A 72,089-nucleotide genomic window follows, 5' to 3' on the forward strand; every position below is an offset into this window, starting at 1 on the left:
AGACGTTGATTTGGTTCATAAATGTCCTTCAGATCTGGTCATTGGCAGACACACTGAAGAACTAGGAGGTGCTTGAGGAGATTTTTCTTTATACTGTAGTTTTTAGATGCACATTAGTAATTATTTTCTGTGTATATAGTCTTTGTTTGTATTACTATTGTTGCTCAGCATTTTTGATGTTCCTGGGAATGAACTTTTCTGGACTGTCTGATCTTTCCAGAGATCTGCTGTGGCCACTCCTCTAATTTAGGGTTTAGGGGTTCTCCAGTTCTTCTTTGACCCTCAGGTATTTCTCCAGTTTCTTTTGATTTTCCTACTGCCGCATCCACCACAACGGCTTTCCTCTGTTCTTTATCCACCGCTACAATGTCTGGTTGGTTCGCTGTTACCATCCAGTCAGTCTGGATCTGGAAGTCCCACAGGATCTTTGCTCCCTTTCTCTATCACTTTCAGAGGCGTATCCCATTTTGACTGCATCCACATCTTTCTGTATCCTATTCCAGTCACTTGGTCTTGTTGTGTTATAGATGCACACACACAGGAACACTTCAAATATGGTTTGTTTCATTATCTATGAGCTCCATGTTCTATGTAGGCTGCATCTTCCTCAACTCCATGCCAAGTTGAAGCCCGGGACAGTCGCTGAACTGGAGAGAGGATGATTGGACAAAAGCAAAGCAGAGAAACTGTTTTGCCAGAGACATGGAAGTGGCTGACGTGACCTTTGTGTTTGTACTTGGGTTCATTTACAGTCAGGAATGCGTTGGCAAAGCGTCACATGGGACTCTCCGCCTGTCAGGAGACTCAGACACTACAAGCATTTAGAAAAGCATTCATGACAGAATAAACCTGTGAAATAATGACGTTTTTTTATGGCGGCAGGTAACCTTTGACCTGCAGAAACATCTTAAATATGTTATGTTTTATCCTTGTGTTTGTGTTCTCTCTACTAGCGCTCATTTCTTGGGTTTCATGGATCCGAGGGACTGAGCTTAATTTTGACTGCCACTGTATGACTGTAAGAGCAAAGATGGTTGCAGAAATACAATATCAGGAGTGACAGGGAGATTATTATTTTATCCGAAAAGTGCTGGAAATGAATCTGAGATGCCACATATTCAATAAAAGATTCTCCTCAAACATAAATTGGTAACGGAGTCTTTTCACTCGATAAACCCCTAACCCTCTGGGTTGTCTATCCCAGATGACATTGTGGTTCATAACTCCCTGCGGGAAAAGACGAAATGCTTTGTTATAGTCACAGATGTGGGCCAGAGCAGGAAAAAACCATTTAGCTGTGGCCAAGCCCCCAACACACACACACGAACAGACTCGCACACAGCCGTGGGGTGTCTGGTCCATTAGGGGGCTTCAGCCTCGTCTGCACACAGACATATTGTGCACCAACATGTGTGTTTGCACTCAATTTGACTTTAGGACCTCTGGAGTTGCTGGATTAGATCTCCAAATACCTCCAAGAATTTCTCTGTTTTACAGATAAAAACATGTTATGCCCTTCATCCGCTTGTGTTCAGATTCCAGAGCACGATTCACCAAGAAGAGAGAGAGAAAAAAAAAAGAGGTCGCTTACATTATTCAGCAGCAAGAAAGGGAGCGGTGAGAATTCACGAATACAACAATCCTTTAACTGTAAAAAACTGGCGCAGGTGGAAAAATAATAAAAAAAGGACAAGAAGTGTGAGGAAAAAAAGGCATTCTTTCAAAATAAATCCACCTTTAGAAAATTGGAAGCATCTTAATTCTACAGATGTGACCTTATGTTTTGATATTTTTTAATATCTTTACATTAACTTTTGATTTTTTCTGATAATATATCAATGTACCAAACAGAATGAATGTAAATTATTTCTTTAGGAATAATATCCTCAATCAGGATTTGTGTATTTTGCAATTTAGACCCAATCAAACTATTATCAGCTTTTTGAATGATTAGACATGCGTTCAGTTAAGGAATTATTTCAATGGAAAAGCCACTGAAATAACTATGTCATTTTTAAGTGCATAAAATTTTTTTATACCAAGTTGTTCCGGTGTAAAATCTGGTGTCAAAGGTCAACTGTTCACTTTGGTAACCTGCCTCATTTGAGGGACTGCAACCTTTGGCACTTCCTGGTCGGTTCTGAAACTGAGACGAGGCGGGTCACATCCTCACGGTCATGGTTCCTGTGAGTTCTGAAGGAATCAAGACAAGTTTTACACACATGTTCATTTTCCTTTTTTCTGCTATTCTTATCACTATTTTTTTTAATCACAAAAGAAAAGTCTGAGCCTTCAACCTTTCCACTTGACCAAATCCTGAAAGAATAATTTGTAATGAAGCTGGCATTTAATGACATACATTTATTTTTAATCGTTGTTCTGGTTTTTCTCTTTAGCTTCACTTTGTTGGACACTTCTGACTGAAAATTCAGAAAAAAAAGAGCTTTAGAACAGTGATTTAAAGTCTCCAATGGCTTGATCATTTTCTGAGAATGAGGGAATAATTACTGCAAAATAATTTCAGTACAAATACTTTTATTGTGTGACTATAATTCAGAGAATATAGACACCAATAATAGTGTTTGCCTAGTTATTATTTATACAGCAAAGCATAGTTCTAATGTATAGATGGGAATGTCTGACTTTTAGTTTTAATCACCGATGACTTTAAAGTAAAAAGGATTTTATTCCAATGTTTGGGTTCAGTGTTAAAAGGTTCTCTGATTATGTAAGTTTGATTAAAACCAGCAGGTCAGACGAGGTTAAACATATTCAAATGTCTGAGTGTCAGGAGGTGAGATAAATGAACATATGACGCCATGGATGCAGAGGCCAGCTCTTGTCTGACATTAAGCACTTTGTGTTATACTTTTATATGAAAAGTGCTTTATAAAGTTTGATTGATTAACAGATGTAAGAATGGCTAAATGCTTATTGTCTTGGATGCTTTTTAAGGTTCATTTGTGTAGCTACACATAAGAAGACGCAGCTTTATTCTGACTCTAGATTTAGAGGCAGATTTCCTTCAGCTGTCACAGGTTTCTTGGCTAAACACAAAACTGCATGAAAATATGATCCAGACACAAAGTTGTAAACTTGAACTGATTTTAGATATTTGTAAAAGTACAGATTGGTCAGCGATTCACCAACTCCTGCTCTTGCCAAATAAACCACCCTCAGCTGTCTAAGTGCGCGTTTCCGGCTTCCTTGTTTAAAATTCTCCCTTTCACTTCTCACTACGTACATTTGTAAGTCAGTTTTTGGGCTTTACGTACAGAAGCGCGTGTTGAAAATTAAACTACGGTAGTTGAACTTGAAATAATAAGGAAGTTGTATTTGGTAGTGACGTATGGAGGGCAGCCTTTCCAAAACACCGACCGGAATTCTGTGACACCAAGTCCATCAAATATCAGAACAGAGAAAGAAAAAGGCTGGAACAAGATTTGCACGGCTTGGATAATTTACACCATGCCTCTTCCAGCTGTGAGAACATGCACAAGTATCTGGTAGCAACAGTCCAGTTTGAACACCGTATGCTAAAAATGCGTACAAGAACCTGCATTCAGAGCGCCTTGAACACGTGTCACATTCCGAAAATATTTATAATATCGCTCCTCATTGAAACAACATTAAGTGATCTTTCTGCTGAGCCAACATTTGGTTCCATGTTAACATTTAAACATGGAGCTCATCATCAGGTTCTGCAGAAGTCTGACTGGAGACAGGTGCGTTTGAACAGGGTAGGCGTGAAAACCGGGTGGACGTCTGGCCATGAGGCCCAGGACCAGGAAACACCGTCTCACCACACAACCGTGATTCCAAGTATGCATCTGTGGACGCCAGTGGAAATGTGACAAAAACCATTTCACACTCCCACATGATTTATTGATGTACTCTAAAGTCTGACACTACCCCCCCCCCCCCCCCACCCACCCACACACACTGAAACACACAGAACGGTCATGTTAAGTGGATGAGCAGCTTCCCCCATGAGGATCCTTCAGAAGACATGGTCTCCCAAGCATTATGCAGGTGTTTATTGTAATGACTTCCCTTTGAAACAAACTGCCATGGCTGCGATAGCCTTTCATCGTCTGGTTAGCAAAAAATAAATAATACCATTTAAAAAAATGCGTCATTTTTTTTGTTCCTGCACTAAAGAAAAAGCTCCACCTTAGGTTTCAGTTTCTATCGTACCATTAGGATTCAAAACACAGGTTGTGGTTAGAGCAAAAATAATGTGTGAAAACAACAAGTTTAATGCTTGTCTACATCATTCTGATTGCCTCCGTGACTCAACAGGAAATTGGAACAATACTGGAGAAAACAAGCATTGATCATCCAATAAACATCAGCCTGAGTCATGCAGGAGAGCCCCAGTTATTAATTGCAGGCCTTCTAGTCATAAAAACAAGGCAGAAAGCAATTCAGAGAGCTGAGTTTGAATCCCAGAGTCTGAGAGCCAGCCATCAAAAATTGAAGAAGAGAAAAGGTTGGAGCAGATTTCTACAGCAGTCCAGGGAAAGTGTGGGTCAGAGACTGAAGCTGACCAGAGACTTGCTTTTGTCCCAGAGGGGGCGGAACGCTCCCAGTAACAGACCATCACACAGCTGCAGACGCCTGAGGCGAACCTTTGCTGCTCTCCCCAGGACATGATCGTTTCAAAACTGGGGCAAAACTTTCCTCACTGATCCATCACATATGACAGAGTGAGGACAGAAAGGCTGCTGCTGCTGCTTTGAAAAAAAGAAACAAAAAAACCCAAAAAGAACGGGGAATTTTACAATCAAGCTGCCCAACGGAAAAAAATACCCAGAAAGCAAAGCTGCCGCATGATTTTAAAGACACTATTCCCACAATAGAACTGGATTGTTCTGCTCCAAATGTTTTTATTTCAGGACAAAATTAGAAAAAGGAAAATAAGTTTTGGTCCGGTTTGGACAGATAACCCCTTTGGGTCACGAGAGCCGTTTGACCAAAACTCCCCATAAAACACATCAGTGAGCTGGAGCTTTGAACCAGCAGACGTGTCCTTCATACATCAGTTTACGTCCACCGATGGAGAGTTGCACAGATTCTGCATTAATCCCAGCAGAAAACTCTCTCCAACACGAGCTCCACTCATTCCTGCTTAGGCTGGCTAAAATCATCAGAGCTCAGCGCTTTTTGGAAACTCCTGAGGCCGTTCCTGAAAGCACAGAGACAACCTGAGCCAACAATGCCGTCTCCAATTTCTTTTGTTATTATTTAAGTCTGATTACTGAGTCTGCAGAAAACGGCTCCGACATTAGAACTTAACACGTCGGTCTAAAAATGGAAAGATTATTGACCTTTAATAGATCAGAATGTAATATGAATTTGTGCTGTTATTGTCTACAATCTGCATCACATTTAGTCTAAAAGTAGTTGGTAGGAATTGGTTAAAGTACCACTCCGGTTATCTTCTGATTGGTTTTCAAATCGTTCCCATTGGTCTTTTATTTATGATTATGCTGTTTATAGCCCATAATCTAAAGACCTGTATTGTTTTCTATGACATAGTTTCTGTAGAACGTTTGGAGTTCATCAGAAATTCACTTCTGATTTGTGGGTTGGACTGTTGGTGTGGAGCAACCCCGCCCCCTTTCCCCTCTTAATTGTTGAGAGCTCAGAGCAGGGATCTTGTGAGCTGTCAATTGTATTTTCTACGCCAATAATGTGAGCTTTTTGATCAATTTGACTAAAGAGTTACGCAGAAATTCAGCTTTGAACTTAATTTACTTGATCCATGTCCTCCATCATCAGAAAAATGCCACAATGACGTTAAAAACGACAAAAGCACCATTTTCAGAGCGGATCTTGAAAGCACCAGTGAGATCTGAAGCTGCTGCTGTTCTTCCGTTTTCCATGTAAGCCTCTCATTGCAGTCTTTTCTAAACAAAGTTGTCTTTTTTGTTTTTAACAGAAACTTCTCTGAGCATTGTTTTCATGCTTTCTCCTGCACTGTACTTGATATAAAAGTGAATGAGTGATTTGGCATTTCTGAGACGGCTCTGTTCTGCAGAATCAAAAGAGCAGAAATGTCAGGCGTTCGCGTCAGAACAGACTCGAAGCATCACAGGTCCTCCGACGCCCAGATAATCCGTCACAGTCGGCTCACGCAGGTCTGACTGTGTTTAAAGAATGTCACAGGGAGAAGAAACAAACAACTCTCACACAAACAGTTCAATCAAGTGTGGATCCCTGCAGCAGGATTTGAGTCTTTAGGTTCTGCTGACGGTGGGAGGTGTAGCATTGATGCAGAAGCACAGCCTCACAGCCACATGTGTTCAAAGACTGAGGGAGGGGGCAGAAAGAGGAGTGGGAGGGTTCAGGCGTTACGCTGCAGCGTGAAGACCTGCAGGTTGAATGCAACGAGTGGCATCACTGACACTAAGAAAGAAGGAGGAGCTCTGAAACTCAGGGAAATGATTTGATTTGTTGGAAGATGGGTTTAAAATGAAGAAAATGAACAGGCTGCTGATGCGAGTTCAGAAATAACTAACTCTCCGACTATTAAAACAAAATGAAAATCAGTACAATCTGTGATGAACCTATCGTAACACAAACTACAAAGGTGTAAAGCCATCCCTGAGGTTTGAACACAGACTGAAATAGGGTCCAATAGAAAGCTGAACTGAAGAACGCATGAGCTCGTTTAAATTTACATTTACTGTTTTAGACTGACGAAACAGGGAAAGGAAGCCACTTTAACAAAAGAGTGATCTTCAAGCAACTGCAGTGCTAGCAGCTCCAAGCAAACAACCCAAGTCATCAAACATTTCCTCCAAAATGATGCTCAGATCCACCCTGATGGGTAAAAGACTGATGCCTCCATCCTACATCCTGTTGTCCGATGCTCCGGAGTGAAAGCTGAAGGAGGAACTGTTCTGAGCGCCAAGACCCTGTTTTCACAAGGCTGCAGGCTCAGCTAAACTCCGATGGAGTGAAGCGCAGACGAATATGCTGAAAGCGGTCGGCATCCATGCCTGCAGCTTCTGAAGATCTCGTCAGTCGAAACTGCTGCTTCCACGCCGGAGCTACGATTGGCCTCCATTTTTTAATCAACGTTAGTGACAAAACTAAACTCCACATGGGCCCGACCACAGGAGCTTTGCTGTGCCACTTTATTTTTAAAACAAAGACCCAGGTGGACCAAAACCACAAGGGTGAACCCAGATGGGGTCCTGAAGCCAATCCTGGGAATTACAATTAAAAAAAACTTTCAGTTCAAAAACCAAAAGAAGACAACATCCAACCAAAGGTGACACTGCCCCAAATCCAAAAGGAGAGGAGCAAATGGAAAAATCAAATTCAGAGACGTTTTAGTTACATTTACAGTGAGTCGCCTATTCCACTTAAAAGTAATTCTTTGTAATTTAAGAAATTTTAAATTAAAAGTTTGCTTTTAAAAGTCAAAAAGAAGAAAAACAAGAGATAAAAAGACTTTTTGTTAAAACCTGGAATGTGAGAAAACTGGCATAAAAATGTGATAAGAGTCCCACTCCCAGATGATTTAGCATTATGAAAAACGACAGAACATCAGTGACTGCAGGAGCAGAAATGCTGAGGATGTAAACACGACCAAAATGAGTTTCCCTAAAAGCAAGAGCTGATGTGAATCACAGAAACCCCCCAAACTGAAAACATGCTCAGATTCCACTCTGAGACGGAACCACCGACCGAGTTCTGACTCAAGGTAAAGAGAACTGACCAAACATGAGAACTAAACATAGAAAACACCCCCACAGCATCACAGCTATAAATAAACAGGAAAGTCAGTCTGAGTTCAGATGATGGTTCATGAAATAAACATGTTAGCTGCTGCATGTTGGGGGATTTTATCTGGAAAACACGGGGCTCTGTGTTGTTTACTGGTGAGGCTGTAAACAAGAGTAGACTAAAGACTTATTTTGTGTTGGTAGTTTGGCAAAGGGCACCTGAACTCACCTGTGGGAGCGAGGTGCTGACCGTTTGCTCCTTCCAAAGAGAAATCCATCCACTGCTGGTTTCCTGAAGTCTCCCGTTCAAACTTTTAAAGGTGTACACTCAAATTAGAACCAACATCTTCTTGGAACTTGCCACCTGGTCCAAACATTCCTCTCTTATTTCCTTTGATTTCATGAGTAAAATCTCTTCCATTCTCCTTCAGAAGCGTTCCTCTGGAGCAGGAAGTGATCACATGAAGGACACGGGAAGGGGAAGCTCCGTCATTAGCTGCAGCTTCTCATCACAGCTGTTGATGTTTGACAATCAGCTCCAGTCAGGTCCTGCTGCACAGACGATCCTGCAGAAAGGTTTGGAACTTTGTGTTGGTTTACTGCCAGGCAGATCACAGAGCAGTTTGTCTTTAGTTGCTGCAGAATGAGGTGAGTTACTTTCTCTCTACACCAGGGGGGTATTCCAGAAAGCAGGTTATGTGAGTTTTAGGCTAAGGAAGCGGATAACCTCAGCTTTTGCTTCAATAATAATAATTAGTACTTTATTTATCCCACAATGGGGAATTCTTCTCCGCATTTCACCCATCTCCTGGGGGGGTGGTGAGCTGCAGCCTAACCGCGCTCGGGAGGCGATAGCGTTAAGGGTCTTGCCTAAGGACCTCACTGGGTGATGTTAATTGCTTGCCATAGATATGGTAATTGACCCAAGTGCCATTGTTTATCCCCCTCTGGGAATTGAACCCTTGATTTCTGCATGGTAGCCTCTCACCTTACCAACCAAGCTACCCAGCCACTATAAAAAACAGAAGTATGTTTCAAGGTATGTCAAGTTGCCATAGCAACTCATGCTCTGAACATAACCTGGTCTGGAGCAGGTTTAGTTCAATGTTAGTTTTCAGAGAGGTGAAGCAGCATGGCGTGTCCATTTGAAGATGATTTAGTGGATGAAGAAGCTCAGATAATACTTTTTCCACCATGAGAGGGTGATAAGACCACATATGGATGTTGGAAAGAGAAACTTTTTACTTTGATCTAACTTAATTATTTGCTTCAGTTAAGAAATCATTTTTCGGAATTCATTCAACTTAAAAATTACACGTAGTTATCAGATAGTTATTTTACTTTCATTCAAATTAAGTAGGTGTAACTTTGGTGCTGCTGTTAGAGCGGCACCGCAAGGAATTGTGGGATACCATTCCCTTTGCCTTTCTGGATGGATTTGGGTTTAAGTGTGGGTTTTTGACCAAATGTGTTTATTTGTTAGCTGTTTTAATGTTTTTTATCCTACTATGTTTAATTCTTTCTGCACCATGAGTGAGGGGGAGGAAGAGGAGGATGAGTTTATTTAGCACCACTACTTCTTTGACATATAAGTGCTAAAGTTAAAGTCTGAGTTATGAGAACTGTACAAGAGAACTGTATCATTAAGCTTTATATTGCAAATCCTCACTATATCATTCATTTTAATGTTATAAAACTGAGAATATCTGCGGCCTCAAATTTAGACATGAATTTGAATTGGAGTAATATGACATTTAGTTGGACAAATATGTAAATTTGAGTTGTATAAACAACTATTGAGTTGGATAGACGTAAGAAATTAGGTGGAATAAATTTAACCCAATTACTTGTTACCAATTGAAGTCATTCATTTAAGGTGGATAAATTATGTGTGTGTTATAATGTAATCTTTTGCTGATGATCCAGCCGTAATACTTTTTGATGGTCGTATAATCTTCACACACCGTCATTATAATGTCAGACTCCGTCTCACTGAAGTATAGCGCTCTCTTTTGTTCTCCACACGTTTCCATGGTGACTCAGGATATTGGTGATCCATTGAGAATGTCTTTATGTACTTGCTGTGCACGTGCATTAACCCAGGGTTACCAAGTGGAGAGTAATTACGCTAACTCATATCCGGTCTTTTGGAACCGACATACCCAAAGTAAGCAAGTTCAGGCGGACCTCAGCCAGAGTTCAGGGTTAAAGTCAGGGAAGCTTATATGTGCTTTCTGGAACAGTCCCCTGGGCAGCTGCTGTATTTTTCAGTGAGGGTGATGCGAGTGTTTTTGCAGGTTTGTATTTTTGATTCCCTGTCTTCTGATTGGAGGCATCAGCTGCTCTTCACCACTGAGAGGTAACACAACTCTTTCAGGTCTGTTGACCCTGACGACGCAGAAAATGATTCTGAACTTGTCCTGCAGCTCTTTCCTACAAAAAAAAGATTGTCCCCATCTTGATCGATTTAACCCCATATTACAAGAAGGATTTATCACCGATAAATTCAGCTGCATCTCCAAGACTTCTCAGGAGCGCAGAGGGTGAGGAGGCGGATCGCCGTGGTGCTCCCCATGGCCAATTGTCCGGTCTTCTCAGTTTTTTATCAGACTTTGGCAGTGACCAGCAGCCAGTTCTGACTAATGAAAACTCATGGAATCAAGACAGCGCTGCCAGGTCTCACTCTCGCTACAACCAGAGGAGAGTCCTGTTCAGTCGGTTCCACTACTCCCCAGCAGTGTCTTCATACGCTCCCAGAGCTCCGGTCCACAGCGGCTCCTGACCTGATGAGCCTCATCACTTACTGTGTGTCTGCCCTGCAGGTTTTCCATCCTGCAGGTCCCTCACTCTCCAAACAGGACTGCAAAGACATCACTGGTCCACAGAGGTTTCCAGGAAGCAGCCACGATTGGTCCCCACAGTGACCTGTAGCCCATCACAGGGTTGTGGCTGCTGGGGTTGGCTGCAGGAGTAACATGGACACAGTGACCACAGTGGAAATGTTTGCATTATTCTACAGCCTAAATCTGAAATAAAAGGAGGTGCAGCATGTTCCATCATGCTTCATTTTTCTGTCAATGCTCTTGAGGTCGAAAGAATGGTCATTCTGAGCTGTTTCTCTGTAGAAGTCACTTCCTGTTTGGAATGTCAGTTGGAAGGAGTCTTTCAATCCAGTTCTTATATAAATGCAATGGGTTTAACTAAATCCAAATGTCTACCGACTTGGTTATCAGTACATTTTCTGCAATCTTAACCATTTCTGGTATATTTTTAGTCAGAAGCTTAAATCCAAAGAGCCTTCCAACAAGCAGGTTGGGTTTGGTTGAGTCATAAATTCTCACACTTGACCCCCTTGAGGTGACCTCAGCATTCACAAGTTACAGGGAACCTATTGTATTTTAGCAGTATTTAGTTTGGTGCTTTTTATTAGTTTTTCCCTCTACGTGTAACAAATAAACCCTTAATGAGATTAAAGGGTGTCAAGACTGAGTTCTTTTCGGTTGAAATTCCCTAGAACTGTCTCGTATCCCAACACTGCACCACAACAGTAACTCTGTGCTCAGCTGTTAGCTGATTTTACCATGAAGCATAAAAGACTGAACATGTTTACGATCTTCTGAAGCTCATGTGTTCAGAAGAACATGCTGTTTCCATGCAAAGCACAAGTTTACCAACAAGCAGATGGTTTGTTCTCTGAAAAATGCAAATCTGTGGCAGCATGAACCGCTCCAATGTGAGTTTGAGAAAGTCTTTGGCTTCTTAGCCTGACAACCAAAGGGGACAGATGGTGAAGAGATCAGTCCTGCCTTTTGAGGGTAAACAAGCCTCACTGAGCCCAAGATGTACCCCTCATTCATGCCTTTAGACTGAAAGCTCCTCAGCTGCTGCCGAGAAATGTATTTCACTTTCACATCTTGTTTCTCACAGTTTGATGGTCTAAAAGTGAAATAAATGTAAAACAGAAGATTAAAATGAAGAAACTGCATTAATTTGTAAAATTATGGAATTGGAAAGTCTTTCCTACTTGGTCTGGTCTGCTAAAATGTAGAGCTTTCTAAGGAGTAAAAGAGATTATTTAGGTAGTAATGAATCCTTTTTGCTTTTAATTTCTTTCAATTACAGATACAAATAAGAGGTAGTTTGCCAGAGGGCAGGCCAGAGGAAAAACAAGCCAGAGAAGGGCGGCTGTGTTTGCAGCAGACTCCATTTCCTGTTCAGACTGAGATCTTTTTAAAGAATTACGTGACCAAAAAACCTGAGAAAAGCTTAAACGTAAAGTCCTAACCAGGAAGCTTTCACTGTGGTTGGGCTGGAAATGGTTAAAAACACTTTACAGTCCAAACCGGAGTTCCCCCCCTGAACTCGGGTCCTCTTGACCTTGGTTTGTAGGGTTGGGTGTCTTCTCATCTCATATGATTCAATACACATCTCTATACGTGCTCCACCAATCCACACATCAAAGATTCAACTGAGTTTTTGCCGTTGTGATACCGTCTGATTCTTTTACCCTACCAGGTACATTCTACTGTAGGTATGTATCATTCTTTTGGCATAAAAAAATGAAAATGCTTTTTAACATTTTTTTTCTTAGCTGCACTTTTTAACTTAATCAACAAGCAGAAACAAGCAGAGGAAATGAAATGTTGCTGTGAGGACATGCCACCAGTTCAAGAGGACCTGGCTGCAGACAACAACATGGCGCTGTAACATCATTGGCTGGAACCTGGAGTCCGGAACCGGAAATTCACTTTCCAACCCCAAAATACTCTTTATATTGCCCCAAAACACTAACTTAACCCTTGTGCTATCTTAGATGACCCCACCCTTCCATTGAGGTGTTCTCCCTACCATGACAAAGGTGGATAAAGGTGGAAAGATTTCATGTAATCCATGGACACCAGTGAAGATCACAAATCATTGAAGAAAAAAGGTTCAGAGCACTGTCCAGTGGGTCTGGTTAACTCCCAATGTTAAAGTGCCTAGGATAGCACAAGGGTTACAAGGCGAACTTAACATTTACATTTTTTTCTTCGTTTTAAGCTTTAAAACCTTTAACGGAGATGTCTCTGTTAAAACCTCTTATTCTGTTTGACAAACTTTTCATGCGATCAACGTTGATCAGCTGATTATCAGAGTAAAGTGGCTTACTGCCGTTAAGCAACACTTTAAAGTGGGTTTTTTTCCTAATATGCAACATTTTACTAATATAAGGTGCTGCACACCGGCACAAAGCTGCTTTACTCCGCGTCAGAATGAGCTGATCCACATTGATGGGGCTAGGGGTTGAAAAGTTACGGTTAACAGTTTTACAAATCTGAACACTTTTGTTAAAATGCTTTTTGAAAGGAATAAAATGATTTTGCATCGTCATAAACTCATCTTGCAACCTGTTTGCAAAACCGTTTATTCACATTAAAGGCCCGTACACACCGGGACGAATATTCGCCAGGCGTTATTCGCCAGGCGTTATTCGCCAGCGTTTTTCGCCACGTTTTTTGTGTTCACACCCAGGCGATTTTCGCTGACGATGAGCCGAGCGAACATGCAATTTCATTCCCTGACATTAGATGGCGCTTAATGTAAAACAGAAATACTCCTGTACACAAGGTGGCGCTGCGCAACTTTACGCTTCTTAAAGTCGCTTTTCACTCAGAAGAAGACAGCAAGTATTTACGCGCTTGTCAGAATCATACAAAGAAAACATGAATATTTCAAGCACCAGTTGCTCCAACTGGTGCTTGAAATGGTTGTTCGGGGATATTTTAGAATGTCCGTCATTATTTCTTCGCAGCAGTGTAGACGCTGCTTGGCGTCTATCTTCTTCGCTGGTATGTGTGCTCAGAAAGGCAGTTTTATGTTTGAGCGCCCCCAAGTTGTGTTTTACTGTAACTTCAGAAGCTCCAGACACGTGTGCAAAAGCGCCGTTCTCATTGGTCGAATAGATTTCAACGCGATGCGTCAAACCAAAAAAACGAACCCGAGGCGTTTTTTAAAAAGTGACGCTTTGACGCGTGGCTTTTTTTCGCGTCGGTGTGCACACTCAGATTGGTGCCCTTTGTTTAGTCACGAGGCGTTAAACGTCGGCGAATATCGCGGGCGAAATTCGTCCCGGTGTGTACGGGCCTTAAAAGTTTTAATAAAAGGTGTTACAGTTCAGAAATCTTGTAGAGTTTCTGCTTCTTTTAATGATGTCTGGGTGCCGTCTTGTCTGCAGCCAGGTCTCCCTCTACTAGATAGCTCTTGTGGGTCAAAGGCTGGTTAACTGGTTAAGCTTTTTTAACCCAAATCCAAAGCGACCTCATCTACAAATCTAGCTGATCCTCATCCAACCAACATGTTCCAACGGTTTGATTCCCGATTTCCCTTCTGCTGACTCGACATCTGTAAGCTGAACGCACTCGGCTCCCATCTGCATCTTTTTCTTCTTTTCATTTGGTTTTCTCCTTTGCTGCGTTTTCGTGGATGAGGTGATGATCTGTTTTCTAAAAACAGTTTTTAAACGTGTTTTCGGAACTCCGGCACTGAAACTCCTGTCAGTTTTTACTGAAGCACTGCCTGAGGGCTGAAGATCAGGGCCATATTGGTTTTTGGCCTCTTTCCGTGAGCACAGACGCTTCTCTCACTCTGAAATAATGGACCATAAATGATGAAATCCACAAATACTTTAGCATTTATGTCAAGCAATGCTCCTGAATAGCTGAAATGTTTTTGCACCCTTAGTAAGAGAGCGGAGGCTCTATTTCTAAATATAAAGCTGTGAGGCTCTGTTCATTTTAAATAGAACAGTTTTTCTAACTTTCTCTTATCGACCCAAAGAGCTGTATGGTTGCTTTTCTTAGATTGATGGAAAAACTGTTCATTCTTATGGCCCAACATTTAGAAAGTTTTACTGACTCTAAACATGGATATAAATTCACTGTGTGGCACGTGCTCTTTGATTTTTTCAACAGCATTGATCCCTCCTACACAGCTGAAGAAGAAGTTCATGAAGGCCGGCTGATGCTTCGATTATCGACCACTGGACCGTCAGACTGAAGGCTGAAGGAGGTCAGAGCACAGGAGCATCATCGCGTCTATTAAGCTTCCACAGCGCCGCCTTTCAGTCCAACTCAGAGAGCAGGTCGTCTTCCGACGAAGTCTGCAGCCGCCAAAGAAAAACGAAAAGGAAGACGAAAATAACTTTCTACCAGAGTTTCTGCACCTGCTCAAACAGGCAAATGGGGTCAAATCAGGATCACCTTAACCCTTGTTCTATCTTATATGACCCCCCCCCCCCTTCCACTGACGTGTTCCCCCTACCATGACAAAGGTGGATAAAGGTGTAAAGATTTCATGTAATCCATGGACACCAGTGAAGATCACAAATCATTGAAGAAAAAAGGTTCAGAGCACTGTCTAGTGGGTCTAGATGACCCAACTCCAAATGTTAAAGTGCCTAGGATAGAACAAGGGTTACAGTGAATGAAAATTACATTGTAAAAAATAAAAATAAAAAATAATGAAAGATTCAAGAGTTTTAAAGTCGAAAGTATATACTATAAACCTGAAAGAAATTTTCAAAATGTAAAACTTGAATTAATGTATAATGGTAAATTTTAAACTTGCTAAAAAATTAAAAACAATTCTTGACCTAAAACTGCAAAAATAAATCTGATTTGTAGTGTACAGTAGTGAGAATCAGAGGAGGCATTACAAAGGCGGCGACAGCAGATGCCGTTTTAGAGCAGAAATGACTTCACTATAAGCCTCAATCACGTGATGTCAATCACGCCCCCTTAGCCCCGCCCCCACGTGAAATTAGGCTAAACACCAATAAATCTGAATTGAAAAACCAAATTGAGACTGAAAGCCAAGAGAAATGAAAAAAAAGGTGAAAAAGTAAAACAGCAGATATTACAAATTAGCTTTTATTTTTCTATTCATATTTTAAATTTACTTACTTTTCTTATTTTAAATATTTATGTCAAATTATTATTATTTTTTAATTTTATTTTTCAAATGCTTCATAATTTTTTGTATTTAAAATATTTTGTTTTTAGTTTTCAAAATTCAAATTTAAATTCTTCTAAATCCTGATTTGACCCCAGACAGGACAACTTTATCAAGAGGCTGAAATGCATTTTACCAAATAAACAGACGATTCCTGATATGATTAACGTTTAATCTCAAACAGTGTTCAATGAGCCTGATTGGAGCCAATGACTGTTAGTAATATAAGATACAAATATGTTACAAAGTTCCTTTTGTTTTATACTTAAACATTAAATAAATTTTAAAAATGATTAATGCTCACCCCTCCTTTAGATGTCTTTCTAAATCTGAGGAGGAGAGTATTTCCTGAAACTTGCAGAACCAAAAGTCATCAATCTTTGGCTTAGAAAGGAAGCCGCATTTTGACAAACTGTTAAACCTTTAAACTTTCTATCCTGACATTTGACGTCTAACATTTTCCGGGATCCAGACGTCGGCGCCGGTTTGCGTTGGTGCAGCATCCTTTGTGAGGAGGCTGCAGACTCGGTGAAGGACAGCAGGGATGGCAGAGCGCGGCCTTCACAGACGGGCCTCAGAGCCGCTCTGATGCTGAGAGCTGCTTCCTCGTGAAACAGCGTTCAGCCCTGATTCCTGGGATGGAATCAGCCTCAAAGTGGGAATTCTTTTTCCTGCTGATGGATAATTGTGGCCGTTAAGAACACGTCTGTGCTTTGCCGTTTTGATCACATCTATCCTTACTTCATGTCATTATTGAACCTCCTGTCCTAAACCAGTGTATGCGCAGACGCAGCTGCAGCCTATTATTCACAAGAAAGAATGATGGTTGTCTGGAATGTGAAGTCTTTAGTTTTTGACTATTTTTATCTTTGATGGGGGGTCGGGAGGCTGAACTTTTAAATGGAAATGAAGTCAGGAACGCAAATGAAAGCATACGATGCTGGGATTCTCGTCCCTGCAGGCAGCTGTAGGAAATCATACAAAACTCGCTTTTGTGCTTTGGAGCTCATGCTATATATTGCCCCCCCCATCCATCTACCTCCCACAGGACCAGCGGGCTCGTAAAGCTCACCTACTCACACACATTACATAATGAGTATTCCACCATTCCTGTTTGGGTTTTCTATTCAACGGGGGGTCAGTGTTATCTGTTTTTCAAAGACCAGAAATGTAGCTAATTAGCAGAGGCCCTTTTGTTAGGAACTCATTAAAATTAATTCAAACTTTATTTTTATTTGCATAACTTGTTTGGATGAAGAAAAAGCACACAAAGACTGAAAGTCATTGCGTTTGATTAACGAGCGTCTCTGGACAGAAAACACAACAAAGACTTTTGTTTCATTTGAAGACGGCGCAGAGGAAAAAAGCTTCTCTTTTCTGTGAAGTCCTGCTCACAAAGATGTCGCAGACTCTTTTCTTTGCTTATTGACAGCAGTTTTGTCAGATTCTGTCTGATGTCTGAAAGGAGCCTGAAGTTAATTTGGATCATCGTGAATAATTGGCCTTTTCTGAATCTGCTGCTCTCAACTATTAATGAAAAAGAGGAAAATCTTTTGGGGGCGATTTGATGAACCCGCACAAAGAGCCCCCGGGCTACCGCACACCTCAAAGAACATCCTGATAAGGTTGCTCTAGAAGCCATTATGGCTTCTGTAAACTGTCAATGTCCATAATTTATTGACAAATGGACACTTCTGCAGTGGATTTTTCTGTCTGGCTTCAAAATAGCTTCTGACCTCGCCGTGACTCACGTCGATCTGCTCTCTGATTAGTTCCATAGTCAAATGTCAAATGTCTGCAGTCGGGTGGTTTCACTGTTGGGCTGACAGGGAGAAGCTAAATGCCTGACATAAAGTGGAAAAACTTCAAATGCTTCAGGATTTTAAAGAGCACCAGACTTTTCCTCATGGATTCCTTTCATTCTGATTTGCATTTATGGCTCTGAACTCTTTTTTTATTTCTTTGTTTTCTTCTGCTTGTTTTGCTGAAGGTGGCTCGCCTGTTCTGCAGTGACACTCATGAAACGTGCTTCATCTTCACCGCATCCTGCAGAACCCACCTGTTTCGTTCCCCTGGAGACTCGACACCCTCGGTTCTGTCCCCGGCTCTGTTCCCGCCTTTATTTTAAAAGATATTTGTCGTCTTCCTTTTTGTGTCTTTCGTTACACCTGAAAGATTCAAAACACAGAAGTGAGTGTGTAAATGTGTGGATGTGTTTGAGTGTATGGTTGTATTTGTGTCAGCATCAGTATCTGTGTGTGTGTCAGAGTGTGGTTGTGTGTATGTGTGTGCGTGTGTCAGTGTTTGGTTGTGTGTATGTGTGTGTGTGTGTCAGTGTGTGGTTGTGTGTGTGTGTGTGTGTGTGTCAGTGTGTGGTTGTATCAGTATCTGTGTGTGTTTGTATGCGTGTCTGTGTGTTTGTATGCATGTCTGTGTGTGTTTGTATGCGTGTGGTTGTGTGTATGGTGTGTGTGTCAGTGTGTGGTTGTGTCAGTGTGTGTGCGTCTGTGTGTAGTTGTATGTGTGTCTGTGTGTGCTTTTATCTGTGTCAGCGTGTGTTTGCATCAGTGTGTGGTTGTGTGTCTGTGTGTGTTTATATCAGTGTCTGTGTGTGGTTGTGTCAGTGTGTTTTGTATCAGTGTGTGGTTGTATCAGTGTCTGTGTGTGGTTGTGTGTGTGTGTGTGTGGGGTTGTATCAGTGTGTGGTTCTATCAGTGTTAGTGTGTGTTTGTGTGTGTGTGTGTGTGTGTGTGTGTCTCAGTCTTCACAGCCCCTTTTCTCTAATGACTTTAAATCAAACTGAACTAAATGACTTTTCATTGTAGAATTAACTGCTGGAGAAATCAGACCCCTCCCTGTGGTAATACCCCTCCCTCTGGGGCAGACCCCTCCCTCTGGGGCAGACCCCTCCTTCAAGGGGGTATCAGCCATCAACACAATCAAGCGCCGCTCCCTTTAGCGTCTATATGGAAGTCAGGCTGAGCCCGAGTCATTTTGTGAGCCGCTGCTGTTTGGTCTGCATTCCACAGTCACATGTTCAGATTTAGATCAATGATTAGAATCAAGGAGGCAATTACAATTATGAAAGTCTCCTTCCAATCGATGTCGGCGCCGGATTCTACTCAATTTGAAGGAATGCTGTTTATCCATTTGTCTGTGCTGACATGTGGGACATAATTGCATCGTCTTCATGGGAGCTCTCCAAATCCTTCCAGACAGATGACATTTCTGCTGGTTGCTGCCAATTCCACTGCTTTCTGTACGTCTGACATGTATAATAACTTCAATCATGAACATCATGAAATATGGAAATTAGTGGAATAAAAGCTATACTGACATCTCCATCAAATGGATCCAGATATCCTCTCAGTATTTGGGCTTTACCACCAAACTAAAGAGCTTTTGATGAAAGCAAACCAAATCCTACAGAGATGTGCTTTTGTTCCTGGAGACACAAAGACGGTTTGTGTTTTTTTTCTGAGCCTGGTTCGCCTCGCCATAGCAGAAGGTCGCTGTGAAGACACGGATTCAGAAGACTTTACGCCAAAAGTGGATTTTCTTTTCTAATTCAAACTAATTAGTGTGCGAACAGCATCCACGAGGTCCGTGGTGGTCCACAGCAAACAGGCGTGTTGGACTCCGATTCAGAAAGGAGAAGCAGGAACACTTACAGGTGTGGGAGGCGGAGCCAGGTGCTCGACGCCGTTTTCCTGCGGAGCGGAAACGCTCCTGAAACAGCAGCTCATCTCGGTCATTGGGAGACAACTAGCAACCGGATTACGGAAAAGTGCTGGAACTTTACGGACGTTGAGGAAAAACAGAATTGGACCAAATTGCCAAAAATGCTGAGACGGAGGGAGCGTAAACCAAAAAAATAGATTAGATGAGAGAAAAATGATCATTCAAGGAAGTAAATGAACTTTACTTTGGATTTGCTTCTGACGTTAATGGATAAAATGATGGTTATCTCCTCCTGCTGTGGAAAGCTCAGGAAGCGACCCCAGAAGAGCTTCCTCTGTGGAAACAACCCCCGTCAGCCGTTTTGCATAATTGTCCTCGGTGCCCGACGCTGACCGCACAAACCTCCTGAAGCTGAGCGCTGCAGAAAAGCCTTTCAGACGTTTTCTTTCACATTTGGGCTTTTTCAAAGCCCTTTGCAGTCATTTCAATCACATTCTAATCTGGCTTTTGACAGTCCTTCCTTCAGACTCTTTTTCTTCTCCTGGGTGGATTTGTAAGTGAACTCAGGATCACTTTCAAGAAGAAACTTCAGCTTTCAGGCAGACGTCCTCTCTTTTCATTATGCTTTGTGGTTGTTTTCTTGTTGAAATAACCTCAACCAAACAAGATGTTATCAAAGATAACCTGAGTAAATACAGAATGCAGTTTTCAGTGCTTGCATATATCTTTTTAAACTAGCCGAACAAACAGGTATCAGGCTTAGAGGTCAGCTGATTTGTCATCCAAACCAGGCAGATTTCTAAAGACACTTTTGTCAAAAAGACTAAAAATGTTCTTTTATGAATTCCAGCTCATCTTTATATTAAATTTTTCTTCAACTCTTTTCCTCAAAACCACAAAGATCAGAACGCGTTTTTATTCAATTTTATGACAGAAAAAATGTAGTTTTTCTTCGGTCAACACGTTTTTAATAAATAAGTTATGTATAAATAAATGTGTTTACCATGTCTTCAAATTCTGAAGCTTCTGACTGTTTCTTTTGTTTTTAATGTAATCCTTTAAATGAACTTATATATTTCTGGTATTTTATTCGCATGTTTGCTGCATATTAGCTTATACTAAAAGCCTCATGCCATGGAGATGGAACTGATGTTTTGTTATATGTCTACATTTTTATATTTGTCCCTATTCAATAAATAAATTAGCAAACATAAACAAACTCTGCTTATGAATGAGAATCAACAAACGTAAAAAGGATTTGTTTTCCCCATACTATAATAATGCCCTCACCATGCTTTATGGTTGAACAACCCGCCTTCTTTAGCAGAGATGTGAGCAGTTAACTCCAGCATTTCCTCTGTTTGTCAGCCTGGATCTGAATTTTGGTTCATTAACCATTTTTGTCGTCAGAGTGGTCAATCAGAGTCTAAACAGACAATCCCACTGGGTCGTTTAATAGGACGCAACCATCACCACTGACAAACCGAGGTAAAAAAAAGAATGATAATGAATCTGCTAATTACCCAGGAATGTCACATTATCATCAAGATGCCAAGAAAAATGTCAAAATACCAATCAGTGTTCTTCCAGAGTCATTAAAGGAGAAAAAAATGAGACGCTAGCTTTAAATAATTCAAAGCACGAGAAGTTAAATAACCTTCAAAATTCTGTTGAAGTCTTTTAAGAACAAATAATCCGGCAGTGAGGGTGACGGGGTGACTGAGTCACGGAGGACTGCTGAGAAAAAACCCCACTTCCAAACTCACTTGATTCTGGTTCAATTTTAAACTAAAACACTAGAGTCAACTTTTAATAAATAAACGCCAATAGGGAACAAAAGCAAAATAAAATAGGAAGACATCGTCTTACAGGTGAGAAAAATCGGTGAGACTGAAGTGAAATTCTGGTTTAGTCTAACATCTGTTTGTTTTCCTCATTTAGGTTTTAGTTGTAGGAATCTACAAACAACAGTTTTTGGGAGGATTCATTTGTTTTCACAGCCTTTGAATATTTCATGAGTTTAACTATCTTTTAGTCATATTAGTCACTTTTAATGATGGCAGTTTGAGGCAGTTTGAAGGTCAAAGAGACAAATGCCACGAAAAATCCTCATTTAAGTCTTTGTTCTTCTTCAAATGAGCCATTCTTCAATTGATACACCAAACTCAACATAAAAATAATTTAATGGTCCAAATATCAACAGTCCCTCAAAGAAAATATGGACTAAACCCGATGTCAGTCTACTGGACATATGACCATCAATAATGATCCATACGTTCATTTTCAGATCAGTTCCAGGAATTTAGGGATAAACTGACAGTGAAATCTTGAAGAAACACATTTGTTTTACCTCTAAATTCATTAACGCTCCCTGAAATACGGCAACTCTTCATCCGTTTATGCAAATAACGGAATTCCAACGGATTCCAAAGTGGAGAAAAGCAGCTTTGCCCTGATATGCAACAACGTGCACGTGTTATATGTGTAAGCCCTAACCACGCATGTACGCATTTTTACGTAGACTTTTCATTAGAAGTGATTGCTCGTACGCACGTTTCAGAGCCCGGTGTGAACATAGCTGTGTCGTTATTTAAAATGTGCTATTTGCAGTGACAGCACTGAAGTAACAGGGTTGATGTGTCTCTATGAGGGGTTTCAATGCGTCATTTCTGTTGTTTGAGAAGAAAGTTTAGCTTTTTTGCACAAATTTACAATTGGTTGATTTGAAAAAATAGAATCCACTCCAAAAATACAAAGGGAGACTAGTAGGGAAACTGTCACGGGCCACGCGGCAGAACCACAGGACAAACAAAAAAGATTTTCAATAATAGGTATTTGTCATGGTACCTCTGGGAGTCCTCTCCTCCCCCCTCTCTTCTCTGCTCTTCCTCCACAGATTGAACCCAGCTGTTGGCACTTCCCTCATCTACCCTCCTGAATTTAAGATAGCCTTGCTCCGGTATTATTCGCTAGTTGGTTGCCCCACCATGGTGCAGCAGTACCTGGTCACTATTGTAGCCACGGTTGTCATGTTGTCTCTCGTTTTGATAACCCAGTAGCCCAGCTGTCATTCCTGTTTACAGAAACTTCATCTGCCACAAGTGCCGACCTGGGTTCATTCTCAAGCTCCTGACAATTAAGTCCACCTCGCCGTCCTGACCACCAGCCACGCCATTTTTCCACGCCACGCCATGCAATGTTGGATCACTAGCTGCAAGCTCCATCTCACCGGCCTCGTCAAAACGGTGTCAACTACACGCAAACTAGAGTCCTTACCTTCTGGTCCACTCCGCCCTCTCTGGCGACAGCATCCGCGGGACTCCTCGTCAAACACCCAAGAACAAAAATAAAACTCTTTCTAAGCCAAGTCCTAGTGCGAGCGTTTCCGGGTTCCAGCACTTGGGTCTGTTCTCGTCACAGCTGACCATGACAGTTTTCTTCCAATCCAACACAGAAATGGCATGGGCCTAATCAAAATGGGGTCAACTTAACAAAAATGTAACTGAGAAAATCAGGAATAAAAGCTCAAACCAACTGAACCAAATCTGACCCCCCCCAGGAAATGTTAGGGAGATTTTATACAGGCTGATCAGACCAATGACACAATAGGAGGGGAACCACAAATGCAAACCATTCAAACCCTAAATCTTGGCTAAAGAAGTAAATTATCAGTAATTTTAAGCTTTAACAAACAAAGCTGAACTTATACTCCAAAACAAGTTAACCACATTTCAAAAATACACACATTTGTCCAGCTAAAGAATGAACTTTGTCTTCCCCCTCCATTGTCTCCAAATGGAAGTCTTCAGGAAGTTGTCCTACTCCTCCCTCTGCCAATCAGGACTCAGAGAGAACTCAAAAGAATTGAAAACTCCAAACAATCAGAACAAAATTAACTAAATCTGTGCAGTTAATTTTCCCATGTAATACGTAAAATAACTTTTTGCAAGTATAAATGCTTTACTAATCTACAAATCTGAAGACATAGAACAAATGAACTTAACTGAGGGGCAGCGGGTTCTGTCCTCACAGAAGCTTCGAAAACCTGATCAGATCATCCGGGTGCTCAGATTTGCTCCTGCTTCCTGTTTTTTCATATAAAAGTATTAACTTTAGGTCTCCGTGTTGTAAGTCCTTGTAGGTGAACCCTCATTACCCGCTGGGGGCCGCCCCCATACAGGCCATTTATCACGCTAACCCCAATAGTGTCCCAACATTAAATTAGCCCAGTTGGACGAATGGCAGAGGGGGAAATGCAGCATTCTGCCTGTTGATCTACAGAAAGGAAAAATGCACTTAATGACCCAGAAATTCTAGTTTCTCCAAGAACAGCCACAAATACCCTTAGATTTACCCCCCCAAGTTTAATTTGAAACTTTATGCACCGTTTGTGCCACACAAGGCTTTCTAAATGTCTTGTCAAATGGAAGTTGACTTTTCAAGCAATGAAGGGAAATGACCATTCAGGGGAAAAAAGCGCCCATATTGGAGGTAATATTAAAAGCAATCCATTCTAATCTGTGCAGTGAGAGATATGTGGCATTTCCCTAAAAGCTCACTGGACTTGAAAGTGAAGCAGAGGAAGCACTCGGGTCTATTGTAGAATCAATATTTTCTCTAAAATGCTCACACAAATGCAGTGACTGCTATTGTTTTATATTAATAGGCAGAAGCTGACAGAAAGGGTTATATAGCCCATGACTTAAATTATTATTTCAACGTTAAACGAAAATTCAGCAGCACGGAGAGGGAAAAAGTAATTATAAAGACAAAGCACATCATTCAGTTTCAGATTTGAACCCGTGTTACAAAGGCGGGCTGCAATAAGAGCGAGGCTGCGGCGTGTAAACATGGTGTTGCAGGATTAGGATGTGCTAAATTTGGTTCTGAACTAAGTGTTTATTAAGGACAAAAGATCACCAGAGATAATCTGTGCATGCAGACAGCCGGAGAAGAACAGAGAGGATTTAATCGCGGCAAATATTGGGAGAGACGAGTTAACACGCAATTCTTACTTTTTACCACAAAGACAGATTTCATTTGTACAAGTCAGAGAACTTTCATGACTTTTCCTGCATGTCCATTTTTGTTGATCTGTTCAGTTCTCTTCTGTTTCTACCAACTCAACCCGTTTAACCTTCATCCTCTTTGATCTGGTTCTTTTACTGGAGGGGGCCTCTGACCGCGTCACACAGCCCACTAATGATTAAGACTTCTTTAAAGCACACTAGAAATGCTTTCTTATTATTTCTTCCTCTGTTTTTTCCATCCCATAATGACAAATCTTAGACCTTGGGAGCGAACAAAATTCTTTTCCCTTTCTCTTTCCACCCGTGGAGACGTTTCCCGGGTTGTTTGATGAGCGATTCCTCTGCGGTCTCCTCTCCGCCGTGCCTCTAAAACAAAGCAGGGTTTAAATTAGGTTCTGCTTAGCGACTCGTGAGCAGCGCCGGCTTTTCCAGGCTTTCCCACTTTCAGGAAGCAGAGTTTAGATTGGAAACTGTCACCTCCGTGTGCTTTCTCTTTCTAATCTTCTTGCGTAACTCCAATCTAACATGTCTTCTGGCCTCACTAAGTCTTTGTCGGGGCTAATCTTTTGTTCCATAGCAGTTACTTAAACCCTGAGGTGATGGGCACTGACTGGCTTCAGAGGTTTAGCTTGGCCTCAAGATCTTCTTGACAATGTCAGACTCCATGCACTTATCCTACAGCCAAACCAGTCAGCAAAACGACAACAGGAGCTCTTCCTTTAACACCATGCAGAGTGGGGGGGTTAAAGGGTGGATTAGTGGATAGATCATTCAGGTGTCCTGATTTACCTTAACCACATTAGCATTAGCAAACCAAAACCCTTCCAGACCTTTGTAAGTGGAGACGGTTTTTCTGGAATGATCAGTCGTGAGTTTCAGGCTCCTTCTAGTCGCTTTAGAGTTCTTTCTTAATGTTTTTCCTTTTTCATTTGTCTTTATAGTTACATCAGTCACTGGGATTTTTCCCTGTTCTGCAGATGACCTGCAGGTTCATGGAGACTAGAGTAAAAAAAAGAAATAGTGTTAAAATAATGGTTCAAAATTTAATCCAAAGGTTTTTTCTCAGAAAATGAAGTCTGAAGTCTGAAGCTTGGTGACGGCTGACTTTGGCTTTTTGTTTTGAAAGTTGAACTCAGAAGTTACAAAGCATCAGACTTACATTGGCAGTAATGAAGAGGATTTATTTTTAATCCCATTTCACCTCCATCTCCAGGAGTGAGAATCAGGCCCCCCAAGTTTGAGGTCTACCAGAAAAAGGTCTGAATGACCTCTTTAATTCAGAAAGAAGTCCCTCCCTCAGGGGGAGGAGTTTAATTTTTTGTGCATTCTGATTACTTTGATGAAGGATGTAGGGTGGAATCAACCCAACAGGTTGGTGCAGCATCTTTGGTGACGAAGACTTTGTACGGGTTTGTGGCGGTGAAGACAAAGATGATGCAAACACGACCTCAGCTGTCTGAAGAAAATTGATGAGAAATTGGATTCTGGATCGGTTGGAGATCATAAACCCTCATACCAATGACCCATGTAGGATTGATCTAGTCCTGGATTACATTAGGACTACAGTAATCAACAGGATTATCTTCCTCTTCTTCTTCATCGTGTAGTTTTATCTGCAGTCTATGCGATTCTTCACGCCTCCAGCAACAGCACAACAAAACACCAAACAACAGTGTTCACGTCAGCTGAATTTTACACCAATTTGACATCTGACCTGCCTGGAAAATCCTCAAGTCTCCATCCAAAGAATGAAAGCAGACGACTGAAGGAAAACCGCCTCTTTAGACGCCACATGGCAGGCGGTACGAGGAAGGCTGAGCTTGAAAGTCAGAGGAAAAAGGAATCAGGGGTTCAAAGCAAGGTAAGCCTCCAGAGACTGAACCCCTGGGGTTGTTTGATGTCATGGGGGTCTAGGTAATGCTGGGGCAAACAGGAACTGCCCTGCGATTGGGACATCTGCCCAGGAACAAAGATGAAGCCACGTTACTGATCATCACAACTTGTGTTGATGTCTCCTGCGTACATGAGTGTGAAAGATTCAGACAGGAAGTTGTAACAACACATAAAACACATAACACATGTGCAACACATAAAACACTCAACACGTCCGTCTCTAAGCTCCGCTAGCGTACAGATGCTGCGTTGGCATAAAGTTCCTTAAATTCTGACAGAGACGTTTCTCCCAAACGTCGTCTACAGAACTCGGTGGGAACAGGAAAGCTGTAGGCAGTCGTCCACATCTGTCCCTTTTGAGAAACGCGACTGCAGTGTCAGCATCCTAAAACAGGTTTCATCTTTTTTTTTCTCTGAGACTGAAAATCTTTGCACGTTGCTCCAAAATGTCGACTCCAGACCTACAAAAAAAAAGTCTAAAAGAGGCGACTAAAAGCTTCTTGATGAATGTTTCCTGCAGAAAGCTGAATGTTGCTTTTATTTTAGTAGAGGAAGGATCAGGGCTTTAGCTATTTTTTTCTTTTCCCCAAACTCACATTTCAGCATCACGCTGTTCACTCCATCAAATGCTTTTTCCTCTTTCAGCTCTCTTAAGTATTAGGCTTTTCTTTCAAGTGAAGGAGTTGTATTTTAGGAAGTGTTGGTGTTGGGGGGGGGGGGGGGGGGGCAGCCATGGCTCTCTGAGCGTGTCCCTTCCATATCTTCTTTTCACAGACAAGGTCTCAGTGGAAGACAGAACTCGTCTTCCCTTCTGTGCCTCCACAAACTGCAGTCAAGTCTTTTCAATTTTCCTCCCTAAAGAGCAGCGAGGCCACGTTTCACACACCCGTGGACGTTTGCAATTCTTCTTGTCTCTCTTTGTCCATCTTCCTTTAGACCCAGAAAAAGTCTCTGGCCCTTTGCTGATGGTGCTTGGAGTCTGTAAAGTATCTAGATATTGCTTTAAGAGGACCACAGTGATTGTTAGGTTAAGTCATTATGGAAAACGGTGCGTACAAAAAGAGTTACTTCCTACATTTTACAGTAACAACTGCATCTAGCTGTCTGTGAAAAAGCCAGTAGTTATTTCATGTTTGTTCATTCTTTCGTTACATTTGAGGTTTTCCAGCATCTCAGTCAGATTTCAGTCCAGACTTTATCCCCTCAGAGACGAGCCTGATGGCGTTGTAAGGTGGTTGTTCTTCTACAAATGAACTGACAGTGGACATTTTCCAGCAGGAGCTAAGAAATGCAATGCAACACTTTGGTTCTTAAGGACCCACTCCTATTGTTTTCAACGTGTTCTTGTTCATGTTCTTTTTAACATGTTCTTGTGGTATTTTTCTGATAGTGCAGGATTTCTTTATTCAAATCGTTGTGAATCCGGAGCGGATGAAAAAAAAAATTGAATTGACGATGTAGAAAATCCGCTGGGCGGAGCCACAAGCTTCCTGCTCCTGATTAGAATGACTGATTAGAAGTTGAGAAATGGATAACTATAATTTAGGTAGAGAAAATGAAAAATAAAATTAAAGTTAAGTGAAGCAAAGCAAACAAATCTACTAAACTCCTTTTGATGGACTCACTGTGTCAAATATGAAAAAGGGCAAATGTTTAATTTATGATTAAGAGTAATTCTTGAATTATTTACTAGTGTATGTAATTTTTTTATCACATTTTATGACTAATTATCCTGTGTTTGAAATATGTTTGTCTTGTATTTGTATTATTATATCTGCTTTGACTGCATTGAAAAAGTCCAATTTCCAATCTGAATTTCTCGTCTGAGCTGGAATCTGGATCTAAACTGGATGTCTCCCATTTCTCTTTCGCCACTTAGGTTAGGTTGGGGATTGTGAGAGGTTGGAAGCCTGCTTGTAAACAGAGAGCTCTCAGCAACAAGGAGGGAAAAGGGGGCCGGGGTTGCTCAGACCACACCTGTCTGTAGAAACTACGTCCCAGAAAACGACAGGTTTTTGGATTTTGGCTAAAAAACGGGAACCCTTTAAAAATAGATTAAAAAAATGATCAGACTGTGACTTTCAGAGGTTATTAAACATATTTAGAAAACCTGTATTTTGTTTAAGCCCTGATCCAACTTCTTGGAGGATTTTTGCCTTTTCTGTTTGACAAAAAACCCACAAAGATTAAAGAGAATTTGTTATCAAAGCAGTGAACGTGTTCATCCTTCAGACAACTGCATACCAACCACTTCCATCCATTGAAATGTATTTTAATTAGTAACATTCTTGCTTTGAGTCACCTCTGTCCTCACCAGAATAAATATTCAGTTTTCATTCTTTCAGAGGCTGTGGGCTATGGGGGCTGCATTGCAGAGCACAGACAAAGCCTCAGCTGTGAGCTCTCCAAACTGAATTTCTGTGACTCAGCTCACACTTTAAAGAACAAACAAGCCAGCATTCATTCAGATTTCAGCGCAGCTCAAAGGAAATCCTCAAGTTTGCTAAAAGCTGAGGGATTCGGGAGCAGAGTGTGCTGCGACTGCAGCGAGAAGGCTTAGAGTGGGCAAAACCCGCCACGGGTCACTTGGCAGGACCGTGTTAACCACACATGACTGCCCAGGTAGCATGATGGGAAACAAATTGAGTGTCATTTCTTAGAGGCGACTCAGCATCACAAGCCAAGTGACGCTGTGGCCTCCACGCAGAGTTCTGGAGCGCCTCGCAGCCCAGAGGGCCACATGACGGCGAGCACAGAGGAGGGCGCGCGGTGATTAATGGGCAGCGCAAAAACTGCAGACGACATCGTTATGTGGAACCTGTGACTTTGCAGCAGACGGAGAGACGGTCAAGCAGGAAGTCAAAACAGACTTTAATTTCCTGTTAATTAATGGCCCTGGAAGGATACGAAATCACCGTTTTAGTGCTGCAATCTATACATCTCAAAGCACCGACGTTTAAAATGCAGTTTGACACAGAAGAAAACAGCAAAGCCACGTGTGCTGTAATCACTGAAGTAGAAGTCAGACAAATACCACGTTAGCTTCTCTTAAAATGTACTTCAGCTGTAAAGGATGTAAAGACGCGTCGGACGGTTCAGACTTCCCTGGCGTGCGTTAAAAAGTGATAATGCATATTTCGTTGGCCTTTAACCTTTACGTAAAGCACAAACTGGGAGTTAAGGTAGACGGGTAACTTTGAAGACTTTACTAAACCGTTTGCAGATTTCTGACAGCCGCTAAAAACATCCGAGGTTGTTGATCGACTCCAGAATGTGACGTCGTCTTCTCTTCCTTTTTTCTGCTGATGATGGTTTTAACTCAGAGTTACAGGGTTGTATTCAGCAGATCCTGGTGAATCAGCAGATGTTGCCCTCTTGTTTTGTACGGATGTTACTTTATGAACTCTCAACTATTGAAAAACCCATAAAAATTCACCACTGAACTGGTTTTTCAAACCTTTCAGGCTGAAACAACAAGTTGTCCTTTTAAAACATAAATAATAAAGAACATTTTCAGTATCACACACACGCAGTATTGTACACTTGATAAGTATTGATTCCTGCTGGCAGAAATGTCCTGCCTGTTGTTTTAAATGTGACTTTTTGCCGTGGTTACGACCATGGCCTTTTCTCAAGTTAATTCTGGAAAACTTTTTTAATTCCATGAAGCATATCTCTCTGCGAAAGGTCCTAAAAAATCAATACTCCACTGGAGCACAAAACTGACCAGACTTGGCCAAATACATATGATCTTTCCTTTACATTTTTTTTCCAATTTTAACTCAGAGGCTTCCTTTGTTTTGGGATCCTGCTGCATGTTGGCTCACAGTGGCTGCCTGTCAATGTCTGCCCGTGTGGACAGATGCAGACTTGGAGGCATTGTAGCGTGATCCATAGCGTGACTGAGGTCAACCTGGGGGAGACAGGTGTCAGAGGGACCAACAGGTCCCATGTGGGGAGAGGTTCACCACTAATGCCCTGAGGGTTGCTTTGTGAGAAGCGACAGGGCGGGAAGAGGCGGCGTGAATGCTGATGGAGCCCGCTTCCATGTGCAGGCACCGAGACCGAAAGCAGCAGGTGGTCCAAAAAAAGTTCAAGATATTCCTGTTTTTGATTTAATATCCGGAAAGGGTGGAAAACATCCTCTCCAAATGTTGTGCAGCACTTGCATCATCTTGATCAAAAGCAGAAACCTGAGTCTTTTTAATTAGAGCAGGCATGTAGAGAGAGAATAATTTGGGGGCTTATCTGCTCGATGCAGCTGGAAACAGCACATTTATCACAGTTACTCACATCTCCATGATAAGGTGCTGCATTTTCAAATAAGAAACCAAGAGAACCCCAGTAAGCCATCTGAGAGATGGTTATTGTTGCCACGTGAAGGAAACAAGCTGACTTTTCTTTGCCCGCTTGTTCTCCAAATGTTCGTCTTTATTCTCCTACAAAGGAGCCTCCGTCAACCGGGAGAGTCTGGACAGGAGCTGAGATGTTTCCTGCTGTGGAAAAGAAGAGTAACTACAGCTGTTTGAGAGGCAGCGTGGAGGGCGGGGCCTATGATGAGCGAGCAGAAGTCTTGCTTCTGTCGATTTTTCTGGTCAAACTAGGATCAGCTTCAGTTGAAAACAGTTTTAAACTGGCAAGGAACCATTGCAAACATGGAGAAATTTAAATAATAAAAAAGAAAAAAAAGAAAACTGTAAATTAAAAAAATATATTTTTTAAACATGAAAGAAATGTTGAATATTTAAAAAAACAGAAATGTACATTTAAAAAAATATATAAACCTAAAGTAAATAAACAATCACCAAGTATGAATGAGCAGTGAATGAATGATGGATACACACTGTGGGGATTTTGAAGGGCAGCAAAATCCAATCCATAATTATTATTATTATTACTATTAGTATTATTATTAAAGATTTCTTTTTTTGCGACAGCTGCTGGTTTTGTTTTCAACTTCCGTTTTCGTCGCTCCCTGTCCTGACTCTACCGTTTCAATGCAAACTTTTCGCTTTTGCTGCTGACCCTAATTTTACATGGGGGCGGAGCTTTGAGCTCATTGGCTACCAGGACTTGACTGACATTGCGTGAAAGAGGTTATTCACTCCAAAACAACACCAGACTGTACAGTTTTCTCAGACAGACATGAACATTTTTACACTTTTGTCAAACCTCAAAACAGAAAAATGAGTTTAAGGAAAGAAGTTTGGTTCTACTAAAAGCTGTAATATTATACACATGTACAGTATTATAGTCCTTTTGTAAATATAGTAAATATCAAAATGAAGAAATTCAATGAAGCGCGGGTTTAAATGTTCTTTGCGTGGCTTATTCCAACTTCTGTAGTTTTAAGGTTGTTCATTTGTGATACATCTATGAAAATTACACGCAAAGACCACAACCTTTCTCACTTTATGCACGTGTATTCAGGTATGACCAGTTTTCAACCGTGGACAGTTGTGCGCAGCAGCTGTGTGACACGGCTTTGGGTTGGCGCATGAAACGTGCAGCTTCCTCTGCATGCTGAGACCTATACCTTCTCTAAATTGCAGGCCATGAAAAAAAGCAATCAAGTGGAGCCAAATCTCTAAAACGCAGGACTGAAGGAAGTCACAATGTAGCTGCAAACCATGCAGGCGTTTTTCAAAGTCGAGTTCTGCGGCGCGTTATCGTCACCATTTCGTATTCCATTACAATTTCACATTATTCCTGCTTGTTATTTATTAACTCTGGGGTTCAGCAATGGCATCAGCTGCTGCAGATTGAGCCCAGTTGCACAGTTGTCCCCCCAGGCAAGAAGAAAAGAACTAAATAATAACAGTGCAGGAAAGGTGGGGGAAATAAAAATGATGACATCTACCAGAGTTCTCTCCAGTCTGCTGGCACTGAGCTGGAAATTGACTTAAAGACAGCGGCGAGCTGAAGTCGGTCTGTGACTTGAACACAGATGATAATAAAACTAATCATGAATCTGCTGAGCAGTGAAACATGAGATGAGATCTTTGTCTCTGACACTTTGACACCCTAATGTTCAGATATTGTTGTGTTTGCTCTCAAAATGACATTTTTTCCCGTTCCAACTGTCCCTGCTCCCATTCACATGTGCTGGTTTTGGGCTCCTCCGTGGTCTGGTCCTCACCAGAGATCCTGAGCTTCCCCTTGGTTTTGGTGTGAGAGAACAATGACAAAATTCAGCAGCTGTTAGGTCGAAGGCCCCAGTTGACCAATCAGGTTACAGATCACGCAGCAGTGAGTTTGAACAGAAGCGTTGCTTCACCTAACAGATGTTTTTTTTCTCTATATGCTTTATTTGAACCTAAAATGTTTTATTTACTCTTCATCTTTGTCTTTTGGTTTCTCTCTTTAGGAGTCGTCTCAATCATCTGCCTTCATCTAATCCTCCTCTGCATCCTCCGAACTCACATCAACCACTCTCATGTCCTCCTTGACTTATTTTCTAGAATTCCAGTGGGATTCTAGAAAAATGATTTTAGTTTTTCAGTCAATGAGAAAAAAATCCATTTTTGAAGTCTTTAGAAGTAAATAAACACCCACTTTTCTGAGCTACAGAGCTCAACGGCTGTCACAGGTGGCTGTTGTGAGTATTATGGTCTGTTCAAGGTTCACAAACCGCAGTGTGTTCCAATGGGAGGTGGGTTAAGTGTACTCGATTTCTTTACTAGACAGCAAAGAGTGATAACTGGAGAACAGTTTATGCAGTTTTTAGTGGATATTAGGGACTGACTTTGGGCACAAAGACGAGCGTTTGCAATGGAATCTGTAACCTGATTCATCTGTCATGTCGGCCGTCCTATTGGCTGCTGACTTCTGTCAGGATCGTGACATAAAAATAAAGCGGCAACAAAAAGATTTGACAGCGAGCCGCTCCAACTAAATGGGAAAGAGAAATCTGAGCAGAAGCTCAGGGACTCAAATGTTAAACCTTTGCTATGATGAGATCTCATCCCATAATATCAATTCATTCATCCCAACACCCTTCTGCTACGGTAAAAGGATGATTGTTTTTCCCCTTTGAACTAGCAGGATGTTAAAAAGCTTCTTTCCACAAGCTGTGAGGCTGTTAAATGGACTGTCCTCCTCATGCATTCCTGCTCTCACAAACTCCACACTGCAGTAAGACCCAAAGGCCAACCCCACCCTCCACACCACCCAAAGACACAATGCATGCATGCTTGTTCCAGATATTGTGTTTACATGTGTTGTAGCAACAGGAATGTTCTCTTTACTTTAAGATCATTTTTGAATAAAGCCTAATGCGCAGCCACTGGGGCGCAGAGATTTAAAGGAAATGAGCTTTCTTTAGGTTAATCACAGGTTTCACTGCATGACGTTCTGTACAAAAAGGTTCAAGGGAACCAGTTTGCTGTCAATTTCATTCAGAGTTGTTCAGCTCTTTCCCCAAAACTTCATAGATCTTCCAAGAAAATATGAATGAAAGCTTAAAGGTTTGAGAAATCAGTAGCCAGCTGTGCAAATAAAGTCTCCTGCCTGAAACTTTTGTCTGTGTAGTTCAGGTGCTTTCATGCTGGAATTGGCATAAAATCAGCAAATCCAGCCAATCTTATCTCAAAGGATTAGGGATTTTATAATTAGCTAATGAATCGACTTTTGATCCAACCAGATCAATCTGTCAGAGACAAGTTTGCTTATCAAATTGATTTATTGTTTCAAAATCAAAAATTGATTACATCAATACTAAAAAATACTATGTTGATTGAAGTACAGTAGGTTGATTTTTACTATAACATAAAAACAACCAAGTCCATCAGCGGACAACATACATGTGATGCAGCAGAAACAGATCAGTCCATCATTCCTGTCCAATGTGTGGACAGACTTTGAATCTAGCAAAGACATGTGACCATCCAGTGTGCTAGAAGGTTCTAAGAATGTTCCCTTTGTGGGCTGAACTTCAGGAAACTAAAATGCAAATGGATTTTTGGTTCATTCTTGTTTACTTGTTTGTTTGGACACATTTCATTTACACTTGATCATTTTGTGAATGCATTTTTAGGCCAAAAAAAACCCCTAAATAATGGCTGGGGCCATCTAAAAACCACAGACACCATGTTCCCGGTGTTAGACTAGTTCTTCCTCTGTTCTCTGAGGCACAGGAATCTGCGTCTTAAGGTTTGAAAGACCAAAAGCAAACTGTTCTCATGGTTCTTCATCTCAGCCGGGTCAGGAAACATGAGACGTGCTGAAGCAGATCTGCTGACGCTAACTGTGCTGTGAGATGCCCAGAAATGTGTGGAATGGCAACATTGAACCTGTGAATACTTTCATCATCCAGATTGATGGACATTTGACCTCATGGAGTAATACAACAGCCATCTGGAGTCTGACCACAGAGGTAGAAATATGACCCTCTTTCCAGCCGAAGCACCTCTGCAGGAGAGGCCGCTGCGATTGGAGATGCTGCTTGTTTTGACACACAGCGGTATTGACTTTGTGAGTGAATTATGATGACCTCTGGTGTGTGGATGTTCGCGGCACTAGCACAGTTACATCCTGATAACTGCTTTCTTTCAAGGCTTTAGCAAAGTTAAAAAACAAGAAACCAGAAGCAACCGTTCAAAAAGACGATCGATTGGGGTTTTTTCATGCATGAACTGCTCCACTTTATTGAAACAAGTTCCACTGATGCGTCTACGAAGAGCTGCTGCAAGTTCTGATTATTTTTAGGATTTACTTTGCATTAATTCCCTGAAGTTGATGCTGACGCGGAGCCCTGGGGGGGCCCTGCTGTTGCAGCTTTTTTCGGTGATTTTTCCTCTTCAGCTGGAACATGAAGATAAAACAACATCTACATCAGAGGCCAGGAGTCTTTATCTGCCTGTACTTTATGTCTCTGAAGAAAAGACAAAAGAAAGCATCAACGATGACAGTTAGGACAACTGTGTTGTAGACCAGAAATCAGCAAAGTGGGACCATAAATAAATAAAGATTAGTGGATGATTAATGGTTACCGTGGTGACAGGTCCAAATGTTGTTGGAAAAAAGTTTTGAGGATGAAGAGATTAAGGTGATGCTCTGGTGGCTCCTGTGGCTGATCTCACATAGCGGAGCAGCTTAGTCTACTCTGATTACTGCTCACAGAGGACCAAAACATATATACCGGTATGTATACATGTTTGGAGATTTGATTTGCTTTATTAGCTAATGTAACTCACATACATCCGTACAGATGCTGGGGGGGTTTGGTTTGTCCGGTTTTATGGAGGGTCATGGAGAGGAGCGGCTGCATCTTCAGGGGAGCACCGAATGTGCAAAAGATGTGCATGAACATTTTCTCTCTACAGATTCACAGAGCGCTATACGACTGAAACATTTCGTACTGGTCTGCCCATTTTTCACCCACAGAAAACCCATATCTATCTCTAAAGAAAGTTTTGACGAAAGTTTTATCAACGTAAAAATTAAATACATTAAAGACTACAAGGAGCTGCTTTTCCCCCAAAAAATGAGGGTTAAAAGCTATATTGCTGAATGAAAATGAAACTTAAAGGTTAATAATTGGCATTACAAAATACAGAAATGATCAAAGTGACCATAAATACATTGAAAACAGCACAAAAACAAAAAATATATTTCAGTCAGACAACTCGTGCAGGAAAAAAATATTTTTTTACAGATTTGTTCGTTTGGCATAAGGCTCCGCGCAATTCCATGAGATAAGATTTCCATTAAACCTTTGGGTAACAACTACCCCCAACGGAGCTCACAGGTGGAAGGAGGGTGGGGGGACGAACGCAGGAAGAGAATGAACAACTGCACACCTGGACTTAAATATGACGCTGAACAGGTGAGTTGATTAACTGAACCGCCCTAGGGGAGTAACCGAGGAAAACACTGCTAGAGTAGTCTGCCTGAAAGGCGCCCAAGGTCGCTCATTTTTGTGAAAAATGCTGCACGGTGGCGCCTCACAGCAAGAGGGCTCCTGGCTCAAGGCCCGACAAATCTTGAAATGTATTTTTGAGCACAGAGGTGATGTGTTTGACTCTGTAAACCTTCAGGTAAACCTTTACCAGCTTTGATTCACAGCGTTTGAAAGGAGTGTAAGTTAGAAGAAGCAGTCGGGTTTGTTTGTTAGAAGATAAGTTTGTTGGAACAAAAAAAACATTGAAGCAGAACTGAGGCTTAAAGTAAAAGAACACTCTCCTTTTGTTCTCTACCGATAAGATCAAGAAGATTAAAGATTGTCCAACATGAAGAGGCCCAATTAGTGACATTTTTTACTCTTAACAAACAGCTTTGTTGGGAGGAGGATGATGGGGATGGTTCCAGGACTTTTTCCAGGAATCCAGCACCAGAGTTCCCTAAACCTTTGGTCATTCCGCCTCCTTTAAACTGTTCCACAAATCTTCAAAAAGCCTTTAGTGGGTCATCACTGTCAATTCACCACTAAAATACAACTTCCTGTTTTGCATAATGCTGTTAAAACACTTCTTATGATTCCCTGTCAAAGCGAGTCATCTGGGTTAGCCCTTTATCAGCTCCCACTCAGCAGAGCTGGAGATAAACCCTCTCACTCTTCTCCACACTGCTTATCACTCGCTGAGCTGCAATGTGGTCGCAGCAAAAAGACGGATCAGCCTCTCTGTGGAAGCTGCAGCGGTGCCCGCAGTCGCATTCACCTCACATCCCTTTAAAGTGCTGATTCAAGTTTCCATAGAGACTCACCTTTGTTCTTTCACAGATACAGAGGACATGTCAGGAAACGTTCAGAAACATGTCAACAGAAAAAATGGAACGATATAAAAGACAATAAAACATATTTTACATTTAGGATCCGTACTGATTTCATCTGTGTTGTTTTAATGGAAGATCTCTAAACATGATGAAAAGCTGATCGGACTCTCAGAAAGAAAGTCAAGTCATGACTCGGACTTGTGCCTGGTGACTATAAACTTTTACATGTTGTGAGCATTGACCTACACTGTCACAAATTAAAGGGAAAAAGAGGAAGGAAAACAAGAAACACCTTCATAACGTGCTCCTATCAAAATTCCAAGAAGTTTGAAGCCATTTTCACACCAGGTTTGTGACGTGTGTTCAAGAATGCAGTAAACGTGTGTTCCTGAACACGTATTTTACCCCATGATATTCACAGTAGACAAGCAGGGAGGGGCTTCTTCATGCTTTTTTTCCTACTGTTTTCTAGTGCATTTCTGCCACCTGCAGTTGGAGAATCTTTATCAGTGTTTGAAGCCGTCTGCAGCTCAAAGAGATCTACAGTAGGGAAAACATATTTAGTCAGCCACCAGTTATGCAAGTTCTTAAAACTTAACAAGAAGGCCTGTAACTCAATATGAGAGAAAAAGAATATCCAAAATAAACATAGTCTGAGATTCTTGAGAGAATTTATTTGTAAATTATGGTGGAAGATAAGTATTTAGTCACCTGCAAACCTGTAACTTCTTCTGTAAGTGGATCCTCTGTCCTCCACTCGTTACCTGTATTAACAGCTCCTGTTTTGGTCGGAACTCTACTCGTGTTTGGAGGAGAAAGAATGCTAAGTTGCATCCAAATAACACCATAGCTACTGTAAAGCATGGGGGTGGAAGCATCATGCTCTGGGGCTGTTTTTCAGCAAAGGGACCAGGACGACTGATCCCTGAAGAGGAAAAAATGAGTGGGGCCATGTGTGGTCAGATTTGGAGTGAAATTTTCGACTTCTAGAAAACGTTTGACTACTGTCATTGCCAACAAATTGTACATAACAAAGTATTGAGTTAAACTTTTGTTATTGAGCAAATACTTATTTTCCACCATAAATTATTAATACATTTGTTTTCAGGCAATGTGATTTTCTGGATTCCCCCCCGTTTTGTCTGTCATGGTTGAGGTTTACCTACAATGGAAATTACAGACCTTGCTCATTTTTTAAGTGGGAGAACTTGCACCACTGGTGGCTGACTAAACACGTTTCTGCCCCCCTCTTTGGGCTTTCTAAGATCGTAGAAAAGCACTATACTAGTATACGCCATTTCCACCAAAAACAGGGAACAGCTGGATTAACTAAGACATTTTAAAGAATAGAATCGGTTCACTCCAGCCTTTCCTTTTTGCTTTCCTCTCACAAACACACCTTCCTCCTCCTCTTCTACCAACAACAGTCCCGTTTTCACCAACAGCCTGGCTCAACAGCACTGGTGCCGATCATAGTTAATTGGGCCACAAATGATCCAAGAGGAAAGTTCTGTTTGCTTTTCACCTGATTGAATATTGACTTTGCACTGCTCTGAGCCCCCTTGTGGTTGCATTGAAACAGCTCACTGCAAATGTTTTCCAGGACTTTATTGGTCGACATTGAAGGATTCAGAGGCAAAATCCATGGAGCGCCAATAGATAAATGCTTTTTTATTTCAAAGTTTATGCTTTGATAGCGATGAAGACTTCAATCTTACACCCCCCTCCCCATCTGCTGCCCCTCCCTGGCAGAGATCTGACTTAAAATTGTCTGGCCTGCTCATAGCGTCTGGAAGCGGCATCTCGCATGCTTCACAGACTTTATTTTTCATTTGTATGAGCTATCTAACCTTGTGACAATCACAATGCCATCCATGTGTATAATAGTTGTTTTGACATCATTTCACAAAATGGGAGTTAATATACCCAAACGTGTTTCTGTGCTGCTGATACAAGGTCACACTTGTCAGAATCTTCTGTTCCGCAATACATCTTTAGCTCTGCAGCTTGATAGACGAACAAAACTTCAAAACATGCAACACGTCGTCCTGACAGAAAGACGGAACCTGAACATGTTTGGATGATTTGGAGACATGAAGTCACAATGCTTGTTATAAATTTAGCTGGTGCCTTCTCTTCCACCTAAGCCCCCCCCAAACGACCAAGGCCAAGTCCCCGCAGACTGAGAGAGAGGGGTCAGCTCAGGCAGCAGGAACAAAGTGGACTTGACAAGTGTGAAAGATTTAGTGCTGGGCATTAGAGTGATCATCTTTTCCCCTTTGTCAGCAGGTACAGACATTTTTTCGCTCTCACTCTGTCCTTGATGCAAGTTTGATGGCGCAGGGGGAACTTCTGTCTGGATGCATGTCCCCTCCATGCTGCGATGCAGTCAGCATGGAAGCGTTGTCCCTTTAATGACTGCTGTCCATGAGATGATTCCCTTTAGTGGAAGCCAGAGTTTCTGATTTCCTGTTCGTCTTTCAGAGATTTGAGTGTGTCTGGCTACATTCACACTGGCCTTTTCATTGGAAGAGATCACCTTCAATAAAATCTGTGTAAACCTGTGCAAATGTATCTTTTTGAATTCTGCGTTCCAAAATCGTGCATTCATGTGTTGCTGTGCAAGTTTTTAAGTGTGTTTTCAGGCTCTGCATGCAGTTATAGTTAAAGCAGGCGAACTTTGACCAATCAGAGACTCGGTTTACGTGTGTCCTTTCTAATTCATGGATGGGCCAACGACTTAAAAACTGATCATGGAGGAGAAATCCATTTTGTGTTTAGCTGGAATTCTATGACACCAGGTCTTTCATGTATCAGAATAGAGCTATAAAATGACCTGGAGCATGATAGCACAGTTTGCATCAAGCCTCTTCCAACTATAGGTGGTGGACATGTGCTAGTGTTGGACAGCGACAGTCATGTGTGAATACCACATGCTGAAAGCTAAACATGCCTTTTTGGCCGCGCATCACATGCCTGATATGAAGGTAGCATCAGAGAGACAGGAAGTATCGAGGAGAGCTTGAATCTTCAGGTGGTTATCAACTTAAAAACTAATTACAGTCTTTTGAAATTAATGATTATTACTTTAATGTTAAGCTTTAGTCTCACTCACTGCGGCGGTTTAGTGTGACTTCATTTTCCTGAAGAGCAGCAAATTTTACAGCTCAATGAAGTTTGGAGGCTTTCGAAATCCCAGGCCTGCAGTCTTTCAGTAAACTATGAAATTAAACATGGAACCACCAATGTGAATTGGAATTAAATATCCCCATTACTTCAGAAAATGAACACTTTTAAACGATGGTGGGAATCCTCTTGTGCTTCTGCTTCATAATTGGGTCATTAGTGCAAGCGCGATGCTTCGTAATCCCCCCCAACACCCGACATGATACAGATCTATATCAACACGCCATCAGCTCTCCCGGGATGCAGCTCCTGGTTTTTAGTTTGGTTTGTTTTGTAGCGCTTTACCTGGACGGAGAGCGCCAACGGGGAAAATAATGAGCCCTAGTTATACGCCAAGCCTGAGAAGAAATTAGATGAGCGGAACTCGTGGATGCAGGGCATTGTGAGGGATCAGAGATGCTTGGAAGATTTCAATCTTTCATTTTTTTTCATAAACCTTATTTAAATTTCTGTTATATATGCAGTTGTAAGTTACATTGGTAAAACCACAGCAGGTAGAAGTGTATGTAAAGTCTTTACAGTGCATCACAGGGTTAACGCAAACACACTATTGCTATTTTTCGTGAATCTAAAGATGACATCCAAAGGTGGAGCAGTCGAATACTTTTTCAAACATTCTTTTTTTATGGATCTGTTGCTTATATTTTACCTTTTTCTTCTTGCATGTACAGAATCATGGGTGTTCTAAAACCAGCAAAAAGATTTGTTCAAATTGTTTTCTGCCAAGAGTGATGCTGAAAAACTCATCCATGCATTTGTTACGTCCAGACTGGATTACTGTAACTCCTTGTTAGCAGCGTGTCCTAAGAGTTCTTTAAGAAGTCTCCAGCTTGTTCAGAACGCAGCAGCTAGATTGTTAGCAGGAACTATAGCAGAAGAGATCACATCACTCCTGTGTTAGTTTCACTTCACTGGATCCCAGAATTGAGTTTAAAATCCTCCTGCTAACCTATAAGGCCTTACATGGTTTGACCCCATCCTATATCAAAGACCTCGTAGTGCCTTACCACCCAAACAGAACACTTTGCTCACTAAACAGGACCGCTTGTGGTTCCTAGAATTAGTCAAAGTACAGTTGGAGGTAGAAGCTCCAACTTAGATCCTTAATAACAATAACAGTTAGTTGCTAGTAGGCTGATAGAAGTTAGAAGCTGAGAAACGTAAGGTGCACTGAGGTTCTATCCTCTACTCTCATCTACTTCTCTATTCTTGATCATTTATTTATCATTTGGTTCCCCATGCCTCTGTTTGGTGAGGTGTGTTTTTTAAGGAACTTTCCTTACCCTCCTAAGGCAGGGATGCCCAGTTTAGGTTAGTCTGTTTAGTTTAGCTTAGTTTAGCAATCAACTATTGAATTCTATGACTTTATGTTCTTAAGGATTCATTTTTATTACACAATCGCTGGCTTACAGCCCATTGAGACAAATATTGTAGTAATATTGGACTAAATAACATTGAATTGAAGAACAATTGGTTCGAAGCTGCACTGCTGCAGACAAGCTGCAGAGAGGTGCAGAAGATCCTCCCTGATGTACATCTGCACCTCCAACTGCCAAAGCCATCATTAAAGACAACTCCTGCCCTCCTGAGCTCTGACCTGTTAGAAACAAAAACAAAACAAATCGACTCAAAAACAGCTACAAGCACCCTGAACTCTGATGTGTACCGATACTCCACTAAAACCCTATCTACATAAAAAAGAAAAAATCCCAACCAATCACAGGGACAGCTAGATCATATAAAAAAAAATTTGTGATGCTGACCATCAGTAAGCCACTTTCGTCTAAACATCAATAATAAAAGTCGGTAAAACCACCAATTTTCCCCTGAAACTTTTAAAAGGTAGAAGTCTGTCATTCATAAAAGTATTCAGATGCTGAACCACTGCCTCACAATTTCCAGTCAAGTGCATCTTCTTTGCTTCGGCGACCCCTCCAATAACTCCAGTCCACTTGTGGCAAAAATGAGGCTTACTTTAAAGTGTGACTCACCAAAGCCAAACCAGGAAGACCAAAGCTTGCTGTGAAGACCTGAGGTGGACATAAAGGTAACACTCTAAAACCATTTCCACAGCTTCCAGGGTCCCCTAGGGGCCAATGGCTTTGATAGTTGTGCAATTTAAAAAGCTTCTAATAGCCGTCTGAATTTCTCTGCAAAAATGGAAGGTCCTGCAGAATGGCGCCCATTTCTGTGGATACCCATCAATCAGAGCTTTATGGCTGAGCAGCCAGAGAGAGGCACTCTGAGTAAAAGGCTCAGAGGGCCTAATGGGAGTACGCTACATTCAGAACGGCTCTTACCGCTGTAAGGGAAACATTCTCTGATATGAAGAGTTATTTCATGGCAGAGTTTCACAATGTTAATCTTTTTTAGAAGTATTTACCGGACGTGATACCTGTGTGGAACTTAGTGACGGCAGCAGCAGTTTGTGTGTCCATTCTGGAGGTTCTCCAGCACGGTCGTGCCTGGTCCTTTGACACCTTTGGATGCTGTTTTCCAGATTTTCAAACATCCCCAAGAAGGAGGATGAGGAATGTTTTGTCATATATGTCAATAAGCATTATAGCCTTAATGGCAGGACAATTCCTAAATCTGAAAAAAGACAGAAGTCATCTTTTGGAGCGCTGGATTCAAACTTCACTTGCTGCCTGAGGCTGGAGATACCAGGAAAGAGGAAGACCAAAGAAGAGGTTCATGAGGAGGACTTGGGGGTGTATGGAGTGAGCAAGGATGATGCAGAGGAGATTTTTGAGGCAATTGAATCATTGTGGTGACCCCTGTATTAAAATAATAATAAAATAAAAAATGGGTTTTTGATCTGGCTGCATATAGGAATTAGTGTGGTGTGTTGCCATGGAGATCCAATATTTCAATGGAAAAACCCAATTGTGTTTCGGTGTTGGAACAATAAAGATTTATCAAATTGGTAACAAAAGTAGGGGACCCTTATAAAGAACATGTCATAAACAAAACAAATATTTTTCTTAAAAAAATGTTTTTTGAGTTTTGTATAAACATAATCTTAGAAAAAATGATCTATGTGTTTGAGTTGATCAATTTAGATTAAACATAATTTTGTCTTCATGCAGAGAAAGGACCCAAAAAGAGGTCGTTCAGGGTTAAGCCTGCCATCAGAAAGCCTTTATGTGTGCATCACTCAGCTCCTGCAGGCGTCCTCGTCCCGTTGGTTCAGGCTTTCACAGCAGGTGCAGACATGGCCCATCTTCTCTCTTCTCTCATGGGACAGTTAAAATGAATCTTCTGCATTCTGAACTAGCACAGTCCTCACATTCATGACAGCAATGGACAGCTGCACCAGAGATCTTCTCATGCCAGCTTCTGCTCATGTGGGACTGCAGAGGGAAAAAAACCATCCTCTCTGGGGTGCAGTGAAAGTCAGCATCAAGGCCATCTCGCTTGAAAGTGACTTTTGAGTTTCCTCGAATCGTGTGTCCTTGATACATTTCAAGCTGAACTCTTGTAAAAGTTTTTGAGTGAGTGGCATCCAAACTTTGGCTAAAATGACAGACAGTGGTCCTTGTTAATCCCAGGGGTTACTATCTAAAAATAACCTGTGAAGGACAAAATCCACAACGTCTGCTTTGATTATTTACAGTCTTTCTAGATGTTTTAAGGTTGGAAAACTCCTCACTACCCACGTTAACCGCTCAGACAGATCTGAACATTGTCACACTTTTCTCTCTCCTGGTTAAACTTTCAAATTTAGCCCTTCATAGAAGAATAAATTCTGTATCTCAAAGCATTCGATGCAGGAGACGCGCAAGGAGATTGATTGAAAAGGTTTTCAACCAATCAGGACGCAGAACACAACATGCCGGAAAAAAGCCGTCTAAATTCCCAAGACAAAAATCCATGAAACTGCAAAAGATGAACTGCAATGTGGTAAGGGACCACAGCTTAAAAAAAACCACGGTAACCACCATGACTACAATGCTTATAAATAATATGGGTTTTAGGAAAACTGTTTTCAATGTTACGATAATCCATCAAACTGGTTTTTCACTGCGTTTTGTAAAAAACAAAGATTTGATCATTAAGAAGTAAGGAAAGCAAGCATTTTTAATATCTATAATGTTCAATTTAAGACCCCTGAGGCAAATCATTTCCAATCAAGCAGCAGGACACAAGCACAATATAAAATATTTTTGTGCATCCATAAATTGAGTTTTCCTCAGGGCTACAGACAAAGGTCTGCTTAAACAGAACAAAAGCAATATATTTCATCTGATATTCGCACTATATTGCCAGAAATGTTGAAAATACCTGCAAGGTTGGGTCTAAAAGTTGAACACATTGGAAACATTAAGCAAATGTCAGCATTTTAGACTCCCGTCTTCTACCTCTGACCTTTCTTCACCTCCTCATAGCCTTAAAGTCCCACTCCAATCATCTTTGTGTTCCCAGTGGTCTTTGAATTATGATTATGCAGTCAGTTTTTAGCCACATTCAAAAACCTGTGTCGTTTTGTGGAACACAATTTTTGAAATTTCCCTCTGAGTTTCCCTCTCCACATTTTCCATCACCCATCTGTTTACATGCTCTCCCGCTAGCTTACAGCCCTTCACAACCCCAATTAGCGGTGCATCAAAACTGGCCAGCAGTATTTGGAGCTATCCAGCAGTACAGTCTGTGGCACCATACGACACTGCTACAAGCTTTTTTAAACGTTGTTTTCTCTTCACAACGATTTCAATGAACTTGGAAATGACGTTTAATTTTCTGTATAAATCCTCTTTTATGAGAGAACTGCCACATGAACATGCTAAAAACATTATTTTAATGGGAGTGGGGATTTAAAATCAGGGATCAGGAATGGAGAATGCAGTGGAAACACTAAGAACTCATCCTGACTGACTGTCTTCGGTTTGCTCTGCTGGTTCAAAGATTACTGCACCGACAGTCGTCTGAGAAAAGAGCTGAATAAAGCAGCTCCACCAGGGAAGCTGCTTAGCGGCAGGCCGGTCCCACTCCAGATGACTGGTTGTACTGGTTTTGATAATATAGGTAACTGCAAACAGGAGATAAAGGAGCTCAGTATTATCTGACGATACAACAATGAGCGGAAGGGGGAGAGCCTCTGATTTTGTCAAAAGAAAAAAGGCTTCTTACCTCCTGAGATTTTTCTAATTATATACAGCTCTTCAGACAGAAATATTGATATCTTTACTGCAACGAGTTTTTAGCCTTAGTGGGAATTCATATTTGCACAGAGAGATGTAGATGAAAGACTTCCTGTAATGACCCTGCTGTAGCTGTTGGGATGAACCAAGAGAATATTAGACTCTAGTTTCGCCTGTTGCTCAAAGAACTGTCTTCAAGAAAACTGATAAATGACATATAGTTTATTGAAAGTGCTCAGCAAAACATTTGATGAGTCTATTTTCTGTCTAGATTTGATTTGACAAGGTTCTGATGCCTGAGCGGAGCCGTGAAAACTGTCTGCACCACTTCAAACTGCATTTGAAACCTGCCTTTGAAATAGATTGTACAATGCTCATTATATATCAGCGAAACAGTCTAAAGCATCCTCTGAAGGAATTTTGATGAGTGCAGGACTTTTTTCATAAAGATGGGAGCGAGATTTAAAAATGAAGGCGCTCTTTGTGAGCTGTTGGGAGCGATTCCGAAGCCGACTTTGAACTCCTACAGTGGGGCATTGTCTTTGAAAAAGGGCTTCCTGTTTCAAACAGACAGCCCATGAAATGAAAGCCACATAAAAGTCTCACTGTTGGTAATGGCTGGAGAGGACGGCGGCGGGAAGCAGTCAGCTCCGTCTCATTTGGGTCTGCTTGGAATCAGCAGACCTTTAAATGGTGACACGTTTGAGTCCTAAATGAATGAACGGTCCAGGAAGAACTTCCAGATTCAGCAAAAAGAGAATAAACTATGACAAGTGGATGACGTCTTTAGAAAACAATTCCATAAGTCTTTTTTTAGTCAGATCTATACAGTTCCCTCTGCAGTCCCTCTGGGTTTGGGTTGTGGCGGGTATGAGGTTTGGGTCAAACCATCTCCTGGTCCCTTTAAGGGAGTGCAGACAGACTTGGCACGGCTGGGCTGTTTAAAGGTGATGTAAACAGGCTCTGATGGATGAAGGGCTTGTGTCCATCCATCATCCCAGCATCCTGAAGGGCCTTAATCTTCTGCAAACACAATCCTGCCACCGTGGCCCTCGCCCTGTCCGCCTTGTCTCTCCAGTCCTTAATAACATCCCTTCGTTTGGGGACCTTGTTTCCATTGCATCCAGCGAAGGAAAGAAATGAAGCATCTGGAGGTCTGACGGACACGAGCAGCAGTGGGGAAACCATTTTTAGCTTCCTAGTTTTTCTTTGGTACACCGTCAAAGCAAGTATCAGTGTCGGATCAGTCCAGACTCATTAGCTGCTGACAGTTCTCACATTTTTTATCAAACGCCGCATTGACGCAGTTCTCCAGCCTAATATGAAGCAGCAGAAAAGCTCAAATGAATCATTGTGCAATTACAAAATCTGCCTTATTTAAAGAACATTTCCCTTCCAATGCTTCATCCTCCTCTGACTTTCTGCTGGTTGGAGAAATGACTTGCAGTTGAAGGTTTTGGCTCGGCGACAGTTGTTGTTTCTCATTGCTCCGGCTGTAAACAGCGGCGCTGCCAAGCCTCTGTCTCAGCCAAGTAATGTTCAGACTTGAGGGCATGATGAAACATTTGGTTTGCATGCTGGCCACCGCAGATCCCTGCATCCCTGCTGCCAGAGTTAATAAAACACCTGAATTACCTCGATAAGTTTCAACACGGCTGATAATGATATGGCTCCATGTTTTAGCACCTTCAAAGTGATAAAGGCTGAACATTTATCACAGCTGAGATGTGCTCTCACCTCCAAAGTGTTAAACACACAAATGAACTTCACAGTAATTTAACTATTATACTGCAATTCCACACAAATGTGAAGCTTTAAAACAGGATGGTGTCAGTTCTGAAGCAGTTTGAAAGAAAAGAACAGATTTCTTTCTCCATTTGTTTTACATATGATCACTTCTCTTCTGGACTGTTGACTGACTTGCTGCTCCCCTTGTGTGCTTTGATCAATTGCAGGAGAAGCGTGAGGACGAGCTTTTTCTAGACTGAATTTACTAACTTTAGCTATTTAAAAAGTAAAGCTTTTTCAGATTATCGTGGTATGATAAGAACATTTGGATTATTATAGATCATTTTGACTATAGTCAGTTGTAATTTGTTTTTCTGAGAATGATTCAGAAAAGTTGCAGATCTTCACTGTGAGCAGAGAAACTTTGGCAGAAGTGTCATGGTATGGGTCTTGGCTGTTGATGTGTCAAACTGAATTTCCTTAAGATAGAGGCTATGCTTTTGATGGAGCTGTGTAAGGTGCATGTCACAGGCATGTAGAGGATCAAGAAAATCTGCTCACAGTTAGGGCTGGCCTTTCTGCAGTGAGCATCTCCACGTTTGATGACTGATGTCATCCGTCTGTCGTGACTTTTCAAAGACTCAGAGGTCTTTTTAGAGCTCTAGAGTTTCTTTCAATCCTTAAAGTTCAGCGTTTCTCTTAACCTGTTTCTGTGGTTTTTATTGATTCAGCTTGGGATCTCAGCACATTTGAATCAAAAGAAAACCCCAGATTTATTTCACATCTTTCCTTTTGTCTAGAAGCTGTTGTCACCGGTCCTGAAAGGAAAGTGACATTTGGACACGTCTGGGTTTTCTGTAGTAAAGGAAGTGTTACTTGAGGCTGACCTGATGACTGCTTGAAAAATTAGACTACAAGTGATAGTGACATCTGACGTGTTCTTTGTGCAGGCTGGCTGTGGCTCCTCCTGGAAGGCCCCGCCCACTCACCTTTGGTTTGCTGTGGAGTGGCGTTCAGCTGCCTGCACTCAGTTGGTTGTTACTGTGTAGCACTTTTGCACTGTATGAGTCCTCACAGTGCATTCTGGGCATTTAGAGAGTGTTAGAGTGTTGGTGACTCTGTAGTCCATTTGCTTTTGAGTTTTTTCTTTTGAGTTTTCCTCTTTTGGGGGCTTTACTTTCTGAATCTGTAGCACTTTTGACCCCAGTCTTCTCAGCTTCTTTGCCTGCTGGTCCTTTGGTGTTTTACTTGTGAGAAAATCTGAATTCAGAAATGACCCTACACACAATAATGGAAAACTGTTGGTGGTTATAGAGATGTTTTAGTGACACATTTACCAATCAAAACATTTGATTCAGGAGTGAAAGCTTTTGGATGTGCTGCATCTTGAACATTGATGTTCCCTTTCACTGAACCACACTCTGACAGAGAGGAGAGATTACCCAAAGAATCAAACACAGAAAAGCTGTCCTTTGCAAAATCAAGAGCAATGTGTTCAGGCAGCAGCAGACGCCTGAGTTTCCAGAGTCAGCTGAACGCCATCGACACGCCAGAAACAATGACGGATACAATGAACTGGGTGTCATTACGGCGCTGATCTGCAGACACAGACCCAGGGAGATTTGTCTCTGTGATGTTGGAAAATTAACTCAAATGAGGAATGATAAGTGTGAGGACAAAACAATCAATAGCAGGGTTTTTCTCATCTCGTCTAAAAGTCCTTGTGGGGGGGCGTGTTATCGATGAATCTGGGTTTTGTTTTGTCGGAAGCTCAGAAGACAACCTTCCTTTAAAGTTGCTGCTTTGCTTTGGGCTCTTTAAATACAAGAAGGCTGGGGGGGGTCGGTATTTAACACACACATGAAGGGCATTCTTTAAAAGACGGTGTCATTAGTTAACAGCCATTCAAACCCGCTGACCCTCCAAAAATAATTACCGCCTCAGTCTAAAAGCTGGTTTTGTGAGTCTGTGGGGAAATTCTGTTTAATTCATTTTTGCAAATATTTTTGAATTCAGACACATTTGGAGCCTTTTCAGCACTAAAAACTGTTTTAGGTCATCAAACCACGTCTAAATCAGGTTAAGGTCAGTTTAGAGAGATCCTCAATCATGACCTCTGACCTGATCTGCATCAACTAAGGCTGGGACTTCCTTCCATCTTCTTCCACTCCTGGATGAGTCGTCTTTGTGTTCTTAAGCTGCGTCCACACACGGCATTCCACAAGCATTCTTACATGTGCGTTTAGCCATTGCATCTACACTGGACAAGCTTTCAGCATCACAGGGTTGCTGGAGCCTATCCCAGCTACTGTCGGGCGAGGGTGGGGATCGCCCTGAACAGGTTGCCAGTCTGGTGCAGGGCCACACACTCACATGCAAACCTAGAAGCATGGACCGTGGGAGGAAACCGGGAAAAAAACCCATGCATGAACGAGAAGAACATGCAAATTCCACACGGAATTTGAACCAGGGCCTTTTCGCTGTACGAGGAGAGCGCTGACCACTACGCCATTGTGCAGCCTGTAATAAAAAATATGTTTTTTTGTTTTAAATTCTGAATTTTCTTTATAGCATCAGCTTCATCTTCCAGACATGAAATAAAAATGGCTTCTTTGTACCGCAAACACAGCAGGAGCATTGACAAAATTCTAAATTAGGCTGCAGTTTTTGGAAAGTCACAGACAAAGAAAGTTACACGGTGACTGACTAAATGTTGACCAAGCTGAAAACCAAATGAAGCTGCTATTTGTGTTTGACTTTATTCTCCGCGGTTTTGTTGCTAATTTAATGGATCCACTTCTCTCCCTTGTGGGCTTTGAAATCCAGGCTCAGCTCTGGTCGCCTGTGGAGCCGGCTCCTCGGATCTATCAGGCAACCCTTTCATAATGAAAGGTGTCGAGACATCTGTTTCCACAGGCAGTAATTACGTTACTATATAAGATAAACAACACAACTTATAATGAGATACCACATAAATTCACGGGAAAGCGCAGGAAAACTCATATACCTCTTTGATCATCGGAAATGGATGCAAATGTAACTCTTCTCCATCTGCAAAATCCACCGTCTGAAATGATATTCTGTAATGTGACGCTAATTATCTCTGCACAATAACTGTCTGCCTCACATAATTGCAACTGACTCAATGGAGGGAAAATAAAGAAATAAACATGCTCATCCAAATTGGACCGGGGCTGAAAGACGGCACAAACCAGAATCAGAATAAACGCGTTACAAACATGCCTGTGAGAAATTATAATTTTGCTTTAATTCTCTTTATTCACAGGCTCAGAGTTACCTCACCACCTAACAAAGAAAAAAGAAATACGAAGCAGTAAATATAATTCATGCAGGTTTTTTAATTCACCTAATTCCAGTTAAACTTGGTCAAATTTAGTTTAAATTATTATAATTGTGAGATGTCCAAAGTAGCCCTGTCAGGAAAGGCAGCATGTCTTCACTTATTTTATGCACAAGAAGATGAGAGGACTAAATGTTTCTGAAATCGGAAGAGCCAAGTCCACAAATACTGGGATTTGACAATAAAATAGACGAAAATATTCACAAAAACTTAACCAGTCAGTCAGACAGCAACTACAAAAACAGTTTGGGAGTCAGTTGTCATGCGAGCGGGAACCAAAAGCAGGTTTTACAAATTGAAAACAATAAAACTTGCTAAGGCGGAGTTTGACCAGAAAATGAGATCCTTGACCCAAAACAACACGACTACAAAATGACAACAGAACACAAACCAAGAAAGCCCAATTAAAAAAGCAACAGGACAGGGAAAGCAGTCTAAGGCCGAATCTACCCCTCTGGCTCCTCCTTTTTGCTCCAAATTCGGAGCTGTATTGGTGTCCAAGCTTGTTTTTTTAAGGGGGAGCTGTAGGGACTCAGGGATGGTCATCCCCCCCCTGTGGGGTAATCGCGTGGCACCCATGATGTGGAGGACAAACGTGGGTGTGCTCTGAAGAAGTTTACATGTCAATGTAAGTAATAACTTTTTTGTTTTTGCTTGACTTTTTGTAGTTATTAAACCAATGCTCTTATGTATTTTCCGAGTGTTGGCAGCTATGCGCTAACGTAGATGACCAACAGCTATTGATGACATCATCAAGCTCTAGTAACGTTCAAATTTGAAGACCAAACTTGTCCCCATAACTCTCCACTTGGAGGGCCAAATGCAGGGTTAGGGAGAAGCCGTTAGGGGTAGTGGAGGAATTTGGATTCAGCCCAAGTGTGGCTGCAAACATTTACCCTCTCAAATGTGTCATAGGACAGTTAAAGGAAGGATTTGCACCATCCTGCTTCTTGTTTTGTTTGGTTTCAAAATAAGGCCTTCAACGCCGTTGGGATAAGTAAGATCCACTGACAGTTGGTTAAAGTGCAAACTTTTTACCAAAATGCCTTGATGCACCAGGTCAGCCTGTACCTGAGAAGCTTTCTGATCAGATGTCCAGAACTGGCTTCCCCAAACATTTGAGAGGGAATTTCATTTTCTCTGCCTCAATCTGGTCCTAACATTTCAAAGCCCGGACTCTTGAAGCCGGCTTTGATTGGGTTCCTCCAAACATGGACTTTCCTTGGGCAGATGTTGCCTCTAAATCAACCTCACTTGTCATCAGCTGCTTCCACAAACCCAGAGAAGCACAGCAGTGTGCTGGGATTGAACCCGTGACCTTTTTGTTTCATATTGTTTCAGAAAGCACCGGCCGATCTGAAAGCCTTCAGCAGGCTCTGCTGGTGACATTCAGCCATCTCCCATGAGACGCCGTCCCGGTGCTCAGCTCGGCGTTTCACAAACCCCCCCAAGTCTCCTGCAGTCTGCAGGCAGGTGAGGATAATAATTAAGTATGATTACAAGACATTAATCCATCTGCTGAGTGACAGCCACAGCCGCAGCAGCATTGCAGAGGGCTAGCAGGTGACTTTTCTGCCAAGAGCAGCGTCCTTTAAAACACTCATGCATTCAGACACCATAGTGGTGAGATGACCGAGAACTTGAAATAACTTTGACGAGTTTTTCTTTTTTTGGTGAAACTATAATTATTACAAAAACCTGTGGCTTCAGTTCAATGCTTCACAGTACTCTTTCTTCCCAGGATTCTCTTTTGAAAATCTTCACACAGGTCTGATCTCTTCAATGAGTCGATAGTGTTTAGGAAGTAATCACTGGTTACACGTCCTTCCAGTTTAAGGAGTAAACAGAGTTTAGGTTCTGTGCACCATCTAAGCACACACAAGCAACATGTGCCACTATTCCTCAGACAAGCTCCAAGAAGACAGAAGCTCAGTTCACGGCCTTCAGCCTGCACTGTTGTGAGTCAGGGTGCAGAAAATCCAAGCAGCCATGTGGGTTCTTAAGAGTCCGGCTTCACCTTGACATTTGCTCCACACAATCGCAGCACGGAGATTGTGCTGAGATCGGCTGCGGTCCAACTTCATACTTCTAAAAAGAGAAAAATCATTTCACAAACAGAAAAATGAAAAAAACGGGAAGAATGTGCTTCTGTCCTGCTCCTAAAAGGGCTGCTGGCATTACAACAAAGTCTTCCCTTTCTGTTTTCCAATCCAGTAGGTAGACATGAAGGCTTCAGGTAGAGAAGCCCTGCACTGGCATGAGGAGATCTTACTTATACTGTTAAAACCTTTTTTGAATGATCGGAGCAGATTTGGATGATTGCAATCAGAATTATTTTAGCTGAGATCCATGATTTTTGTCTGATGCCTTAAAATCCCCTTAATTGTGAACTGGTGCTTTCAAGAAAAAATCATATCAGTTCTTCCTTGCTCTCATTAAATCAACACAAACCTATTGGTCAGAACAGATAGAAGTTAGATAGAAGTTCCACTCCGATCATCCTTCTATCTGTTATCAAATTGTTCCCAGTTTTGATTATGATGATGTCGTTAAAAAAACGGCCTTGTTTTCTAGGACATTGTTTCTGCAGAGCGACAGGAGTTGATTGAAAAATTCAACTCACTGTTGGTGAGGAGTCATCCTTCCATTTCCCGTCATACATCTGTGTACACTCTCTCCCACTTACTTACAGCCCCTCACACCCACTACCTAACATCAGTGGTGCAACAAAAATGGCAGCAATATCAAATCTATCAAGCCGTCCAGTTTAGATCCAGATTCCAGCTCAGACGAGGAAAACAAAGACGCTCATGGATAGTTTGTCCGACAGTGGATGATCAGAGCAGGGAGCTTGTAGCTCACAGATTGTAGCTTCTACATCACACCTGAGAGCTTTTTCAAGTTTCCATCTGCTTGTGATTTACAACAATTTGAATAAACGAATACTCAGAAATGCAGTTTTTGAGTTTCATTTTCTTTATATGCTCAAAAAAAAAATGACGCAAAAACATGTTAAAAACACCAACATTTTTCTGTCAAAGGGGTCTATAATCAGGGCTGCCAGACCTGGTCCTAGCTTGCTGTTGATTAGCTAACTCAAGAGATGCCACATGCTGAACAACTGAACACACTAGTATAGGTAGGTCAGACCAGGGAGAGCTGGAAAACCTGCAGGGTTGTGGTTCTTGAGGACAGCCCTGGTCTAAAACATTTTGAAGAACTTTACAGGAGGACAACCGTGTTCTCCAATCCACAACAGAAATTGCAGTAACTTCTATACAGTATAAATTCTGCTTTCAGGGTTATATCAGTACTGTATGTTGTGAAATCATCTAGCATTAGTTATGTGAACAATTTCACTTAAAGCAGATTAGCCAAAGGCACTTGGACGGTTACATAACTGTTTTTGCAGTAGAGAGAACACTACTGATAACTCATTTCTGACTTTAACTGCTGCACACTTTCATGAAGAAAAAAAACGAGACATCCAGATCCAAACCAAATGAAGCTGAGAGTCTCATCAGCTCCCTTCTGAAAGAAATGACTCTGCATTATAGATCAAAGTGGACGTCTGATTTATTTCAGCAAAAATCACACCTGCGAAAATGTTCGGACTTCACAAGAAAAAAAGGAGTGTGTCTGAATTTATTAAAGCGGCTCTTACTACCAAGAAATACATTAGCATGTAAAAAAAAGGAGTTCATTAAACCTATGCAATCAAAAAGTGTGAAGAGTTAGGGGTTGAGAACACACAGAAATGGTTTTTTCATCATAAAAAACAGCATCTCAGTCTGACTGAACTTAGAGTTGGACTTTAACAGTTTAAAACCTTTGTTTTGATCCACTTTTTCTGCTGCAGAACCAACACAAGTTGAAGTTCCATGAAGACCAATCGTCTCCCTCATCATTTCCAAATAAACCAAATCATTCCTGGTTATTTGAATGATGTTTTAGCTCCTGTAGCTGCAAAGCAGTCCCACATCATCACACTCCCACCTCTATGTTAGAGTCTGGTCAGATGTTTGGGGACCCGCACCGTTCGGAGCGTTTTCACTTTTGTCTCATTGGAGTATTTTGGGGGTTCCAGATGTTTCTTTGTGGTGTTATTGCTCAGCAGTGTCTTTCTCACTGTTGGGTCATAACCTTTGACCTAAACGGAGTCAAGTGAGTGAAGGTCTTCCTTAAGAATATCTTAGATGCTCCTTTGTTTTGCTTGACCAGAAAAAATGAAACCATTATTTTTTAACTGCATCCATTTTGTCTTTAAGAAAATTCGATTTTTTCTATTTTTTGGAAGTTAGAAGGTGAAAAAAATATGTTAATTAAGATAGAATATCCTAAAGCCATACTCAGTGTAGCATCGGTCATAATTACATACTTTAGAACAGTCATAATGGGAATACATGGTCAGCACAGCTTGATAACGCTTAATTAATCTGCATAACATGGTGGTTAAAAAAGAAAAAGAAACTTTCCAGAAACAGCTAAATAAATATGTTCCTGTTTTTTTATCAGAGCTGACTTTTTAGCAGTCGTGCTTCTGGTGTTGCAAAACATAAAAATGTTACATTTAACAAGGTTAATTAAATTCCATCTAAATCTGTTGGCAGGGCCGACAGTTGGAGGCTGTCACCTGTGTGGACATAGATTTCCTCTCAACACGGATCCAATTAGTGACATAAGAGCTGTGTGGGAGGTCTGTGGTTCTGTTGGTTCCATGCTGGGCGGTGTTTGCCTGACTGATGCACATATCAGCATTAGGTCATCACAGCTCAAAGGTGCAATGATATTTGAAACATGAAACATTAGCAATCAACATTGGCAGGGATTTGGTTTTCAGGAACATGTTTGAGTTTACGGCACATCTGTAAATGTAAAAAGGCACAATACTGCTAGGATTTGAGCTCACTTCAGTCATTTTTACAAGTTTGTCGCTGACTAGCAGTGATGCTAATTAAGATTAAGTAGGTCCGGGTCCACGACGAAGAGTTCTTCTCTAAGCTTTGTACACGTCACTCAAATCCATCAACTCACTGAATTAGGATCTTAATACTGCCAAACATACACCTACTTTGCCTTGCACATTTTGACTGAAGCTCCGCCTACCATCACTGAAAAGGTCAAATTATTGACTAGAATTGTACATCAAAACTGAATGAAGTAAAAATGATTGGCACGTCTGAAATGAGACATTGAAATCCACATCTTCATATGGTACTGGTAGTACCATATAAGTCTGTACCGGAACCAACTTGGCACAGAAGTTCGGTGCCAATCCTTAGTCAGGACTTTGCGCAGACCAGTCCAGTTCTGGGTCATACAGGTCCAGAACCTCCATGGGCCCTTCTTTGTGCAACCCTTCCCCAACATCAGGATCATCATGCAGTGTCCCGAATCTTTTGGTCTGATCAAATATTCCATTTCTCTCACTGGAACTAAACGAACAAGCACAGCTCCAGAAGAGAAGCTTGATCCATGATCCAACCTCCCCCGACTTCACACTTGGAGCTTGCAGTAAGACAGATACCATTACGATGGCAACTGCCAAACTCCGGCTCCTTTCTGTAGACCGTCAGATGGAGAAGTGACTCTCGTCCTTCCGATGGAGGTGTCTCCTCTGCACTAGAGTCCAGAGGCGGCAGTCTTTACATTTTTGCTTTGCAGGAATCATCTATAGATGGTTGGATGCAGCTTGTCACCATGGAAACCCATTTGATAAAGTCCTTTGTCTGTTCAAGAGTTGATCAGAGGTCTCGTTAAGTTTGCAGGAGTGACTGCAGTAATTTAGTGACCACTGTGACTTTAAGCCTCAGCATCTTCTGACCCCCCTGGTTTATGTCCATCAACACTTCATGGTAAAGCTCCTTCACGATCTCTGACAGCCGGGTGTAAAATGTTTGGCAGCGTTGAACTTTCACAGCTCATGGAGCTGCAGCTCGTTCCACTGCAGATGTTTGCAGAAGCAGTTTACAAGACGGATAATAGTTTATCTGCACGTGAGGATTAAAACAGCTTCACAAAACAATAAAAATAGAGATTTTCATGAATTTGAAAAAAAACAAAAACTAAACATCAGCCTCTCCTACATGAAGAAGTAATTAGAAGATTTTGTGGTTACAACTTTCTGCTGGTTATTCTGCTCTTACTGTAAGAGGCTTTGTTAAAGTGAATTTGACATTTGGTATGTAAATTCTCTAAATTTATGTTGTATCATTTAGGGCTTCTGTGTTTTCTAATAGAAAAGTCTGTACTTATTGGTCATTAGTTTCCCACAGAAATATGCAAACTAAAAGAATTCCCTTTTTTATTGCTTGATACTTTAAAACTTGTGATAAACCCATAAAACACTTTCTTTCTCATTTCTTTACATTTTTTTTATCTTAAACTTTATCATTCTTTTATCAGCTTTCCCATGAGCTTATACAATCGCTCTTCAGAAAAGCACAAAAATAATTATCACACTTCTCTTTTGTGAAAGAAAAAATGCAATTAGCACCACTGACTTAATTAGACACAGAAAGACCTCGATTGTGCTTCTTCTTATTAAGCTTAATTATCTTCCAGACTAGCATGAATTTCTCATTTTTAGAATTGCATTTTCTCATATGACTCCTAAGTAACAGTTCAGCTTCGTTGAAAAGAAAACGAAAGATGAGAATTATTTTTTTTTCCAGCATGAAATATTGGTTTCAGGGTTGCATCATGGGAAAAGGTCATTTTTAGGACCGAACAAATTCGACCCAGCTGCATTCACCAACAAATAAAAGCAGCTGCCAGGAGCTGGGAAGGACAAAACCCAATACCCTCCCTATTCAATCTTGTTTTATTGGAAACTTTCAGTTCATTTCAAGGAATCAATGCAGCAGATATTTAATGGCAAAGAATTTGGGGATTTTAGGGCGGACCACTGCGCCTCATTTCCATCTTTTTTAAATTCTAAACACTCTGCTTTCCTTTGGCCATGACACATTGTGGCCATGCTTAATGAATTCCTGAATTAATATATTTGTACAAAAATGAAAATACATCTTTGAAAATAAAAGACCCACTGAAAAATGATCTGGCGTCTCTGAATGAGAGGACCTCTGCACATGTATCCTTCCTTCAGAAGAAAAACAGGATCTGACTCTCCCTCATTCCACAGCCTCGTCTGATTAACTAAACTCATATTTATTTAAATTGTGAACCTGGACTGCAAGTTTGTCAAAACAAATATTTAAAGTTGAGCTTTAGGAGAGAAATATGTTACTGAGTCCTAAAAACAATTCTTTGCCCATTTTTAATCAGAATTCTGGCTGTAGTGCTGATGCTGTGTACACACCGGGCATGTTTTGTGCGTTCAAGAAGGGACTAAATGGTCATTTTTTTAAATGCACTTTTAGCGTAGAGTGTTCAAACTGGACTCTTGCAACATATTGCTAGTTCACATAGTCGAACTTGATTTTCAAAACGTTGGCATTTCACTGTTTTACACGGTGCACTACTTATACGTCCTTACCAAAGCCGAGTCCCCGATTGGTCAAAGTTAGACCAGTGTACCTTTTGTACGTGTAGTCTGAAAACCAACTCAAAAACGTTCATAGTTGCACTTATATGAGAGAGTTTTGAACGCAAAAGCTCAAAACACCCGTAGACGTGCGTTTACATAAACCTTTATTGGAAGTGGTCGCTTGAACGCGCGTTCCCGCCCCGGTGTGAACGAAGCATATCCTTTTGGTTAAAACCTAAAGGTAAGGAACCCCAGTGGATGGCGTTAAAGAACTGCAGTCAGTGGATTCCTTCAGCGTCCTGCAGGCATCTCTGGCTAAAACCTTTGCAGCATAAATATAACGTTGAGTTCTTGCAGTCTCACTGTTATTCATCCGCCTCTGAAATCAGATCAGTCAAACGCAGCATTAATATTAGAGAGAACAAACAAGCCCACGCAGAGGTCAAAGGTCATCAGACCTGTTTCAGTGCAATGATATGATCTAAATCTGTAAAAAAAAAACTACTAAAGCAATGTTATCATTCATCAGAGTCACGGTTACTGTATTTTTCTCAAAATGACTATTAATATAAGTTCTTTAACAGCTGTATGGAAAACCACTGAGCAGGCTTTATATTTAGGTGGTAATACAGGGAATTTTTTTTCTTTATTGAATGAATTACACGTAAGTGTTGGTAGAGACTGGTATTATTTTTCATTTGAGGAAGCCCAGCGGTCGACTCAGCGGCCAACGGATCTGATATTATAATGAATAAAAATCTGCAACAATGAAATAAGAAAAGATAAATTGTCTGGTTAGCGGGTAAAGCATGCCAGAAGAAAACTCTCTTCATGCTGTGCCAAAGTATTTCACTGAAGTCCACCTCAGGTAGCCGAAGATGATGTATAGAACCTCAACTTTACATTAATCACTGCCTTTTTAAATCCATTATCATGTTGGTTGGCTTGTTAGTACAGGAAGCATGCTAGAGGGAGAGAACCAGCTGAATGAGCTATACAAATTATATAAAACGGATAAAAGCCTTCACTTAGACAAGGTTTCCATTAATAAGAAGCTGCAGTCCTCATTTAGCAGCATTATTCTATGGAGAGTAATGTAAAAGTAATAAATAATGAATGACAAATCACACTCACAGCATTAGGCACAGAAACCGAGCATCAGCTCCCACACTTTCAGAGGTAGGTATAAGCTTTCCCATCCAATAATAAATTGACTGCCACTCTAATCAAAGGAGCGGGCTGCACACTCCTCGGGATGCCCCATTGCATCAGGATATTCCATTTAATTAGGCCACATCCCTTTCAACTGCGCCGTAACGTCGCCGTGCAGAAATGTCTGTGGGACCGGCGTGGACTCGAGGTTTCAGTCATTAGCAGAAGCAGGTCAGGCTTTGCATCTGGAGGAAAAACGTGAGGCGAAATGCAAAATTACACCCGCAGAACAGCATTGTTTTTAATGAGCTGTTTTAAGACAACAAGCTGCAGAACAAGAGCTCACCTCACAGCGCATGCATGTTTGGACAATTAAAATAATGGAGCAAACGGAGAAGGAGTAGCTGAGTGCCACTAGATTCATTCATTATAAACGGATGAAGAAAATGAATTCAGAAAAGTAATTGAGCAGGAAGGAGGACAGAGGATGTTCTTTAAGTTTGTAAGACAAACAACTTAAAAATTAAGCAACTCCTGATTCGAGGAGTGTTAAGCACCAGGAGCTATTTAATGGCCTCTGAGCAGAAATGAGCAGAAACTTCAGCAATTTTTTTATTTTTTCTTGCTCCCTCTTGTTTAATGGGTTCCACAGTCTCTGAACTGGTAACCTGTTCAGAGTTTTTTCTTATGTCCAGATTTTGTTCATTTCTGTTTGTGAGGGATTCACCCAATCACCAGCAGCTTCACTGTTACCTGAAGTCTGAAAATGAGCAAAACGGTCTCACTCTTTGTCAGGTAATAAAAGTTTCTCATGTGTCCAAATAGTTGTTTAGAAAAGCAGCTTAGCACCAATTTGCAACACTTTACAAGAAAGTGTTGCAAATTGGTGCTAAGCTTCTGTTCTCCGCTTCACAATCAGTTGGAATTATGTGAACCGCATAAACAGTCACAGAGTTACAGTTCGGGAGGCGAGGGTTATTTCCAGTATCTCCAGTATTAAAGTCCCACTCTGATAATCTTCTGATCTGTTTCCAAAGTGCTTCCAGTGGTATTTTGATCATGATGATGCAGTTTTTAGCGCAAAATCTAAAAATCGCTGTCGTTTCTGCAGAGCGGCAGTTCATCAGAAATTCACCTTTGAGTTGTGGAAAAGACTGTTGGCAAGGCGTAACCCCACCCCCCTTCCCCTTCCTTTTGCTGAGAGCTCTCCGTTTACATGCTCTCCCTGTAGCTCACAGCCCCCCCCCCAACATAACGTCACCGGTGCAACAAAAATGCTGGCAAATATTGGAGCGATCCAGCCGTTCAGTTTAGATCCAGATCTGCCAGTGGATGCATCAGAATGGGGCGGAGCTTGTTTTCTACGTCACAAATACGATCTTTTTCAAACTGCATTTTTTGTCTTCTCCTCATTCACAAAGAAAAATCTCAGAAATGCTCCATCTTTTCCAGTTGCTAACTATGCCGCCGTCTTCACCTCCTACATGCGCCCGCTTAATTTAAACGCTCTTGTTCTGTGGATAAACTGACAGGCGGGTCTGCAGTCATGCAGGTGATGTCGCTTGCTGTCAATTATTCAGGTGTTCCTCACAGGAGCATGATGTGACCGTGCCATCCCCACAAACACAATCAGATATGAATATTCTCACACTTTGTTCAAGAGTCTGACTTCCAACTCCATTCACCAACAGTCTGCTCATGATGTGCTTAAGATTAAAACATCTTCTGATGAAACTGACTACAGTCCAACGATCTTAAACAGCTTAAGCAGCAAAGTTACAAATATGAGGAAGAATTTAATTGAATCCATTATCATAATTATTCAGTGTTTTTTCAAAGATGCATCAACATATTCCTGCTAATCCTTTGGTTGACTAAAACAGTAACACAGACGCAATATTTTGACGATATGAACAATGCTGACCTGAAAGAACAACGTTTAACCAAACTGAGGTCCTCTTTATGTCTTATACTCCAAGCTATAGATGCACATTTGCTTTTGACTGACAGGGTTCTGAAAGTGTTTGTGTGCTCCCATTTAAAAGTTAGACTCATTATCTTAATTGTAATCTCAGGCTTTAATTAGCAACAGACACACCAAACCATTCAGGTGTGATCAATGCCCCTTTAATCTGCCGTCGTGAAATGAAAAGAAAATGAAATCAGTGTTTTGCTATCTTTAATTAGAGCCTAATGTCAAAATTAATAACAATCAAGTCAATTAGCATTCTTAGTTGGCGTGTGCGCAGATTCCACTCTTTATTATTACTGTGATTCCAGGTTAATTGTCGTCATTACAGAGATTCAGAGGAGCATCTGAGAGATGAATGCAGAGAGATGAGCTGACAGACGAGAGCTGCAAGAGTGATCCGATAGAGGAAGAAGCCCACCATCACACCACATCAAGTCTCCCCCCACAAACTGCACGCCCGTCCTGCCTCCCGAGGAAGTGCCCTCAGTTGGGAGGCAGAAGTGTTTTTTCAGCATCTTTCAGGCCCCCCCACCCTACTGACTGTCAACAGTTCATGGCAGTGAAATCCTCACACCCCGTTGTTGAACCCTTTCCAACAGAAGCCAGGATTAATCTCTCGCCCGTTTGCTGCACACTTTGAGACCACACTGCAGAAGAAATGTGCTCGGAGACAAGGTCGTTTGGAGAATCTGAATTTGTGGCGTTGGAGGACTTTTCAGGGAAAAGAACAAAAGAAAAGCTGCTCCTTCCAATCTGCTCTTTTACAGCTCAGAGAAACACTGAGTGGAATTGCAGGATCATCAATTAATGATTTAGCGGGCCACGGTTTTCCACCCCAGAGCCTGGTTTTGTAATCTGCTGTGAATAAATTTGTGTAGGATGGCTGCTAATGAGGCCTAATAAAGATGTTAGCCAGGGGCTGCAGAGGAAGGACTAGTGTCCTATTTAAAAGTCACAGGAGCTGACCTGCCCGAGTCTGTGGGGCTCTCAAGGTTTTTGCCTCCACACTTTTTTCTAAATATTAGCACTAATCATCAATAAGGTCATGGAGACGCTAGTTTGTCCACAAGAAAGTTTTCTCTTTTGTGATTAAAAGTCTTTGGGAGTTTTCCGTGCAGCTGCAGGTTCAACTTTGCAAAGCTCATAAACATTTAGTGCGAACGGCCGGAGGTGTCCCATCGGAAAGGAGCCGTATCATTAAAGCACATTATCCCTGACCCGAGGACAGGAGGTGGGATTATCTCCATGCTATTGTCTTACATTTGGAGTACAGCCGAGAGTTTAATCAAATCTTGAAGCAATCAATGCGTCCGCTGCTGTGGACACCTCCCATGCCCTTGGAACCCAAGGAGTGCTCAGAAACAAAAGCATTGGTGAAAAGAGTCACTTTGGAAACATCATCATGGAGAATGAGATTAACCTCCCATCCTCCTCCTACCAGATATCTAATGTCGCAGAGCTTATCTTCTGAGCATTCAATCAGGCAGAAACACCTCGGAGCCTTTATTTCCCCCCCCCCCCCCCCCCCCCCCCCCCCCCCAACAATGAGAGCTCTTCAGGAAAGCATTTGCTCATCCAGTCCAGAACTTGATCATTCTTTTACCTCCGTGTGGATCTTTCTGTTTCTGAGCTGGTGGAGCGGTGGAGGGGTTCGAGAACAAAAACAGTTGTGTCTCTGAGAGCACCCCCCCCCCCCCCCCCACACACACACACACACACATATGGACAGCAGCCCAAATAAGGTCATCAGTGAAGTTTCCCGTTTTTGCTGCGTTGCTTCTCATTTCAAGAGATTGAGACGCAACAGCGCTTCAGTTCCCGAACGGACTGATTGGATCTTCAGCAGGATTGAAACATAAATGAAAACAAAACAAGACACTCATGCTAATCCCTCTGCCACTCACAGATCGTATCTCAAAGATGGGTGTGCACAGGCAGCCATGCAGTGACCCCACCCAGGAGGAAAGTTCTGCATCATGTAAAGACAGTGCTGAGCACAGATACAATCCATGTGCTTCCACTTCCATTTCTGCCACCCTCTGCAAATACCCAGAATCCCTTTTTGGTCCTCCACACGTATCCGTTTGGCTACAAAGTCCCTGAGTCTGTGGCTTGGAATAGATTCTCAGAAACCCACCAATCAGGTCGTCACTGGGCTGTGACTGTCGGCTCCACTGGGGGGTTTCTAAAGCGTGCCTCTTGGGGTTTGAACGGGTGAAGCTCAGAACCTCAAACTGCTGCTGAAGTTTGAATGTTTAAGAGCTTGATAGGCAGATTTTCATGGAAAAACGAAACGTCTCTTACCTTCCGTGGGAAGGAGGACCTTTGAGCAAACATGGAGTACCTCTGCATCAACTGGTGGTTTAGAGTGGGGGGGTCCCCTCTCGTTGACGTGTTACAGGTGTGTCCCACAGAGACCTTGACCTGTGAGAAATTTGGATTTAATTATTCTTGTATATATCTTTATTTGACAAAAAATAGAATTATTGCTTAATTTGTCTTGGAGCGACGAAAAAACAGATTATTTAAATCTCACAGCCTAATTTTAACATGTAAGGTCTTTAAGACTTAAAGAAAGTTGGAAAAAGATGCTCCCTTCCCTGGTGATGTGAACTACTTTAACAGAAACAAGTGTTTTCCTACAAGAGTGCATACGTGTAACTTATGCTATTAATGCCAAAATGGAAAAGGAAAATAAATGCCACAAAATAAAAACAAACTAATCAAGGGCAAAGTATGTAAGGTGTTTGTGTTTCTACACTCTGTGACTGGTCAGAGTTCATCAGTTTTTAAAACAGTACGTCTTAATCTGATGACCACAATTCGTTTTAACTCTACGCCCTTGTCTGCGTTCACTTTTGAATGGAGATCGTCCAACTTTCATCTGTAGGTCATGTGACCTCGGATTTCTAAATCTGCCCGACACAGAATCCAGCATGAGCGATCGTGTCAGACCGGCCTGGTCTCATTTCCTTTCCTCTGTGGTTTTATGTGTTGGTGTTGTTTAGCTCGTAAACATGAACAGGTTGCATTTGAACTGCAGAGTTAACATTTATCCGTCTAAAAATGCAGAGTGAGTCACTTGGGCTTCATTTTTCTGTAAGCCTGTTTGTCTTCACGCTAATCTGCTTTTTTGTGGTTATTATTAAAGATGTCAAAATCCAAATGTGTTGAACAGAGTGTCATTTCCCGCTCTCCATTTGTCTGGGCTCGCTGACAGTCATGCAGATTTATGTGGTTTTGCAGAGTAATCAGGTTACACTTTGAATGGAGAAGTGCAGCTATATGACAGAAATAATGTGAAGATTCACATCAAAGGGATGAATGCAGCCGGTAAGTGGGTTAGGAACCTGAAACGTCAGCGTTCTGCCCCCTCCCCATTAGAGCATTCTTAAAGCCACGGTCACCGGCTTATTTCACATTGGACTAAAATACAATTACAAAAAAAAGCTCCTGTTTTACATTGAAACAGCATTTTGTCAGCATAAGCAGGATCCCGCCTGAAAGCGAACATTTCCATTAATGTGACCTTTTTTCTTTTGGACCCAAACTAGTTTCTAAAAGAAAATCAGAGCCGACCCGACATCTGAAGGAAATGATAAATGTGAATGATGCTCGGAATGAAATAATCCAAAAAGCAATTTTCACATGGGCCGTCAGGTCAGCAGTCATCACTTCCTGCCCTTTCCTGTTCCAACATTGTTTCTGTAATCTAAAGGGATGAGGATTAAGAGTGTTTTATCAGCGCAGCTATCCATGTCCGACTGTCCCGAGGCTGCCAGCCGGCGTAGAGACGAGCTCTCGCTGTTTACCCTTGTCATCCGCTGGAATGTTAATCATTCAGCAAACAGTCCGGCTGAACAGCTTCTGCTGCAAACGTGCAGACAAATCCTACAACTGCCACATCTCAGACTGACAGGCAATCCAGTTTTAGGGATTGCAGGCTTGGACGTCCCAGGATATTATACATTATGAATGTGCATTGATCTGCTGAGACTTGCTGAGTTTGGAGCGTCAGAGATGTCTGCTTTCTCTCAAACGTAATGGGACAGAGCACAACTCTGTTTTCTGAGTTTTCTCAAACAGAAAAGTGAACCATCAGCTCAAAGGATTCTTATTTGGAGGTTTGAAAAGGTGTTCACTCCCTTGCTCAACCACTTCCTTTTTCTGTAAACAAGTTTAAGGAGAAAAACACTGCAGAGCAAAGAGGATGCAAAGACTTAGAAACATCTGGACAATGCCAGAAATATCTTGACAAATACTCTGTTTAAACAGAAGAAGAACATTCTCGATGTTTTTACAGTTAAAACTGCCGTAAAACCCAACAAAAACCCCAAAGCAGTGCTGTCCAACCTGGGGCCTCATTTATAAACGTTGCGTACGCACAAAAGAAGGCGTACGCCACTCTCTACGCAATAGTTGAGATTTATAAAAAGCAAACTTGACGGGAAAATGTGCGGTCCTTCACGCTCTGACCCAGGCGTACGCACAAAAACGGGTGAAATGAGAAACGGCGACACCGTCGGCAGACGGAAGAAAGACGTGAAAGTGACAGTACTGCCTCTCATAAATAACATGAAGACTTCACAAAGCAAGTCTTACAGTTAACAGCTACACGAACACCCGTTTGATCGATCAGCAGTGAAACAAACAAAAAAGATCAAACGAAAATTACAACAGAAATTCAAATGAACACTTATTTGCAGAAAGAAAAGTGAAATATTTTCTGCAATATTGGCATGTTGTGCAATTCATCCTCATAAATAATATAGTTAACAGAACGAAATAATGTACAAACTGATATTCTTGTCAGTGTGTCCGTCTGGAGGAGCAGATAGGTGCGAGCGTGCGGACGGACGGACAGACGTAATAATTGTCCACTGGGGAAATTTGTCTTCATATTAAAACATTTCTTCATAAACTATGGAATTATGGTATTCATGCATATGCCTTCAGTTTGTTTTATTTTTGATAAAACAATGTATGGCGTATGTCTCAAACATTCAGAAAGCAACAAGAAATTACATTTGCGCTGAACAATTTACCATTTCCACGTGGATCATTACCGACATCTGTAGCTTGTCAGATGTTATTAAATGGAGGGAAATAAAATGCCCCATCACAATGCGTAATGACGCACAATGGCTGATCTTGTACTCTTAGAAGATGTGGCTAATGGAAGAATTCGGAGTGAACGCATCTTTAGACAGCAAGAAGACTTGCTGGCAAACGAGGACGGAGTGGCTTATGAGCCGGTTCCGACTTCATCGAGCCGTCCTTTTGGACCTCTGCGGGCTTTTGGGCCCGGCGTTACAGAGGAGCACTAGGAGGAACCACGCGTGTCACCCGGTGCATCTGGCGCTCCGGTCCCCCCGGCGCATGCATCTGGCGCGTCGGTGTCCCCCTGCGCCTCAGTCACCACTCCACTTAAAAGGGATTCCCCAATTATTGCCGCCAGTCTCTCATCAGGAGGGGTCAGCTCCGGTGTCCCCCCCCCCACCCCCCCCACACCCGTGGCAGACACAGATGTGTGTGTGTGTGTGTGTGGGGGGGGGGTCAGCGCTAGACGTTTTTTTGCCTTGACTTTGATGTCCGACCTTTTCTTTTTTATTTCGGCCACGGTCCGAGGTTGTGAGGCTGCAGCATTAACGGCGTCTGCCACCGTTCGCCACTCACGTGCCTTTTTGGCATTAGTAATGCCCACACTGTGCCCTCCAAACAACATTATTCTCCTCTTTTCCACCTCGCCAACGATAAATTCTACTTCACATTGAGTGAAGTTACGTTTTTTTCATTTCCTCTCCGTGTTGCCATGGTTTCGCAATCAATGAATATTCATTTGTGGGCGTTTCACGGACTATTTATGGGCAACTATAGGCGTGTCATGAGGCCGCAAAAGCTGCGCTGCATTTAGGATTGGTTGTGATTTATTAAGAGAAAGATGCGTAGGATGTGCGTGCGCACGGTTTTATAACTCCGAATATTTCTGTGCGTACGCACGTCCTATGTTTCATCCGTACGCCACTTCTGACGCAAATCCTACGCAAAGTTTTATAAATGAGGCCCCTGGCCTTACATAAGCCCCCCCATAATCTTTGGAAAGGTAAACAGTTTTGAACTAATGCCCACTGAATTGGCAAACATAGACCACAGCGCATTGCGTTTGAACAATCTGTGATTTGAAAAATAGCAGCAACAGTTCGCACAACAGAGATGACCAATAAATACTCTTCAGCAAATGTGTGATGTCACACTTGGCATTTATAAAAACCAAAAAGCAGTCAGTATAGTGTTTGAATTTCATTAAAATCCAGTTAGTCCCACACTACACAGTCTTTTAGGGGTTATAGTGAGGCAATTCAGATGTAATAAAGAGTAAAGTTTACTCTGACAGCACACAGAATCCTGACCGCTCACGTCTTCTGCAATCCTTCCACATCATAAACTAGTCCCTATTATTTGTCACTCTCCTGATTGACTGGATTAGGTTATTCAGACTGTGATTGGCTGAACTAATCTGGATCATTTCCTTTGGTAAAAATATCAAATTATAACCACATAGTTGATACAGTGAGTTCTGAAATTGCGTCGAGTCTCAGGAGCTAAAAAAAGAGAAAAACTGTTGTGTCAGTATTTTTTATAACATTCTAAATTTACTGTAGAGGGTTTGTTGCTTCTTCTGCACCACTAAATCTATAACATGAGACCTTCTGGCTTTGCAATGTTTCTAAATGTCTTCTATTGGGGGTCACAGTGGGTCATCCTGGTTTTCCTGAAAGCATTAAAAGTGGTCTAATATACAGGTGCCTCCTACATTCTAAAGAGGAAGGCATCAATATTAAAATGCTTGAATACATCTGATGTTTACCTTTTGTTATAATGGCAGAGAGACATCATTAAGGAGGCAAGTGAAGCAGAATGAAGGCTGACCCATCAGCTCCTCTTTTGTCTGCACGGCGTTCTGACCGCTGTTTGTTTGGGCTCTGCGAGCGCATTCATCAGTGCGGGGGCCGCGCTCTGACTGGCCGATGTGTCATCCTGACAGATGTTCTTCCCTGAATGCTTCCAACACCCAAAGCCTGCTGGGACATCGCCACAGAGGCCAGCGGTTTTAGTCCTGCCTGGTGCTGGGGAGACTCTAGGCCCTACGCTTAAGGGGGGGGTTGTTTAAATCGAATCGGGGGTCGGTCTGGAAACGGTCTCAATTTAAGATGCATCTGCATCAATCTGTTTGGGGCTACCTGGCAGTGCCCCCACCTTCATCTGTAGGTCATTCATGGATGTAGAAATACACATTTAGGAAAGATATTTTAATTAGTTGACAATAAGTGAAAAATTTTGAAAGTCTGCTGTTGTTTAAATCTATGTCATTGTCTTGCTTTGAACAAACATTTGTGGCATTTTAAATGTAGTTTATCCTCTTCCAGCAGCTCAGTAAACCCCCCAGCAGCAGAAAAAGAGGAAGCAGGTGGGGAAGAGGAGGTGCATGAACGGTAGGTTTCTCTGCCATCCGCCCATCAGCAGCCGACTGTTGTCTGGTAGCCGTGTGCAGAGCCGTGCCTCACCTCCGCTCTGCAGGATTTCTCTTCTCAGAAGTGGATTTAACGCGGCGAGAGAAAGTGCTGACTTCACGCTCTGCATGCAGAAGGTCATGTCTTCGGCGTTGGAGGCTACATCCTCCCTCTAAGCAGCGTTTGACCCCTGAAGTGCTGCAGTTTATGCTAATGCACTGCATGAATATTTGATGTCATTTGAGCTGAATAAATAACAGCGTTAGGGCAGATGACACTAAACAGAGGAGCATCAAAACAGCAAACATCAGACTTTCTGATGGGCTGAGCGGCTCATCTTGACTCAGACTGCACGGATGCCTGGATTCTGCTCTCCGAAGGTGCAGGTTTGACCCGATCGCGCCACAGTTACACGGTCCAAAGATAAGGGACATGTTTCTCAAGACAGGGAGGAACATTTTAAGATTATTGTGGGCTGACTTCACATTTACTGAGCAGAGATGGATGATATGGAAGCTGTGCTTTCAGGTTTAGGCAGGAGGGTAACCACAAGCTATAATCAGAGATGCTTTTGTAAAACGTCATGCATCTGTGACCCACAGTGGGAGGATCATCAGACTTTCCATCCATTTAAAGCGATGCAAAGACACAGATGTTTCAGAAACAACACGTCAAAATAAAACGATTGAAATAAAAGCGATATCCCGGTCCGATCCCATGATCGGAGGTGAAGCCCGTTGTGAAAGAAAAACCAAAACGAAACAATACATTTTCCTTCCTTCCTGTTATAAAGGTGAACAAATGTCATCATCCAATCAGTGACGTCCCATAATACCTACCTTTTCCAGTGTCTTATTGTCTGGAAATTACCATTCCAAAAAATTACTATTCTATGAGTTGTTGATGTGAAGAGTCAGGGGCCAAAGTAATGATCAGATATATCTTTCATTCTCATTTCTAGCACCAGCACTATATATCTTTAGCTTATTAAATTAATCAAAAAGCCTGGTAGAAGCCTCTCACCTGCATAACTTTAGCGGATCACGACATTTTACTGTCGTAAAATGCAGCAGAATACGTCGGCAGTCAGAGCAGGAAGTGGAGAAAAAGCTGCGTTCAATTGCAGAAATATCATTAAGCATGTCAAAAAGTTTACTAAATTAACACAATCCAGAGTGACTCCGCCCACAGTCTGTCCCACTCAATGAGAGGAAAACTTAAAAGGAGATTTGATCCGATTGGAGCGGATTTATCGATGAGCTTCACCTTTTCACCATTTCATTTTTCTTCCTCTGAAAGACAAACGTATAGCTGACTCCTCACTTCCTGGCGGTGATGAGGCGGCTTGCATCAGCGGCGGCGCAGGAAGTGCAGCCGGGGCTTTGTGACCTCAACAATATGTTTGTTGTTTCCCTCAGAGAAGCAGAGCGGGGCTGGTCACACATGGGACCAATTAAAGCCAATAAGGTTAACTGTGGCTGACCTTCTCCCTTCACGGCAGTGATGGATGGCTCTCTGGTCATGTGACGCTTTCTTCCTTTCTTTCTTTATTTAACCAGAGGACCTGCAGCAGAAAAAATGCTCTCAGTCAGTCACTGATGCACCAGGAGTGAGTCAGATTTCCCACAGCAAAAGGAATATTTGTTGTTTTTGAATTGAGGTCAGAGATTATTGGCATGAAATGAATTAAATGAAAGTGAAGCATGCAGGAGCAGATTTCTATTCTCTTCATGCACATTTGTATTTTTTTAACAGACCTTTTAAGTCCAGCCCAGAAAAAGCTGAACCTCGCTTTAATGTTTCCAGGTCGCTGCTGATCAATTTTTACATTTTTCCCCCAAACCACCACTTTTGTCCTGCGATGAAACATTTGTAACCCCAATGGGGCAGTCTTCAAAGGATGACAACACCTCCCTGCGTGGGCTCAGGGGGGCCACTGTAAACATGATGTGACTCAGAGGCTGTGGCCTTCGCGGTCAGCAAATGTCAACCCGTCTGGGAACTCAGAGATTGATGTGCGAGAGAAGTGGGTCAAAGAGGAAGACGACCAGCCCCCTCCCAAAGGGTGCCACCTCAGGTAAAACAGGGGCTCGCTTATTTCAGCAATCAGAGGTTCAGACACATTTCCTGCACAAAGAAGCCTCTCCTCGTGCAGATCTCACCTAAAAGGTTGTTTAGCAAGTAGTTTACACGCATTTCTGAGAGAGACCAGTTCTGTGCAGACATCAAATGATGAAATTTTTGTTTGGCTTTGAAAATTTAAAGTGCTTTTGACTTTGATGACAGTAGCTCGGCGGGTCTGCCTAACACTGCGTTGCATCAGCTGCTCTTTTCGGAGTTGGGATCTGAGGAGACCAGCTGATGTAGCTGTGAAAGTGAAGCGTTTCCTCCGTCTGGCTGAGCAGGTTCTTGTCTCTCCTCAGAATGAACGGTGCTGGACGGCGCCCGAGCTGTCCCTCTCGCTCTGCCATTCCCTAAAAAGAATTTTTTACTAGAAATCTGATTGTTGTTAGATCTCACTTGTGTTTATTTCATGACATGCTGGAGTTTAGGTTTCATCTCTGGCTGCAGACTCATGAGCAGTTTGCAGCAGCGATGCGTGTTTCTGATGCGGCGCAGCCTGAGGGCTGAAAGATCACAGACAATAAATGTTAGTTCTCAGCCTTGTTTACTGAAATTTCTCTGGATTCTATGAATCTTTTTATTTTATTATTAACGGTGGATGATGAAATCCCCAAACTCTTTACGATTTCATGCTCAGAAACTTGCGGTGTTGTGGGCCCCCACCGTCCAGCACCGTCTTAACCTTTGAAGAAACTCAGTCATAATGAGACGTTTCTTTATCTTTTCCAAAATAAAACCTACAGAAATGATTCTGTGCAGTTACTGTTTAATAATAGGCTAACATCTGTGCAATACTTTGCAGTTCTTGGTTTTAATGGTTTTTAAAAATGACAAATTACTTCAAGATAAAGAAGGCTACGAGTGATTGATCAAAATCAGAAAACGTTGTTGACATTTATTATGTCTTTGAGGACAAAAATGAACTGTTTGCTGAGTTGATTCCCTTTTTCCCAACTGTCCTTTTGGGGGGATTCGGGGATCTGCAGGTGAAAAATGATCAAACCTGTTCGAAATTTTCGTAGAACCTTTGGTTATGCTATGTTCCTGCACGTTTTTCTACGGGCGACGGGCCAATGTGAACATACGCCACGTAAGGGGAAGTAAGAGGGAAGTAGGCGAGACGAAGGCAAAGGACCCAGGACTCTGACCTCACTAACCACCAGAGTGTGGTGGTTATATTCATCACCCGTACATCAAAAGTGCGTAACTTCTGTTAGCCTTAGGAATACTTTACGATACACTTGAGGTGACCGTACACGCTTCAAGGGAACTGTGAGACACACTTGTACGTCAGCCGCTCCTCTCTACCGTCCTCAATGGGCCTGGACAACCCAAAAATCCACGGCATCTGTTCGAGTCAACGCTTCGTACAAATGCATG

General features: G+C 41.8%; 1 protein-coding gene across 1 annotated transcript; it reads left to right on the forward strand.

Annotated features, from left to right (window-relative positions):
* The first annotated feature begins 8,264 nt into the window (after positions 1 to 8,264).
* Positions 8,265 to 11,213, forward strand: LOC101174542. Its single transcript, XM_004081196.4, has 3 exons — positions 8,265 to 8,387; positions 10,037 to 10,098; positions 10,166 to 11,213. Exons 1-3 carry the CDS (start codon positions 8,383 to 8,385, stop codon positions 10,519 to 10,521), a joined length of 423 nt encoding a protein of 140 aa, XP_004081244.1. The 5' UTR covers positions 8,265 to 8,382; the 3' UTR covers positions 10,522 to 11,213.
* Positions 11,214 to 72,089: the final 60,876 nt, after the last annotated feature.

Source organism: Oryzias latipes, chromosome 20 (assembly GCF_002234675.1).
Source record: "Oryzias latipes chromosome 20, ASM223467v1".
NCBI lineage: Eukaryota > Metazoa > Chordata > Actinopteri > Beloniformes > Adrianichthyidae > Oryzias > Oryzias latipes.

Coding starts and splice junctions, on each gene's coding strand:
- LOC101174542 (XM_004081196.4), top strand. Junction 10,099..10,165: donor CTGCTCTTCACCACTGAGAG/GTAACACAACTC, acceptor CTTGTCCTGCAG/CTCTTTCCTACAAAAAAAAG.